General features: G+C 40.4%; 1 pseudogene; it reads left to right on the plus strand.

Annotated features, from left to right (window-relative positions):
• The first annotated feature begins 16,196 nt into the window (after nucleotides 1–16,196).
• LOC144261902 (V-set domain-containing T-cell activation inhibitor 1-like) lies at nucleotides 16,197–35,799 on the plus strand (annotated as a pseudogene).
• Nucleotides 35,800–72,089: the final 36,290 nt, after the last annotated feature.

Below are 72,089 nucleotides of genomic sequence, written 5' to 3' on the forward strand. Positions count from 1 at the left end.
ACTCCTTCTTCTCCAGTGTCCTCACCATTATGAATATCTTTTGAATGTCTTTTTAAGGTCTCAGGACTTTCCTGCATCCCCCTCCTCCTCAGTCTTCCAGTTGATGGCCAATGAGAGAGCCCTTCTGCTCAAGAAGATCTGCATTTAAATAGTATCATCTTACCCTCTTCTGTGAGTTGACACCCCCTGAGAAGATTAAAAACCCCTGTCAACTGATTAGTTAACTCCACACTCAATTCCTGGAACTGCATCCAGCCTGCTGTTTTAGGGTGGACCCATCTGAATGGAGGACTATCGGGTTTGATGACTCTTGATGGCTTTCCCATTGTTTACTCTTCTTCTGGGTATAAGGATTTTTCCTGAAACCTCGAGGGTATCCCACCTCAAGATGGAGACTACAGTGCAAAAGCAAAGGGCACAGAGCAGTTTACAGCCTGATATAGATATATAAAGATCTATACTAATCCATTACACTCTCCATGTTGAGAATTCATGATTCATAAGCTCTTGTTTTAACAAGGGCAGACATAATATACGGAACTTTATCCATCCTCCAACTACCCAGTTTCTGTTGAACTACTCAAATGGAATTCCTTGGTAAAAATGTTCTTCTAACACAGCTGCTCTATGTAAATGCATTCAGAAATCACACAGCCTTATACTATTTTGACTGAGAATACCAAATATGCCTAGAATTAAATTTTGGCCTGAATTTTGCCATTATCTTCAATGGATCCAGGATTTTACCCTTCGAATCGGACATCAAAAAGACGAAGTTGTAGCTCCATCTTCTTTTGTATGGCTATTGTAGAGCAGCAACTACAATGTTACCTGAAGTTGATCAAGACATATAGCTACATCAGGAGTGAAAGAATTTATAGCAGTGATGCCTCCTTCATATTTATACATTGGGCAGGAGGTGGTGATATGTTTGATGGTTTGTTGTGGGAGCCACACTCGCAAGGTAGGGAGTCCTTGATTTTCCATTGTGCATTAGATGTCTGCATCTATCATGGCTGGTTTGAATTTGGTTCAGAATTGACCAAGATGTCTGTGGAAGGTCAAACCCAGGAATCTTCTGAGTGGTACCTGGCACAAAGTGCTTATTTTTAAAGTCTTGTTTAGCCCAATCTGCTTTCCAAGCCTCCTTCTGATCATAGCCTGATTGTATGAGGCTAAGCGAATGTTCCCAGAAAGGCTTGTGTGACCTAAGACTTTGGGTTGGGGGCATTTTCGAGGTCTTAGTGGATAGGAAGACATCTGTTTTCCTTGATTCACTGAGTTTGCAGAGTATCACGGCAATTTGGCGTATCATTGGAGGAGTGATGTTAGAACAGCTAGCCATGGTGTTCGAGTTCACTTAAAGGTTCCAGTGATCCTCCACATCACTGTATTCACTGGGTGTCAATAAGTCACAGATGGCTGCATTTGCTCTATACCAGTGCATGATATTCAGTTACCGAACATACAAGTGCCATTACAGATGTTCAGAGCATTGATGCCTATGCACCCTAGGTTGTCCCTGCTATTTTCTGAATTATGTTGACTCTTTTTTTTATCTTTGCAGCTACTTTCTCAACGTAATCATGGAAAGTGAGGGTGTGGTCAAGTTTCATTGCCAGGTATGCTGGCGTGTAATCATGTTGCACATTTTTATCACAGAAAGCTACTTTCAATGTGTTTTTGGCACTCCTATTATCAAGATGAAATGCACTTACTATTGTTTTTCCAGGGTTCGGTTTGAGCCTCCATTTCCAGAAGTATTGTTCCATAATTTGGAGTCCTCACATAATGCTTTCTCAGTGTCATGGAGGTTTGGTGCTTTGATTGTCATGGCAAGATCATCTGCATATCCAAATTTTTGTGAATTGGAATGGTCATCAGGGATTTTCCTTACCTTCACTCATTCACTTAGCTCAGACATATACATTTAAATGTGCCTAATGTACAGCTATATTACATATCAAAGGACATCTACAATGTGATATATTCACACTGCAGATGGAACAAAATATAATCCCATGTATAATGAGGATGCTTCAAACACACAAATGCTCTAAATTATGCAAGTAGTCCCATTGACCCATGCCTCACGTGTGTAAAGTTAAGAATATGTGTAACTGTTTACAGGATTGTGGTCTATTTTTTAATACACTACATACATGCAATCTCAGAGATTTCTCCATATACCAAATATAGATTATGTATATGTGATACATTTCAGAGACAAGTGATAAATTATCAGGCATCTCAAACCACCAAATCTGTTTCCTACTTACTAATCCATCTCTCTGGTCTAAAATTCAATTAATTTTTTTTTAAATCAACCTTGTGGAGAAATATTTTTTCCTTCTCCTTCAAAATATGCATGGAGGGGGAGGAAATTGACTCTGTCATGCTAACAAGTGGGTCAAAGGAGCTGCATCAAAGCATGACGGGGAGAGTTTATTGAAACTGGTAAGGGAATCTAAAAACGTACTCCCTCCAAAAGCAAGGCAAGGGAAAATGGGACAAAATTTCTTCTTGAGGTACTCCTAGTATGGCACAGCTATTTGCCACTCTTCACACAGGGTACGATCTTGCCTATACTGTAAAGAAGTGTCAAGGTTTGTCAGCTTCTCTACACTTTGTTTCATGCTGCCCCTTGTACATGCAAGGCCCTCCCAAATTAATACATAAGGCTGTTACTCACAGCAGCTACTCAAACCAGACATTTTTAAAACAGCAGGTCTGGATAACTTGCTTCCAAGAGTTTTAAAATTGGTGGCTGAGGAGCTCTCTGGACCCTTTATGACTGATATTCCATAAGTCTTGGAACACTGGGGAAATACATCTGCAAATACAAATGAACTACCATCTCTAAGCTGACAACTCACAGAATTACCTTTCTACTCCAGATCTCTCTCCATATGTTCAAACTACAATCTTGACTTCTCTCTTTGACATCTCCTCATGGATCTCTAGATATCAGCTCAAGCTCAACATAGCTAAAACAGAGTTCCAAATCTATGAATCTACCCTCTCCCTCTTCAAATGCCTCCTCAAAATTTATTTCTGCTATGATGTCTACAAAACAAATCAGATCAGCTTACCAATTAAGGCTGTCTTATCAGGGATAGATGCAATTATTTACTTTCTGTAATTTTTTTCTGATGGTTGGGAACTGCAAGAGGTATCAGCAAAGTGATATAACCTTGAGTTATCATTACCCTAATCTGTTCCCTTCCCTGCTTTACTGTAAAACTCATTATTGCATTATGTTCCAAATTAGATTGTAAACCCTTTGGACTGAGACTGTGGCTGTACATATTTGAGTATTTTCTTGCAAAATGGGTCACAGATCCTCATGACAGCCTTTGGAAGCTATTGCAATACATATGGTAAATAATAATCATGTACTGATTCAAAATTGTACCTCAGCATCTAATATCTATTTAAGGTACGGCTCCCATTACGATAGTATCTGAGCACAGCACAGTCCTTATTGTCTATAACCTAATGACAGCCTGTTGAGGTAGGAAGCTACTACTGCTACCATTTTATATATGGGGTACTGAGGTGCAGAGGGTCTCAGTGGTTTGCCCAAATCCACACAAATTCTATGGTAGAGCAGGGACTTCAGCCTGTGTCTCACAAGTCATAGGCAAGCGCCCTACCCCATGGACCTCTCTAATGTGAAATGTGCACCATGAGGATTCTAGGCCATATATCAGCAAGCTTCAGCCTATAAAGTTTCTGTTATTGTCTGACAGGAAACAGTGACCCCCCTATCAGGGCCCCCAGCTAGGGTTGGTTCCTGCCCCCTTCTGGAGTTACAAACACTGTAGGCAACCAGTGTGTGTTCCCCTCTTTCTTGGGGCGCTGGGACTTGGGCTTTGGGCTTCAGCCCTGGGGCGGTGGGCAGCAGGCTCTGGACATGCGGTGGCTGGCTCTGTCCCCCAGCTGCAGAGCTCTGGGCTCCAGCCCGAAACTCCCCACCTCCCCACATCGCCCCAACCCCTGCAGGCCCCAGCCGTGCAGCAGGACCCCAGGCTCCAGCCACTGACTCACACCCATCTCCCTGACCCCCGTTGCCTCCTTCAGCCCCCACATCCAGTCCCATATCACCCCAGGCCCTCCTGCCTCCTTACTGACCTTCCCATCCAGGGTTTAATTTGTTCCCCAGCTTCCCGGGGATGAGTAAATCTGCTATGAAAAGTGATATTAACAAATATACAAATATCACTGTTCACAGTAGCAGACTTAGTAGTGAGCAAATCTAAAAAAAAAATCATTCAAAAAAGCAAAACATGCAGAGCACCTTATTTGTGTTTCTATTTACCAGAAATTAGCACCATGTGGTCAAGTCATTGTGACAATTTGTGAACTTTCACCCACAATTTACAGCCGAGTTTACACTTAGGATAAATGTGTAAGCCCAAATATCGTATCAGCCACATAAAAGAATTCTCACTACTTTGTTTCTGTAATCTTTGATTTACAAGATTGTTCTTATCTGGCACCAGAGTGATGGAAGAAGTTTTTTGAACTCATAGCTTAAGGCCTGTCAGATGTCTCTCTCTCTCTCTCTACCAGCTTCAGGCTGTCATAGTCAATTGGTCAGTGTCTTTCACCTGGATTTGGAAATTGGAGCTGCAGCAACCAAAGGCAGAGGGGCCAAAGAAGCAGCCCAGGGAGCTGGCGGCAGAGCAGCAGCAGTGCAGAGACAGAGTGGTGCAGCTGGGGCTGGAGCAGTCCGGAGCTGGGTGCGGTGAGCAGCTGGGTAGACCGAGGGGGACCCTGGGCAGCAGGCCCAGTATAGGGAGTCGCCTCAGCCAAGAGGCTCTGCAGGCCAGGCTTGGATCATAACCCCAACAGGGCGGGGGCGACACTGGAAAGAACAGTCCTACCACTTAGAGCCTGAGAGCATGTGGCCACCACCAGCGCAACCGTCCAACCCACAGGATCCCTGCAGCACAGTCAGGGCCTGAGAAGAAGGCCTGGGCCTTACAAGGAACAGACTGTGAACTGCCCTGACGTTCCAGAGACACTGTTTGTGATGTTCCCTGCCACAGAGCAGGTTGATGTGTTTCCTTTAACCTTTCCCATTTTTCCTTATTCTTTTTAAATTTAATTGTTGATTAAATAACTTGCATTTGCTTTAACTTGTATGTAATGGTCAGTGGGTCAGAGAAGTGCCCAGTGCAGAGAGAGTACCCTGGAATGGGGACACCCTAGCCCCTGTCCTAGGTGACCACAGCAGGTTTGGGGATCGAGCCCCCCAGGAATCCTGGGCCCAGCCTTGTTGGGGTTACGAGGACTCTGCCAGACAGGAGAGTGGAAGAGGAGTCCTCAAGGGCAGGGAGGCCACTGGATAAAGGAAGTGGGAGCGAGGACTCGGATCCTTTCGCTAACCCACTTCACCGGGGTAATGCAGAAGCCAGGAAAGTTCCCCACAAGAGCGGGACTATTCCCCCGCTTACATAAAGGAAAAGAGTGATAGAGGGGGAACACATCTTGCTGCTGCTATTGATGTAGGAAAGAGCTAGAATGTGGTTTACAGGCTTCAAATGTTATGTTTGTGTAAGGCTGCTTGTGACATGTGCTTCATGCAAGGCCAGAAGAGGGAAGAGCAAGGAGAAGAGGAGGATTCTATCAATGCAAAAAAAAAAAAAACCCAAAACCCCCCAAAAAACCCCACACCCACTATTTTTATTCAGGCAATATAGTATGAGATGCAGCAGCTGTAGCTTCTTGCACAGCAGCAACTACAAGAGCAGGTGGCATGGCAAATATCTGGGCAAAGCTTAGTGCAGCTTCCTATTTTGCATGATGTTTTGCTACTCCCTGAGCAGATACCGTTTCTCCACCAACTCTTGCTCACTCACCAGGGGCAGTCACTGCTCTCCTTCAGCATTTGCTTGTATGCCTCTAGTTTGATGGTGCTGAGTGGGTGCTTTCAGGGGAAGCAGTTGGAATCCTGACAACTGAAAGAGGGGGCTTTAGGAAAGCATGAGTGTGCTAAACTAGAGATAATGGTAATCAAGAGAAATAGGACAGACCCTAGCAGAGCCATGGCAGCAGTCTCACATTCAGTTGAATGGTGTTAACTATTTTACTTCAGCGTGAGAAATATAGAGTAAGTTGGCAAAACAGAGACTGGGCTGGTTTATAAAGAACCAAGAAACAGGGAAAGTTAAACCCCTTCTCTATTTTGCTAAGAAAGTCTAGAGAGGGAAAATAGTAAAAGTTTCCTATGAAGACAAAATAAAAGCAGGCTGAGATTAGATCGCATTATATCCTTCCCACAGAGTTCACTCACCACAGGTGATGCCTCCTGCTGGCCTTCCTGGGGATTAGCTCCAGACAGGCATTGCACCCTCACCCTGGCGTTGTCTCTTCTGGACCCCTCTCATTCCAAGAATCACAGGCTCCTCTTCATGACTCAGCCCTCCAGCAGGGTCATCATGTGTTCCCTCTTCCAGGGTATCAAAGTCCTTCTTAACATTGACTCAGGCAGTCTTTCCTACTGGGTATGTCTACACAGGGATAAATAACCTGCAACTGGCCTGGGTCAGATGACTCGTGCTCATGTGGCTTGGGCTCCAGGGCTGAAAAGTTGCCATGTAGAAATTCGAGCTCAGTCTGGAGCCTGAGCTCTGGATCCTGTGAGGGTGTAAGGTCCCAGAGCTCGGGCTTCAGCCAGAGCCGAAAGTAAAGTCTACATAGCAATTTTTAGCTGTGCAGCTCAATCCTTCTGAGCCCAAATTAGCTGACCCAGGCTAGCCATAGCCATGACACAGGTTTTTTATCCCTGTGTAGATGTACCCATTGGGGCCAGGATTTTACCCAACCATCCTGTTTCTCAAAAGACCTCAGTTGACACAGGTTCCAGAAATAATCAGATGGACAGTATAAAACGAGGTTACAATGCGGTATTTTGGGGTATTTTGGCTCTCTTTCTTGAGGATTTCCAGAACATTTTATTTAGAAGCTCAAATTTAGATAGCTGTTGTGCCCTGGTGTCTGATACAGATATAATATTAGGCCTCTTCATGCAAATAAAAAAGGTTGGTGGTTATTTTTCATGTATTTGTCAGGAATAGGTAGCTGCTTTCAGGGATATGTAAAACTGGGAAGTATTATCTTACTACTATGCATTTCATAGTTCTATTTTTATGTTTCGCTTTCCAGAATGTTCTCCTGTTACTAGAAACAAATTTTGCTCTTTTTCCACTGGCTTCAATAGCAGGGGTGGATGCAATGTAACTCAGTGTAGAATTTGGTTCATATGGTTTTCCTTGTATTATATATAAACATACATTTCACACACTTTACAGTTTTAAAAACTCGTACAATTTTAACAGGAGAGAGAGAGAGAGAGAGGGAAACTAACATATATTCTAATTTTTGCTATGAAATATAAACAAACACTTTAATATATGAGATTGTTGGCACCCTTTTCTCAATGAGAATTTATGTTTTCATTGCAATTAGTGACCTAAAATATCAACTTCCAGGAGAAAAAGAATTTAATGTGAAGAGCTGTAACTCATTAAGTTCAGTTTTTTTCACTAGAAATAAGAGTAATTCAGTGTTTGTCACATTGCATATGGTGATCCGAAACCTTTAGCAATAACAGTACGTCAATGGTTTTGCAGTTTTCTTTTCTTGTGAAAGGGACCAAGAGAATAACTGAACTAAATAATATTGCTCTGAGTCTGCCTGTCTGCTTCCTGAACTCTGCACACTGGGACTGCATACCAGGGATTGGAAGTATCAGTATGCCACTTCTTCAGTTATGTATAATGACTGTAATTTACAGAGGAGGTAGATGAAGAAGTGCCCACAGAGATTCAATTATCTCCAAACATAGTAGTGCACCATAGAGCAGCCTACAAGTCTCTAGGAAGTGATCACGACCCACCCTGTTTAAATTGCAGCAACAACAAAAGAAACTTTAAAAACTTTAATCATAGATCATACTTTAACAGAGGCTTTCAGAAACCCATGTCTTATACAGTGCCATTTAGAACCCTGGTGTCCTGATAGGAAAGCTTCATTATTTTGAAGTATTAAAAATCCTTGAATGTCTCATGGTTTGTGTGTGTGTGTATTTGCTATTTATCAACTACTAACCACTGCCCTTCATTTTTTAAAAAAAAATATATACTTCCAGCTATGTCCTATGCATTTTATAGACTGGCATGAAGACAAGGTCTGTGTGACTCAAAGAGGTTCTCAGGCATTGATTGTAAATTCTTTTCTAGAGGTTGAATCAACCATAATTTAAACATTCTTATGAAATACATTAACGGTATCTAGAGTACAGTGGATGAGCTGCATCTGGATAAACAAAAAGCAGTTGTCAAGATTTTCAAATGTTTGTACTTAAATTGTGACTCCAAAGTCCTTACTCATGTTCCTAAATAAATACCCTGATGTTCTGTTAGTGAAATACTGCTTACTTCAATGGGAACTGTTCCATAAAGCTATTTAGACTCTTTGGGCTTACCTACACTGCCTCCCTCCACCCCCCAATTCAGACTACAGGGATATGAGTAGCAGTGAGCACCAAAGTGTTGTGCTGTAACTCCCCTGTCTGGACATTGTGGGAGTGAGGTAAAAGGTTCCTAGTTCCCATTAATATAATCCTTTTCAAACAGGATTACATTAATCTGAACTGGCAACATTTTAGCTCAAGCCTGCAGTATCTACATGGGGGAGTTACCATGTAGTAACTTGGTGCACACTGCTATATATACTCCTGTAGTCCTATCTGTGGGACAGTGTAGACATAGCCAAAGATCTGTGGGGCAAGGAGTTTTTCACTATGTGTGAGTACAGCATCTAGCATAATGGAGCTCTGAACCTCTAGATAACACAATACAAATGCTAAAAAATAATTCTGAATCCTACAGTATAACATATTCTCAACCACCCAGATTCAACAGCTAGGCAACTAAACCAGATGTATAACTTCATAGATTCCAAGGCCAGAAGGAACCATTTCGATCATCTAATCAGACCGCCTGTATACCACAGGCCATAGAACTTCCCCAATATTATTCCTAGAGCATAGGTTTTTAAAAATACAATCTTGATTTTAAACATGTGAGTAATAGAGAATCCACACAATCCTTGGCAAATCGTTCCAATGGTTAATTACCTTCACTGTTAAAAATGTAAACCTTATTTCCAGTCTGAATTCGCCTAGCTTCAACTTCCAGCCATTGGATCGAGTTGTACCTTTCTCTGCTAGATTGAAGAGCCCATTATTAAATATTTGTTCCCCATATAGATATTGATAAACTGTAATCAGGTTACTCCTTAACCTTCTCTTTGTTAAGCTAAACAGATTAAGCTCAATACTGCTACAAGTATTGTGCAACAAATTGGAAAAGGAGGGATTTCATTTTTGCTAAACTTTTAGTCATTGACATGCCACCATATACAACCTGCAAAATTGAAAAGACCTAAAATAAAATAGTTCTAGGTGAAGACTATCTATCTAAAATCTATGCTGTAAAAAGGAGTAGAAATATAAACGTGATGTTTACTGATAACCTGGCCCTCTACATACCAAAGAAATGGCAAGAAAGATACAGAATAAAAGAAAGAGAGAGAAAGATATTATGTGAAGTTGTAGGTGGTCATGTAAATCTCAGGAGAACTTTATAAGTAAATATTTTCTGAAACTACTGAAAATATGTAATTTGTAGCACAAAGAAACAGACATTTGGAAATAAGTGATGTAAAGTGAATTGTTTTGATATGCTGGTTTAATATTTCAATACTACTCATGAAAAAGGCTATATAATCTTATACAGCATCCCTCATGACCTGTGAAGAAAATTGTATAGTACAGTATAAAACAATGTTTCTCTGAAAATATATTTCACAGACTTAGCAGCCTACTGAAGTCAGTGGCAAAATTGTGATAATATCACAAACCAGCTAAAAATGTTTTTGCTACCAATGAGCATGTATTTCTAGCTTCTGGGAATAAATAGACATAATAATCCTCATAGAATCATAGAATATCAGGGTTGGAAGGGACCTCAGGAGGTCATCTAGTCCAAGCCCCTGCTCAAAGCAGGACCATCCCCAACTAAATCATCCCAGCCAGGGCTTTGTCAAGCCTGACCTTAAAAACTTCTAAGGAAGGAGATTCCACCACCTCCCTAGGTATCGCATTCCAGTGTTTCACCACTCTCCTAGTGAAAAAGTTTTTTCCTAATATCCAACCTAAACCTCCCCCAGTGCAACTTGAGACCCTTACTCCTTGTCCTGTCCTCTTCCACCACTGAGAATAGTCTAGAACCATCCCCTCTGGAACCACCTCTCAGGTAGTTGAAAGCAGCTATCAAATCCCCCCTCATTCTTCTCTTCCACAGACTAAACAATCCCAGTTCCCTCAGCTTCTCCTCATAAGTCATGTGTTCCAGTCCCCTAATCATTTTTGTTGCCCTCCGCTGGACTCTTTCCATTTTTTCCACATACTTCTTGTAGTGTGGGGCCCAAAACTGGACACAGTACTCCAGATGAGGCCCCACCAATATTGAATAGAGGGGAACGATCACGTCCCTCGATCTGCTGGCAATGCCCCTACTTATACAGCCCAAAATGCCATTGGCCTTCTTGGCAACAAGGGCATACTGTTGACTCATATCCAGCTTCTCATCCACTGTAACCCCTAGGTCCTTTTCTGCAGAACTGCTGCCGAGACATTCGGTCCCTAGTCTGTAGCGGTGCATGGGATTCTTCCATCCTAAGTGCAGGACTCTGCACTTGTCCTTGTTGAACCTCATCAGATTTCTTTTGGCCCAATCCTCTAATTTGTCTAGGTCCCTCTGTATCCTATCCCTACCCTCCAGCGTATATACCTCTCCTCCCAGTTTAGTGTCATCTGCAAACTTGCTGAGGGTGCAGTCCACACCATCCTCCAGATCATTAATGAAGTTATTGAACAAAACCGGCCTGACGACCGACCCTTGGGGCACTCCACTTGATACCGGCTGCCAACTAAACATGGAGCTATTGATCACTACCTGTTGAGCCCAACAATCTAGCCAGCTTTCTATCCACCTTATAGTCCATTCATCCAGACCATACTTCTTTAACTCGCTGGCAAGAATACTGTGGGAGACCGTGTCAAAAGCTTTGCTAAAGTCAAGGAACAACACATCCACTGCTTTCCCCTCATCCACAGAGCCAGTTATCTCATCATAGAAGGCAATTAGATTAGTCAGGCATGACTTGCCCTTGGTGAATCCATGCTGACTGTTCCTGATCACTTTCCTCTCCTATAAGTGCTTCAGAATTGATTCCTTGAAGACATGCTCCATGATTTTTCCAGGCACTGAGGTGAGGCTGACTGGCCTGTAGTTCCCAGGATCCTCCTTCTTCCCTTTTTTAAAGATGGGCACTACATTAGCCTTTTTCCAGTCATCTGGGACCTCCCCCGATCGCCATGAGTTTTCGAAGATAATGGCCAATGGTTCTACAATCACATCCGCCAACTCCTTTAGCACTCTCGGATGCAGCGCGTCCGGCCCCATTGACATGTGCTAGTACAGCTTTTCTAAATAGTCCCAAACCACTTCTTTCTCCACAGAGGGCTGGTCACCTCCTCCCCATGCTGTGCTGCCCAGTGCAGCAGTCTGGGAGCTGACCTTGTTCGTGAAGACAGGCAAAAAAAGCATTGAGTACATCACTAGGTTGCCTCCCTCATTCAATAAGGGGCCCACACTTTCCTTGACTTTCTTCTTGTTGCTAACACACCTGAAGAAACCCTACTTGTTACTCTTAACATCTCTTGCTAGCTGCACCTCCAGGTGTGATTTGGCCTTCCTGATTTCACTCCTGCATGCCCGAGCAGTATTTTTATACCCTGGTCGTTTGTCCAATCTTCCATTTCTTGTAAGCTTCTTTTTTGTGTTTAAGATCAGCAAGCATTTCACTGTTAAGCCAAGCTGGTCGCCTGCCATATTTACTGTTGTTTCTACACATCGGGATGGTTTGTTCCTGTAACCTCAATAAGGATTCTTTAAAATACAGCCAGCTCTCCTGGACTCCTTTCCCCCTCATGTTATTCTCCCAGGGGATCCTTCCTATCAGTTCCCTGAGGTTGTCAAAGTCTGCTTTTCTGAAGTCCAGGGTCCGTATTCTGCTGCTCTCCTTTCTTCCCTGTGTCAGGATCCTGAACTCGACCATCTCATGGTCACTACCTCCCAGGTTCCCGTCCACTTTTGCTTCCTCTACTACCGTAATTCTTCTCGGTTTGTGAGCAGCTGGTCAAGAAGAGCTCTGCCCCTAGATGGTTCCTCCAGCACTTGCACCAGGACATTGTCCCCTACCCTTTCCAAAAACTTCCTGGATTGTCTGTGCACCACTGTATTGCTCTCCCAGCAGATATCAGGGTGACTGTAGTCTCCAATGAGAACCAGGGCCTGCGATCTAGTAACTTCTGTTAGTTGCCGGAAGAAAGCCTCGTCCACCTCATCTCCCTGGTCCGGTGGTCTATAGCAGACTCCCACCACGACATCACCCTTGTTGCTCACACTTCTAAACTTAATCCAGAGACACTCAGGTTTTTCTGCAGTTTTATACCAGAGGTCAGAGCAGTCATACTGCTCCCTTACTTACAATGCAACTCCCCCTCCTTTTCTGCCCTCCCTGTCCTTCCTGAACAGTTTATATCCATCCATGACAGTACTCCAGTCATGTGAGTTATCCCACCAAGTCTCTGTTATGCCAATCACATCATAATTCCTTGACTGTGCCAGGATTTCCAGTTCTCCCTGCTTGTTTCCCAGGCTTCTTGTATTTGTGTTTTGGCACTTGAGATCATAGAATCATAGAATATCAGGGTTGGAAGGGACCTCAGGAGGTCATCTAGTCCAACCCCTTGCTCAAAGCAGGACCATCCCTAACTAAATCATCCCAGCCAGGGCTTTGTCAAGCCTGACCTTAAAAACTTCTAAGGAAGGAGATTCTACCACCTCCCTAGGTAACGCATTCCAGTGTTTCACCACCCTCCTAGTGAAAAAGTTTTTTCCTAATATCCAACCTAAACCTCCCCCACTGCAACTTGAGACCATTACTCCTTGTCCTGTCCTCTTCTACCACTGAGAATAGTCTAGAACCATCCTCTCTGGAACCACCTCTCAGGTAGTTGAAAGCAGCTATCAAATCCCCCCTCATTCTTCTCTTCTGCAGATTAAACAATCCCAGTTCCCTCAGCCTCTCCTCATAAGTCATGTGTTCCAGACCCCTAATCATTTTTGTTGCCCTTCGCTGGACTCTCCAATTTATCCACATCCTTCTTGTAGTGTGGGGCCCAAAACTGGACACAGTACTCCAGATGAGGCCTCACCAATGTCGAATAGAGGGGGACGATCACGTCCCTTGATCTGCTCACTATGCCCCTACTTATACATCCCAAAATGCCATTGGCCTTCTTGGCAACAAGGGCACACTGCTGACTCATATCCAGCTTCTCGTCCACTGTCACCCCTAGGTCCTTTTCTGCAGAACTGCTGCCTAGCCATTCGGTCCCTAGTCTGTAGCTGTGCATTGGGTTCTTCCATCCTAAGTGCAGGACCCTGCACTTATCCTTATTGAACCTCATCAGATTTCTTTTGGCCCAATCCTCCAATTTGTCTAGGTCCCTATGTATCCTATCCCTGCCCTCCAGCATATCTACCACTCCTCCCAGTTTAGTATCATCTGCAAATTTGCTGAGAGTGCAATCCACACCATCCTCCAGATCATTTATGAAGATATTGAACAAAACCGGCCCCAGGACCGACCCCTGGGGCACTCCACTTGACACCGGCTGCCAACTAGACATGGAGCCATTGATCACTACCCGTTGAGCCCGACAATCTAGCCAACTTTCTACCCACCTTATAGTGCATTCATCCAGCCCATACTTCTTTAACTTGCTGACAAGAATACTGTGGGAGACCGTGTCAAAAGCTTTGCTAAAATCAAGAAACAATACATCCACTGCTTTCCCTTCATCCACAGAACCAGTAATCTCATCATAGAAGGCGATTAGATTAGTCAGGCATGACCTTCCCTTGGTGAATCCAGGCTGACTGTTCCTGATCACTTTCCTCTCATCTAAGTGCTTCAGGATTGATTCTTTGAGGACCTGCTCCATGATTTTTCCGGGGACTGAGGTGAGGCTGACTGGCCTGTATTTCCCAGGATCCTCCTTCTTCCCTTTTTTAAAGATTGGCACTACATTAGCCTTTTTCCAGTCATCTGGGACTTCCCCGGTTTGCCACGAGTTTTCAAAGATAATGGCCAATGGCTCTGCAATCACAGCCGCCAATTCCTTTAGCACTCTCGGATGCAACTCGTCCGGCCCCATGGACTTGTGCACGTCCAGCTTTTCTAAATAGTCCCTAACCACCTCTTTATCCACAGAGGGCTGGCCATCTATTCCCCATGTTGTGATGCCCAGCGCAGCAGTCTGGGAGCTGACCTTGTTAGTGAAGACAGAGGCAAAAAAAGATAACTTGCTGTTTGTCCTGCTTTCTTAGTATGAGGCAGGAACCCTCCCCTTTTGGGCTCTCCTGCTCGTGCTTCCTCCCAGTATCCCACGTCCCCACTTACCTCAGGGGTTTGGTCTCCTTCCCCGGTGAGCCTAGTTTAAAGCCCTCCTCACTAGGCCAGCCAGCCTGCTTGCGAAGATGCTCTTCCCTCTCTTCATTAGGTGGAGCCCGTCTTTGCCTAGCACTCCTGCTTCTTGGAACACCATCCCATGGTCAAAGAATCCAAAGCCGTCTCTCCGACACCACCTGAATAGGATAATATTTAGCACGTACATGGATAGAACTTTGTGTGTCTGAAGCACTAGATAATATATCATGGACTTAACAGTTAATCAAAAGTATATACTTTTGTTTGCAAAATATAACAAACACAAAACAAAAACTCCTACTCATCATTAATGTATTTATGAATTTTCATCACCTCACCTCAACATCACTAACATGAAGGATTCTGACACTTGATCTTGTTTAAAATGATCAACCTGATTCCCGTATTCTGACACCTTGTTGGAAAATTTTAAGAATAAGACACTGGCTACTGTCAAGGATATCTTTGGAACAACAAAGAAAAAACAACTTGACTGGTTCGCAGTGTCTGAACATGTGCTGCTCCCACTTACAGAAAAGAAAAAAAGAAGCTTGCCTAAATTTACTTCAACAACCAACTAAGTCGAGAACTCTCAAGTTTAAAGAGGCTAAGGCTGCAGTTCAGAAAGCCACCAAACAATGTGCCCAGAAGTACAGGCAAGACCTGTGGAAAAAAATTCAGACCTGCTTTGAAAGAGGGGACCTTCATGATACCTATAATGGAATTAAAGAGGCACCTGGTCCACCTTGTAGAAAGACTGCAAACCTGAAAGTGAAAGATGGTACCACATTGACTGACAGACAACAAGAAGAACTTGACTGATGGACTGATCATTACAAAGAATGCCATTATCTTTTATATTGAATTAGCTTGCATCCCCCTGCTCCTAGTGATGCAGGAACTGGACCAAATACCAACTCCTGAAGATGTAGAGAAGGCTATCAAAAGGTTTGAACCTGGGAAAGCAGTGGACAATGATCAGATATCTCCAGAGCTCCTAAAGACAGAGGGGAGAAAGCCTGTGAGTGATATCTATGCACTTCTCTGCGCCTGTTGGGAAGAAAGCCATATACCCCAGGATCTGAAAGAAGCAAAGATAATTACTCTCTATAAAAATAAAGGTGACAGAGCAGATTGCAACAACTATTGAGGGATATCTTTGCTAAGCTTGGTCGGCAAAGTGCTTGCAAGGGTCCTGTTGAAAAGATTTCAAGTCCTTGCTGAGAGTCTATCCTGAGAGCCAGTGTGGATTCAGAGCTGGGCACTCCATGCTTAGCCCAACAGCTGGGCACTCCACAACAAATCTTTTATTGTTAGTGCAATTTAAACAGGGTGGGTAGTGATCACTTCTCAGAGACTCGTAGGCTGCTATATGGTGCACTACTATTATACATCCTTCACATTGCACTTGTTTTAAGAAAAAAGCTGCGAACAAGAGACACCTCTGCGTGAAGCATTCATTGACCTACAAAAGGCCTAGTAGGGATGACATCTATAAGATCCTGTTGCAAATTGGCTGTCCACAAAAGGTGCTCTCCCTATTCAAGGAGTTCTAAGAGGGAATGAAGGGAACCATCCAGTATGAAAATGAAACATCATCTGAATTTAGTATTGATACTGATATGAAGCAAGACTGCATTTTAGTTCCCATTGGCTTTGTCATCTTTTCTATTCTTCTTAAGTACGCCTTTGGAAATGATCAGTCTGGCATACTAATTGATTTGAGGATGGATGGAAGCAAAAGGTATGACACCCAGCTTACTATTTGGGATCTGTTTTTTGCAGATGACACTGCATTCATCTCTAATTCACCTGATGAACTGCAGGTCATGATGAACACATTTTCTGATGCATGCACAAAGTTTAGCATGATAATCAGTATCAAGAAAACAGTTCTCATGTCACAATGTACTAACAGACCACCTAAAAGCTATGTCAGTAATGAAGCTCTGGACAATGTGAATCACTTCTTCTATCTCGGCTCAATTGTTACCAGCTCACTTAACTTAGATAGGGAACTTGATGCTAGAATCGGCAAAGCTTCTGTTACCTTTGGCAAATTTACCTTACATGTTTGGAATAACAAGTTGCTAACTCTGAATACAAAGGTGTCTGTTTATCAGGCTTGTGTCCTTAGTACCCTCCTTTATGGTTGTGAAAGCTGGTTGACTTATTCCAAGCAGGAGCAGAGATTGAACTGTTTCCACCTCTGCTGTCACAAAAATCCTTGGAGTTACTTGGGACCAATGGATCACCAATAATGAGATCCTTGAGCGAACCAACCTACGCAGAGTATGCTGGACACTCACAGGCTTCGCTGGTTGGGACACATGGAGCACATGCCTCAAGATTGTCTACTGAAGACTGTGCTCTGTGGCCAATTTAAGAACTGCCCGCAACACAGAGGCCAAAGCTCCGATACAGCAACAAGGTCAAGCAAGGCCTCAAGAAATTCAGCATTACCACTGACAACTGGGAAAATCCTGCCCACAACCCGTCAGTATAGAGAAGCTTAGTTAAGAATGGTATGGTCATCATGGAGAGCCATTAGAGAGCTCAGGCTGAGGCCCACAGGCGAGCCAGGAAGTAGAGTGTGCTTTAACTACCATCTGGGAAGTGGGCCGGTAGCCACTGTGGGAAGGTTTGCCACTAACGCATCGGGCTCTTTTCCCATGCCATTGCTAAACACCATTGATGGACTGACTTTGTCACATCTCCTTTCATCTGTCAAGATGTTGGATCGTAATATGAATTCTAATTACCATATTTTGGTGATAATAATTGCAGTGGTGTATGATACTCCCAGAACTCAAAAGCTCAACACATTTGTGACTGGACAGTACCCAGACTGGAGACCTCAAATCAAAACTCAGGTGCTACGTGAAGTGCTGTTGAGCCATTAAGTGACATTCTTCCTTCTTTGCTAGGCACACAGCATGGTGCTATGAACTACTGTATTAGAAAAAGAGGTCAACTTTAGGTGAGATGTAAAAGTAAGGCAGTGGCCACTTGCAGTCATTAATAATCAGATGGTAGTTTTCCCAATACATGGGTATTAACCAAGTATGGTATGGATTAAAATCCAGTTAAAATACTTATGGTCTACTTACCCAAATGTAATACAGATATTAACTGATAGTACTTCTGCTCCTAGTCATTGTTATATAATGGTGCCTTTGACGTGGTTCATTAATACACTGGGTGAAATTCTGACTGAATTGAAATCAACGGGAGTTTTGGCACTGATGTCATTGAAGCCAGGATTTCCCCCATTGTGTTTAACAAACGTTGGGATCCTTTTGCATGAAAGACACTTTGTTAGGTGATTATTGTTTATAAACTAACATATGTAGACTGCAACAAACATGAATTCTTTTATTCCAGGTCCATAAATAATGAGATACCACACTCATTGAACAATTCATGTAAAAGAAAAGAAAAGAAAAGAAAAGAAAAGAAAAGAAAAGAAAAGAAAAGAAAGAAAGTCCCCACCTCACTCTCCCCCTGCCCCCAAATGGTTTGGGTTGATCCAAATGTTCTGTTTTAGTAAAACTGAAATGTCTCGCTCCAGCTTCATTTTTAAATTATTTGTTTTATAAGATAAAAATTTAAAAATATAACAAAAAAGTCATTTTTAAATAGTACTTCAAAATGTTCCATTCCAAAAACATCAGAATATAGTTGACAAATTCACATTTTGGATGGAAAAATTCCAACCAGCTCTAATAAACTGTGAAATTCAGTCCCACAGAACGGTGTTGAAGCTAAAAGCTTATCGAGACTCCAAATGGGACGGGAGACTTATATGGGTAACAAGAATATCTAGAAAAATACTTAATGCTCACATACATTTTGGAAGATATAGTAAACCTCATGCTTCAAGTGTTAGGCCATTCTCTAACTATTAGAGATCAGGATGAGACCTAACCTAGGAGACAGGATATTGCACATCTGACTTGTGTGAGATTTATTCTACCTTCCTCGGAGTCATTTGCTACTGACCTCTGTCAGAGACAGGCTACAGGAGCAGATGGGGAACAGGTATAAGCTAGGATGGTTATTCCTATTCATGAAATCATCCTATAAAATTCGAATTTAGATACAAAACTTGATATAATACCAGTTAAGCAATAACACCTTGGTATTTACTCTACAGATGCATATGGAAATGCTATATATTTTTCTGTTTTTTTCTTAGACTTAGTATTCATGGAAGTGGGAGACTAATTACTTGAATAAGGAATGCACCATGCAAGCATCCAAAACACTTTATTCTTGACAAGCATAACAGGACTGTTATAGTCCCATGACTTCTTCAAGCAGAGACTAGAAAATGTGCAGATTGGTACAATGTGTGTAATGGATACATTGAATTACTACATTAGGATAAGCTCATGGTACAAGACACATTTTCTCTTGTGATCTAAGCAAGATATAAATATATATCACAGTTAGTGTCTGATCCTACAATGTTCAAGTCAATGGACCCTAAGCACACTAACTCACTGAGCCACCTGGATTTCACATGAGAGGGTCAAATCATACCATATTTTGAAAAAGGCAACTCAACCTATTTATCTCAACAAGAACCCTGTTGCCTTGGCTCCCTCACAATGTGATCCTTGCTTCCAAAGAACATTTTAAATATTTTAAGACGATGATGCAGCAGTTCATGTAACTCTTCCTCTCATTATTTTCTGCATTGATTTGGAGTTTATGGGCTAGATTTTCAACTTAATTTTAATGCACACTGTCGTATGCTACCCTGCAGATAATGTCATGGGATTGCCATGATAATTGTACTGCAGAGATCAAGAGGAGAGGTGAAAAGGAAGATACAGACATGGATTTATTATTTTTATTAGAGAATAAATAATTTACAAAATGCCTAAATTGCTTTTTTTCAAAATATTTATGATTTGACCATTTAAACTGAAATACTGGGGTGTGTCAGGGATACCTTATGATTACCTCACATCATGTTTCTTAACAGTATTGTCCTGATATGCCACAAAGTGACTCTCAGGCAGTGTCAACACATTGAGAGCTTGTGTCCCAACGGTGATGACGTTTGGCAACAAGATGAGATAAACTTCAGGGAACTAGAGTAATTCCCTGGTAACTTACAACATTCAGTATACACAGATGATCTTAATGACTCATTTAGCTATAGAGTAAGTAACAGAATGAGCTAATGGTGTGGCAGCAAACAACAGGTAGTATTTGCGTTATGTAATATATTTTGTTCTAGGTACTGGGTAATCATTTTCTTGTTCTTGAGTTCTTTTATTAGAGTGATACTCCACTTTTTCTTCATATCTGGTATAATGAGAAGATTCCAGAAGACTTGAGAAATGCAAACATTGTTACAATCTTTAAGAAAGGAGATAAGTAGGAGTGTGGAAACTATCAAGGTATTGCCTTGCTATCTACAGCAGAGAAAATTCTTGCCTGTATCCTTTGAAACCGTTGCTGAGGAAATATTGTCAGAATCTCAGAGTGGTTTCAGACCATCCCATGGGACAACCGACATGATCTTTGTTGCCTGCCAAAACCAGGAAAAGTCATGGGAGCAAAATCAGGACCTGTACATGGCTTTCATCGATTTGACAAAGGCCTTTGACTCTGTTAATCGTGAAGCCCTGTGGAAGGTGCTGGCCAGATCTGGCTGCCTTCCAAAATTTATTAAGGTCCTAAGGCTTCTCCATGATCAGATGACTGCCATGGTTCTCTGATATGGCCTTGAGACAGAATCCTTTGCCATCAAAACTGGGGTTGAGCAAGGATGAACTATTGCCCCAACCCTATTTTCCATCTGTTTAGCAGTCATTCTGGTCCTCGTTAAAGATCACATCCCCAATATAGAATGGATGGGCAGCTCTTTAATTTTCTACGTCTTCACTCAAAATCTAAAGTCTTCAGGGTGTCCATTACTGGTCTTCAGTATGCTGATGATTGTGTCATCCTCATGCACACTGAGAATGACCTTCAGTCCATACTGTATTTTCCTGCACAAGCTTACCGAAGCCTAGGACTCTCACTCAATACTGAGAAGACTAAAGTGTTCTATCAACCTGCTTTAGGCCTTGCACATTACCCACCACAAATCACCACTGAGGATCAGACTTTGGAGACAGTTGAGCACTTTTGCTACCTGGTAGCCAACTTTCTCAAAATGCAAAAATTGACAGTGAGATCCAGCACAGGATCCAGTGTGCAAGTGCTTCCTTTGGGAAATTACTCAGATGCATTTTCACGGACCGTGACCTACAGCAAGACACCAAAATCCAGGTTTATAAGAAATTGGTGTTCCTACACTCCTGTGTATGCAAAACCTGGGTGACCTGTTGACAGCACCTCAAGAGTTTGGATAGGTATCATCAACAATGCCTCCCTAAGATCCTTCAGCTCAAGTGGCAAAATCGCTGCACTAATGCAAGCATCCTCATTGAAGCCAATGTCCCCAGCATTGAAGCAATGATCCTCATGCACCAACTTCGCTGGGCTGGACATTGTGTGTGGATGCCAGACTCTCACCTCCCAAAACAAGTCCTCTACTCTCAGCTCACCAATGGTCAGAGATCCTGTGGTGGTCAGAGAAAATGCTACAAAGACACACTGAAAGCATATCATAAGAAAACTGATGTGGATATCACAAGCTCAGAGGAACAAGCTTGTTCCCAATAGCGCCATATCCCAATAGCGCCATATCCTCCATCAGGCAGTGGCCCGCTTCGAGGAGAAGCACCTTTCCCTCAAAGCTGAAAAGAAGCCACAAAATGTCTGTACCTACTGCGGGCGGATTTTCGGGTCCAGGATCGAACTCCTGAGTCATCTCAGGACCTGTATGTAAATCCATGGTAGAGATCATCCTCGAATTTAAGGATCACCAATTAATCAATCATTAATTCCACTTGCTTTCAAATTACAATTGTTATGGAATAACCTCATTGATACTCCAGGATACCTTACATTGATGTCTGAATTATCCATATACATCTCTTGAATCCTAGTAGGGTGGATTCTACTATTACTTCCACAGGAAGAGGATTACCACTATTAAATATCCTATGACAGAAAAAAATCTTTCATGTATTTAAACTTCAATTAATAAATGGGCATGTATTTCCAGGATATTTCCATGTCTTTTATCTATTCCACTTAATTGATAAAGATTTAATGTTTTTTTTTCCTGTGGACTTTCCCTGGAATCTGTATATCTCTAATTAGGGCTTGTGTCCAAAATTGTATGCAGTATCCTAGGTGCGGCCTCATAGTGACTTGTTTAACTGTAGAAACCAGTACAATGTGTTCCTATTTCTATTAGTGGTAACATGAATCTTCTCAGCTGAACCTATCAGCAATGGTATCACATACCAGCTGTAAGATGGAATAAGAAATGGACTGAGACCATCAATTCATGCAATAAAAAACAGTCCTGAGATGGTAAAAAATCTGTTCAGTGCTGACCTACTGCAATATGAAGCAGTATCCCAGAGTTGAAAGTCTCTTGCTTTCTATTATAAATCCCCTGATACATTCTGTTACCTAGTGTTGTTTTGACAGATAAATGTGTTTGATGAATTCCATTTTTAGTCACAAAAGCGTCACAGCAGTGAACAAAAATGGAATTAGTGTGGGATTTTATAACACTGTTAAGAAAGGAAAAAAATTAAAGAGAGTCACATACTTCTAAAAATATTCAAAAGGGTTTAACGCATAAACAAAACAAAAACAAAAACATGGCCAATGAAAACGTTATTGGCACCATGTTTTCATTGCCTTATGAGTATTCTTCAGCTCAAAACAGCATAGTTTGATTGACAATAAAAGAAGGATTAAAAGAAAATATCTGAGACCTTATGGGATAACCATATAATTTAAAAGAAATCAGAGAGGCAGGAACATTTCACAAAGCGTAAAGCATGAAACCTAAGAAACCCAAAGACGAGAAATAAAGGCGAAAAATCTTTTAAAAGGGTATTCCAGCACCGGAAACATCAAAATACCACTTCTTTGCACCTTGTCAGGAAATGCTTGATTGAGTTTTACACAATGGGCACCTAGGAATTTGTTTCCTGCAGAATAATGCTTTGAGCAGTATGTATTAGAAAAACCCTTTCAACATTACATATCACAGCATTAACTTTGTAATTGACATCCGTCTTCACTGTGAATATGTGGAGTGGAAAAAATTCCTTGCAAATCTTTTCTAATTTCACATGCTCTCATAACCTATTTTCCATTTCTTCTGATTTGGGGTTTGTTTGTAGCTTTTTGTTAAACCATCCAATCAAAAAAATTGTTACTAAATAATTGTAATGAAGATATGAGATGAAAATACTTATTTCCATTTCATGTCTCAGTGGTCCATGCTATAACTTCCATCTCCAGATAGAGGCTTTTGTGCAGGTTTTGTCTGTACTTGTTTGATATGACCCCTTATAAATATAGCACTGATTGTTCTTACCTTATTAGAATAGTTAATCTATCTTTCAAGATTTTGAGGATGATGTGGACCAGCCAGAGCTAGGGTCTGATCCAAAGCCCATGTAAGTTAACAAAAGTAATCCTATTCACTTCAGCAGACTTTGGATCAAGCACACCCATTATCCCAACTCATCCCTTTGGCTTCATTAGTAATGAAAAAGAAATCAATAATTTATGATAAACTTCAGCCTGAGATTATGCTTATGTCCCCAAGCACTTTCTCTCAACTCCCTAAGTCTCTCTGTTCTGAAAAGGCTCTCACTCCTTTTATATCTTGAGTGCAATTAACTGACTCCACCTGCCAGCAGTCACAGAATCATAGAATCATAGGACTGGAAGGGACCTCAGAAGGTCATGTAATCCAGTCCCCTGCACTCATGGCAGGACTAAGTATTATGTAGCCCAGAGGTTCTCAAAGCTGGTCCGCCGCTTGTTCAGGGAAAACCCCTGGCGGGCCAGGTCGGTTTGTTTACCTGCCGCGTCCGCAGGTTCGGCCGATCGCGGTTCCCACTAGCTGCGGTTTGCCGCTCCAGGCCAATGGAGGCTGCAGAAAGTGGCGCGGGCCGAGGGACGTGCTGGCCGCCCTTCCAGCAGCCCCACTGCCCTGGAGCAGTGAACCGCGGCCAGTGGGAGCTGCGATCGGCCAAACCTGTGGACATGGCAGGTAAACAAACCGGCCTGGCCCGCCAGGGGCTTTTCCTGAACCAGCGGCGGACCAGCTTTGAGAACCACTGTTCTAGACCATTCCTGACAGATGTTTGTCCACAGCCTACTCTTAAAAATCTCTAATGATGGAGATTCCACAACCTCCCTAGTCAATTTATTCCAGCGCTTAACAGCCCTGACAGTTAGGAAGCTTTTCCTAATGTCCAACCTAAACCTCCCTTGCTGCAGTTTAAGCCCTTTGCTTCTGATCCTATCCTCAGAGGTTAAGAAGAACAATTCTTCTCCCTCCTCCTTGTAACAACCTTTTATGTACTCGAAAACTGTTATCATGTCCCCACTCAGTTTTCTCTTTTCCAGACTAAACAAAACCAATTTTTTAAATCTTCCTTCATAGGTCATGTTTTCAAGACCTTTAATCAATTTTGTTGCTCTTCTCTGGACTTTCTCCAATTTGTCCACACCCTTCCTGAAATGTGATGTCCAAAACTGGACACAATACTCCAGCGGAGGCCTAATCAGCACGGAGTAGGGTGGAAGAATTACTTCTCGTGTCTTGCTTACAAGACTCCTGCTAATACATCCCAGAATGATGTTCACTTTCTTTGCAATGGTGTTACACTGTTGACTCATATTTACCTTGTGGTCCACTATGACCCCCAGATCCCTTTCTGCAATACTCCTTCCTAGGCAGTCATTCCCCATTTTGTATATGTGCAACTGATTGTTCCTTCCTAAATGGAGCACTTTGCATTTGTCCTTATTGAATTTCATCCTATTTATGTCAGACCATTTCTCCAGTTTGTCCAGATGAGTTTTAATTTTAATCCTATCCTCCAAAGCATGTACTCTCTATTCCATTATCTAAATCATTGATGAAGGTATTGAACAGAACTGGACCCAGAACTGATTCCTGTGGACCCCACTCGTTATGCCCTTCCAGCTTGACTGTGAACCACTGATAACTACTCTCTGGGAATAGTTTTCCAACCCAGTTTTGCACCCACCTAGAGTAGCTCCATCTAGATTGCATTTCCCTAGTTTGTTTATGAGAAGATCATGTGAGACAGTATCAAAAGCTTTACTAAAGTCAAGATATACCAGATCTACCACTTCCCCCCTATCCACAAGGCTTTTTACCCTGTCAAAGAAAGTATCAGGTTGGTTTGACATGATTTGTTCATAACAAATCCGCACTGACTGTTACTTATCACCTTATTATCTTTTAAATATTTGCAAATTGATTGCTTAATTATTTGCTCCATTATCTTTTCGGGTACAGCAGTTAAGCTGACTGGTCTTTAATACCTCGGGTTGTCCTTATTTCCCTTTTTACAGATTGGCACCATATTTGCCCTTTCCAGTCTTCTGGAATCTCTCCCATCTTCCATGACTTCCATGACTAATCGCTAATGGGTCAGATTTCAGAGTAACAGTCGTGTAAGTCTGTATTCGCAAAAAGAAAAGGAGTACTTGTGGCACCTTAGAGACTAACCAATTTATTTGAGCATAAGCTTTCAGATGGTTCAGATGTCTCCTCAGTCAGCTCCTTGAGTATTCTAGGATGTATTTCATCAGGCCCTGGTGACTTGAAGACATCTAATTTGTCTATGTAATTTTTAACTTGGCCTTTTCCTATTTTAGCCTCTGATCCTAACTCATTTTCACTGGCATTCACTGTGTTAGATGTCCAATCACCACCAATATTCTTGGTGAAAAACAAAACAAAGAAGTCACTAATGCACTTCTGCCATTTCCACATTTTCTGTTATTATTTCCCCCCCTTATTGAGTAACAGGCCTACCCTGTCCTATGTCTTCCTCTTGCTTCTAATGTATCTGTAGAATGTTTTCTTGTTACCATTTATATCTCTAGCTACTTTGATCTCGTTTTGTGCCGTGGCCTTTCTGATTTTGTCCGTAAATACTTGTGTCATTTGTTTATATTAATCCTTTGTAATTTGACCTAGTTTCCACTTTTCGTAGGACTTTTTTTTTTATTTTTAGATCATTGAAGATCTCCTGGTTAAGCCAGGGTGGTCTCTTGCCATACTTCCTATCTTTCCTGTGCAGTGGGATAGTTTGCTCATGTGTTATTAATAATGTCTCTTTGAATAATGTCTCATGAGCCCACTTGTACTGTTTCAGCACGTCTAGTATTACTTTTTCAAATCATTCAATCCTGTACAAGCTCTTAGAGTTAGCCACCTTGCTGCAGTGCTACAAAAATAATGATCACAACAGGTGATGTGTAATGAATCTGATTAATTTAGCAGCATTTCAAAATAAAATTACATTATGTTTTCATTCCATATCAACCCCAGCTGCATTTAGAGGTGTTGCTGTCCATCCTCCCCTTCTTCTCCTTTTGTTCTGTTATTAAAAAAGGAAAAGAAACAGGATTTGCTGGTAGGACTCTGTAATGTCACAAGAGAATTCCCAATGAAGCTAAATTATACAAGCTATATTACAAGTGTTAAAATGAATGTAACTAAAACTTCCCCAAGTGAATAGTTTCCAGATCGATCATTATATTAGATGCAATTTAAAAAAAAAATCCCTTCCTACTTGTCATACAGTACTTATACAGATAAATTATTATTTATCAAATCCCATAAGTCACCCAGGTGAACAGGCAAAAAAAACCCTCACCTCATTTGCAATTATTATTGCAAACAAAAATGCTGGGTTGCACTCCTTATTACCTGTAGAGTCATATTATTAATTATTCATAATTATTTGGATAAGTACCAAATATCTATGATAACTTTGCAAGTTATGAGAGTTATAAAACTGAATTTTATCATGATTAATTATGCATTTGAAAATACATACTGAGGTTTGATTGTTATTTGCTATTCATTATTTTTTCCATTAAAACAATCAGCTAATTCCACAGCCTGCTCCAAAGCCTACTGATGTCCATTGACTTCTATGGATTTTGGATCAGCCCCCCCAGGACTAGAAACAATATGATGTGACTTACATGATCCACCATCAACACAAATGACAAATAGTAAGTAGTCAAAGAGAAACAGGGTTTGGCATTGTGTGATTCTATTAACCAACATGTGGGCTAAATTCATAGGGTATTATTTATACTGAATAGTCTGACCATTCTGGCCCTTCTGTAAGTATACTTAGAATCAAAAAATAAGCCTAAAGGCAAAGCCATCTAGACATTGTAGGAAGACTTCACTAGAGAAGTGGGGTCGAAGGAGGGATCTGAAAGTGAAATTAGTAGACTGGAGGAGAGACTGTCTCAAGCATAGGTGGTGTGGAAGAAGATTCAAAGCCAAAAGTGGGAGAAGGAGACAATGGAGCATTTGTATGAGTATAAGACACCAGAATGGGTGTGGGATGAAATGAGAGCAGAATGCAGCAATTCCAACAATCTAACTGAAGCTCCTTGAAACTAACACACTGCCCTAAACTCACTGTGAGACATTCTGCAAGTCATTTAACCTCTCTGTGCCTCAGTGCTCTCCCTGTAAAATATAGATAAAGACTTCCTTTGTCTTGTTTACTTAGACTATTGGGTAAGGTGTGTATCTTACTATGTATATTTACTGCAACTAGAGAAATGGGGCCCTGATCTCCACTGGGACCTTTAGGTGTTACTGTTAAGTAAATAATCATCACCAGAAAGTTGCTACTGAAGGCACATCTACACTGCACACCACTGGCAGAGGCCTATACGGTGTGAGTAGCTACATGTTGCAGTGAAAAACCATCTGTGTCCACATTGAGATGTGTAGCTACACATGTCAGTGAAAGGCTTTTGCAGGGGCGGGGGGGTGGGGAGGTGAAGGGGAGCCAGCTGGGAAGAGTGGCGGGGAAAGGCGCAAGGAGTTCCCTGTGGTGAGGAAAGGCTCCAGCATCAAGGAGGCAGAAAGATATTACACCGCTAAAAATATCAGTGTAGACAGGGAGACACCGTTTGGGTATGTAGAGACTTGTGATGAGTACATACGTTACAGTTCTGGTATGTCTGTATTCTTCTCGGCTTTGCAGTGCCTCACCATCTACACTGCTATTTATACCCATACTAGGAGGCATACAGTGTATGTACTCTACGTGTTGCCATAATGAGTGTGCACTGTAGACATATCCTCACAGTATTTTGTCTTTGTGTGGACACGTGGATTATTCTGGACTATTTCAACCAGAATGTAATGTATTTCATTGTCAGTGTTCATTAAAATCAATCTTACATCCACATCTCTTACATCCACTGGCTTCCATGCTGGTGAATGAAACAACCACACAATGGTTTTGAATAAGGCACAGATGCCTGTTGACACTTCTTAGTTTCTGTGTGTATGTATGTTCCATCTCAATACAACCTTGAGGCTTGGTGCTGAGATTCAGCTGAGTGAATACAGAGACTCTATCCCAAGTCATAAATCCTGTATGTGGGTTTGAGATAGCAAGGAGTTATCTACCTCACCATTTCAAATAGCCCATCAACAAATAAAATAATTGGGGATAATTGTATCTGAAGACTTCACAAAACTATATACACTAAATCTAACACCTATATGATGCACCGTTAAAAAAAAAATCTCAGATAGGTAAATTCACTTGCTCATGTCCCTTTTGTTACAAGTTTCTCTTCTTAAACTGAATGCCCTTCGGAAACTTTTATATACCCTGAGATTTATCCCTATCTCCTCTAATCAAATCTTGCAAACAATTCATAAAACATTACCTGAATTTATATGCTCCACAAGGTTCATACCCAAAAGATGAATAGAGCAGCTTAATTACATTATAACTGAGCTTCACAATCATTTTCATGCAGATTAGGAGGAAACACTCAGTGGACCCAGCAACTGAAGTACATTGTGCAGAACATATTTCATTATCTACTTAACATATTTTAAATGGACTTTTCCTTTTTGTGATTGGTCATCTAGGAAAACTTAAGTTATTCCCTCAAAATAGGACTAGTCATCTATGTTTACCTCTTGCTGGTTCAGAAGTGCTTTCTCCTGGTCTAGAAAAGAGAGTCAACTTTGATGTTATTGAGCTGTGCAGTTGTTTTTTTTTTAACCACTAGAGATGCTGGCTTCACTACCAAACAGAAACCAATCAGCTTGGAACAATATACTAAACTTCATGGTACAACAGTGTAATGGCTTAAAATGTTGGAATAGACTTTGGGATATCCAATCATGTTCTTGCATATTGTGCAACTTGCACTTGCCCTCTTTTACAATTTTCTTCTGTATATTTGCCATCTTATTGCTGTAAAAATAAATAAATAACACTAATAAAACCCTATAGTCTCTTGTATTAAAAGTTTATTATTTAAAAGGATGTTGATGTACATGTGGAATTTCATACTGTCTAGTGCTTTTTCGATTAAGCATATAAGTGACACTAAAAAAATCAGACAGTTCAGAAAGTAAAAACATGAAACTTCCTGTCAACACCCCTGCCCATTTCCTCTCTGGGTTACTTGGCTGCAGGCAACACTCACCTGTGTGCCTGGGAGCCTGATATTTTTGACATTAAAGGAGATCCTGAGTATCCCAGTGATGATTTTGGTAAGTGGGAATCCTTTATGCAGCCCTCTGCTGCAGTCCCTTTTCTCCTAAAGGATTTTAAGATTGCCTGTGCCTCCACCTGGCTGGCCCCTGTATTTGGGGACCTCCAGGAATAAACCTATTCTAATAATAATAATAATAATCTGTGGCGTGGATCTAACCAAAAATAGCAATTATAAATAATATACACCCCATACTCTTAAATTAGAGCTAACACACCTTTACATTCCAATTTAAAGAAACAGGGTATAACAGACTAAGATTAAATGTCACCACTAATTTAAATCCACAGGGGGCAGTTGGATAAAATCAATTAACAAATATAGTATACAGTAATAAATGAAACTTACCTAACTGGAATTTACACTGCCAACATTTACCCCACCCTGGATTTCAGAGTCCTAGACGCTTGCGTGGGCGCGCTGGAAGATCTGCAGCTGGAAGCAGCACTCTGTTGGTTCTGTGTATCAGTCCAGCCAAGGCAACAAGCTGCACAACCCCTCTGATGTTTGGATCTGGCCCCACGAAATGTCAGCAGCTCTGGGTCCTGGTTCGATGGGAAAATCACTCTGCCTCTCCTCAGACTCAGTCTCTCTGCTGTGCCCCTTCCCTTGCAAGTACTTTCCCAAACAAGAGTGGGGGTTACTCACAGTTCCTTCACTGTAGGCCCACCTCAGTCAGCTCTAGGCACAGCAACTGTCTCTTCCCTGGCTCCAGTGAAGCTACTAACTGCCTCTGAAACACTCTGCTCGATCAAAGCTCTCAGCAGCAGCTTCTGGCGTCCTAGCAGCAGCTCCTGTTACGGACAAAAAGAAAAGGAGGACTTGTGGCACCTTAGAGACTAACAAATTTATTTGAGCATAAGCTTTCGTGAGCTACAGTTCACTTCAAAGTGAGCTGTAGCTCACAAAAGCTTATGCTCAAATAAATTTGTTAGTCTCTAAGGTGCTACAAGTCCTCCTTTTCTTTTTGCGAATACGGACCAACATGGCTGTTACTCTGAAACCTATTATGGACAGAGCTCCACAGCAGCAATCTCATGCCTCTCCCAAAATGGAGTCAACCACCTCTTCTCCCTGAACGCCCTGGAAGAAGTCTCTCACTATTTCTTCAAGGCATCATGGGAGTTGTGGTCTTTAAGGCTAGATTGAAGCACAAAGGATCTTCCCAAAGGGAACACTAACAATAAATTTCAGAGGCCCTTCTAGTAAAGGGGGCCTACACTTTCTTTTGTTGCTAAATGACAGAATATATTTAGAAACTTCTACACTGTAACTCATTACTTGCCACCTTCAGATATATGGTCATCTTTGCGAACACAGCAAGCTAAAACTTTTTTTTTCACTTTCTTAGAGATCCTGTTTCTAAGAATCACAAGGTTTTGTTTGGGATCTCTTTGTGTGTGCCCTCTTGGTTAGAGAGAGGGATGGGAGCAGGAAAAATCATCTCCTAAAAAGATCCTGAAATGATACATCTAAAATTACAGAAATTGTAAGTAATAGCAAGGAAATGCATTAGAATATCTTTTGTTTTAGCTTGTGAATTTTCCCTATGCTAAGAGGTAATTTTATTCCTGTTTTGTAACTAGGAAGCAAAGTCAGAAGGGAATCCTGGATTTTAAATCTTTTTATTTACCCTCTAAAGTTATCTACCATCCTGATTTTGCAGGTTTGAATCTTTTACTTTTTTTTTTTTTAAATACATTTTTTCTTTTAAGAACCTAATTAATTTTCAGTGCCCTAAAAACCAGGGATTTTTGTCTGTGCTCACTTTGTTATCCTATTGTATCTGAAGACTTCACAAAACTATATACACTAAATCTAACACCTATATGGTGCACCGTTAAAAAAAATCTCAGATAGGTAGGTTCACTTGCTCATGTCCCTTTTAACCTATTGTTTGGTATATTATTCTCAAACCTCCCCAGGAAAGGGGGGTGAAGAGGTTTGGGGGGATATTTTTGGGGGGATAGGGCTCCAAGTGCCCCCCCCCCCGAATGTTTGTTTAAATCAGTTGGTGGTGGCAGCAATACCATCCAAGGACAAGGAAAGGAATTTGTGCCTTGGAGAAATTTTTAACCTAAGATGGTGGAATATAAGTTTAGGGGGTCTTTCATGCAGGCCCCCACATCTGTACCCCAGGGTTCAGAGTGGGGAGGGAACCCTGACAGTTGCTCATTTCCATTACCTCAGTTAAGGTCTTGCCAAATTGTTTCTATCTGTAGTTATGGACTATTTGTAGTGTATGTAAAAATAAAAACTTAGGAACCTAAAAGAAGATTAAGGGGTCTGACTTTAGCCTCTGTTTTTTAAAAAAATCTTGACCTTAGGGGGTTCATAACCCATGCATAGCTATAGCAAGAAAATCGTTTTTTACCTATTCAAACATCTATATATAAAAATGCATCAAAACAATCAAAGGGCAGGTGCAATGAAGCATAAAGTACACTTACTACTGATAATGAAAAAGCACTAAACACAGAGTCATGATTTAATATAGGAAGATGATCGATATTTGAAGAAAGGGCCAGACTTTGTAACACAAAAGTAACCATGCTCAAGTCAAGGGAGTTATAGGGCTATAAAACAGATATCAATGAGACTGAAATATGGTCCCCACATTTGTATAGTACAATGAAACTCTTTAAAGTTTACATTCTGGCATCTTTTTCTACCCCTAAGTGACAGTATTTTCACATTTCTTTAACTCGGCAAAAGAACGTGAGAGGAATATTCTTTATCTCCTTGCTGTTTAGTCTTTCACTAGAAACTCTTGCCCTGATGATAAAGCTCATCCTTAAGCTCATTGCGTTCTGGTAAGGAGTTTGACTTACAAGTATATCATATACCCTGACAAGATACGTTACTTATAATAATGCAGAATCCTGACAGATCCATTCCACGTATCTTGCACCTAATCATAATATTTGGACATTTAGCAGGATGTAAAATTAACAGGAGCAAATTCAATAAGCCAGACTGCCACAAATTACTCAAAATCCCATTTGAGATATTAGATTTTTAATAGAATTTTAAAAAGTTAGTGGTTGTGGAGAATGCAATGTATGTAAGATATCTGGGTTTTAGTAAAGCATTTGACACTGTATCTCACAAAACCTAAATTGAAAATTAATTCAAATTGGCTTGGACAGTGATGTTGACACATAGTTTCACTATCAATTAATGATTATGAATCCTTAATGTGCCAAATTGTGAGATGGTATCTAGTGGGGATGCTAAAGGAATACATTAGAGCTTGTTTTATTTAACATCTTCAATAATGATTGGAAAAGGGAGGACATGTCATTCATAATGACATGTCATTCATAAGGCAAGGTCCTCAGCTAGTATAAATCTTCACTGAGCCACTTATATAAGAGGGGCTATGTCTGTCCATTAACAACCAGAAAAGATCATTATGATAATCTAGTCCGACCTCCTGTGTAACACAGGCCATAGAATTTCACCCACAGATTCCTGCATTAAGCTCATAACTTCTGACTGAGCTAGAGAATCTCTTTGGAAAGACACATACGTGATGCTATTCTGGGAGGAAAATAGTAAGGACAGAGAAATCAAACTGAAACTAGAGGAATTACAAATATGGGCAGAAAATAACAAAAAAGATTAAATTTAGAAAAAATGAAAGTTAATATATCAGGAGAAAAACAATCTGAAACAGACATTGACCAATATTTTCAAAACTAGTTGTTTAACATTAGTCTCCTAATTCCATTTAGGAGTTGCCTGATTTTCAGAAGTTCTGAGCACTTCGGTTCCCATTGACTTCATCTAGTTATGTCTCTTTCTGCCTCACCCTTTCTCCTCCCCTTCCCCCAGGAATTAATATCAATGTTCTATTCAAGCAAATGCCCCTTAGTGTCACCAGATAGCAACATTAGCTCCTCTTCTTCATAGCTAGAATAGAAATTGCCATAATTAACTTAACTAAAAGGACAATGTTTCTATCTAGAAGACTTCCTTTTATGATCCCACCCCATATATGTTACTTTTTGGAAAGTGAAGCTATATTATATCTCTTTATATCTCTATTATATCTATATTTGTTTGACCACCAGTTTGGAATGCAGAAATGTGTCACTATTCTAAGAGTTAAAAATCAGATATCTTTTATTTTAAGAACAGATCATTCTGTATAGGTGAGAGGAATAAAGATTGATTATTTTGCTAGACTTATGTATTCATGCTGGTTGGAATGTTGGACTTGCTCTAATGTTTGTGTCTGGCCAGTAAAGGGGTTACATATCACTCATAGCTAACAGAGATTCTTCTTTATTTCAAGCAGAAAAAGCTATTTGCCATGCCACATATGAACAATAATGACCAGGATGCCCATTGTTTAAAGGTTTGTAATTAAGACAAAGTGCATAAAGATATACTGCAATCAGAACTAATAGCAGGATAGACAACATTCCAGAGGACCGTCTCATTCTCTACAATATATAGAGATAGAGTCAGAAATATATATCACCTGGGAAACTATCAAACATATTGTATTATTTAAATTGTACCTACCTGAAACACTGGAAAACCTGGTACAAGAGAGAACAGATTGCATTTTATTTTTCAAGTCTATTTCTAAAATATTATTAATTAATGCACTGAAGGACACCATGAAAAGTCACAGTGTACTCAGGGAAATGCATATCCTTGACATCTTCAATGTCCAACAAAGCTATTTTCTTTAGGGCTTTAGACCGCAGGACAATGAACATATTTCCAGTGATGCTCAAAAACTTAAAGACAGACTTACTTTGAAAATAGAACAGGAATACTTGTGGCAACTTAGAGACTAACAAATTTATTTGAGCATAAGCTTTCATGGGCTACAGCCTACTTCATCAGATGCATAGAATGGAACATATAGTAAGAAGATATATATAGATATATATAGATATAGATATAGATATATATACAGAGAACATGAAAAGGTGGAAGTTGCCACACCAATTCTAAGAGGCTAATTAATTAAGATGAGCTGTTATCAGCGGGAGGGAAAAAAAAATTTGTAGTGATAATCAAGATGGCCCATTTCAGACAGTTGACAAGAAGGTGTGAGGATACTTAACATGGGGAAATAGATTTAATTTACTTATATAAACAAGAAGAAGAATTTTCCACCTTCAGAAAGATTTTCTTACTCTTAAACTGGAAACTCCTATTCTGCTATTGACAGAAAACAGTGGGTTTATATGAAGGCATGCTGCTAAAGGCCAGGCACAACTTTGATACCAGTTGAACCCAGAATGAAGAAATTCTGGGAGGAATATTTCCCAGAGGACCCTGGAAATTGTTGGCTGAGCAGCAGTGTGTGCTGAGAAAGGGAGCAGGGAAATAAAAGAGCTTTCTGCCATGCAGCCAGAGCGCAGTTATGGATGGATCAATACCTGCAGTGGTTCTCCCACAGATTGGAGCTTGGAAAGGGGCCAGGATGTGATAGGGGGCTCAGGGGAGAACCTGGGCATCTCCACAAAAGAAAGGAGACAAAAGTTTAATGGTGACAAGGACCACTTAAGGACCCAGATGAAATATTCAAGGGCAAGACAGTGGTATTTGCAGAGCAGGTGATTGGTGGAAATGCTCCTTAATGCTGAGAGGTGTACAGCTCCCCGATGCTGCCACCTACAGGTGCTCTATCACCACTTCCAAAGGGAATTGAGAAGCAGGGCTGGAATATATGACTGGAGCCTTCAGCTCTCTGGAGGTGCAAATGGATTATAATATCAGTACAAATGTCCTGTGGCGTGAGGCTCCTCAGTGGTTCCCTTAACCTGTTGTGATTTGAACCTACAAAAAATACAAGACAACTTACCTGAGGTCTCCAACATGAGCTTCAAGCTGTACTCTAAGAACAATGAGGGCAGTGTCTGCTTTGCACAATTTTAGAGCTAATGATACCTATACCTGTGCAATCAAAAATAACATTGCTAAAGCTATGGGGACATCAAAGTGACAGTTTCCTGTGGCGGTTCAATGACAAGACAGAAAACAGCTTTTAGCAAGCAAGCGGCTGGTCTGCTAACCAGCTTCTGCCTGTCAGCTTTCCACCTTCCCCTTTATTCTTTCTCTCCCCCCGCGCATTACATTCTCCAACAGATAAAAGGAATACACTGGCTTTGTTTAACATTCTTATTTACCAGTTTCTATCTACCACATTCCTTGCTCTCGGGCCTTGAGCCCAGTCCTGGGAGGCTTCCCACGGTTCATGTCATCTGGGCGAGATTCCAAGATTGATGCCCTTGAAAGGAGCTGTGTGTGCACAGGTCCAGCACAACACTCCGGGTGTGCCCTGAATGTTGCCAAGCACATAAACCTTGTATGAATCCTACAGTTTCCAGCACTGAGAAGATGGTCCACTTGCAGCTATTGAACATGAACATGGCATCAAACTCCTTATTGCCTCTGACCCTTTACTGGATGTTTCTACTTTCAGGTACCTGATGTCTTGTTATGCTTAATCTCCATAAAGAAAAGTGCAGAGGAGTTGGCCCTGGAGGACAAATACCACAGCTGTGGGAAAATTTCAACCCTACTTTCCCTATTGAACTGAGAAGTGTCACTATAGCCATGTACAGGCCTTGGGGTATATACTAGGATTAATATGAAGCTACTGCTGCTGCTTAGTGTGTGCTTTGCTGCTGTTAATGGGTTGGTTTGTTCATAGACATGGATAAGATAAAAAAAATCAGAGATGATGGAATGTTGATTTTTTTCTTGCATCTGAGAGGAGACAAATTCCACGTGGATACCTGAATGGATTAATTGGAAAGAAAGAAGATCTAACCAGAGGTGCAGTATACCTTTGCTTACGTGGATAACAATGATCAAAACTTTGGTATCTGTCTATGAAGGCTGTCGCTATGATTGCAACTGAAAAAATGATTTGCCACACTGGATCAGATCATTTGTCCCTTGAGTTCAGAACATTAGAATAATATATAAATTGCATATTGTCTTTCTTAAAATAACCTGTAAGATTTGATTATCCATGCCTCTCTTTAGAATTCTGTGTCAGTGAAACAGTGGTTAAAGGGGATAAAAGCCTTGTTGGAACCATAGTTCATTTGGGATTTTAGTTTAACTCTCTTATTTTACCTCAGAAGGAATGGAGTCTGAGCAGTCCTAATTTAGCCAGCTGGCTAACTTACACTACCATAGCAATTGAGAGGGAATTCATGCACAGCTGGGCTAAAAACTGAGGCAATAGTTGTAACTGATAGCCCCTTTACAGGGTTAAATGTGCTAATAAAGTTTGACTGCAATATTTAGTAAAGTGCTAAGAGTGTACCAAAGCCCTTCCACAGTGACTCCAGAAAGACTTTGTGGTAGGCTGTAGAGAATTTAGATGCTACCTAAATATAATCAATGACAAAACTCACATTGACTGCAGTGGGGACAGGATTTTACTCTGGGATTGGTATAGCCTGAGCAAATCTTCTTGCACACATATATACCTAAAGGCACAATCTAGTCCTCACTGTAGATAACATATGTTAATTGTTATTACATCCCAAGAGGATATCTAGAGTGCCTACAAAATATTATTATTATTAATAACAATAAATAATGAATATTTGACTATTGTCCTTATGTAATAGCCTCAAATTTCCTATGTTTCATTTGCATTTGTGCAAGATTCTTTCTGTGGTATTTACTTGAATCAACATTAGCTCATAATAATATTTTCATTATTTTGAAAAAAGGAACATAACTAAAATCATCCCAATCAATATGAAATTTCATGCCGTTTCCTTACAATTTATGTGACTTCTGAATTTCAAAAGACTTTCTAGATTATATAAAAATAGAAATCAATCTATTTGTTTCTTTAGGTAATATAATTGTTCATAATATGTTTCAGAGTAACAGCCGTGTTAGTCTGTATTCGCAAAAAGAAAAGGAGTACTTGTGGCACCTTAGAGAGACTAACCAATTTATTTGAGCATAAGCTTTCGTGAGCTACAGCTCACTTCATCGGATTCATGCGCATCCGATGAAGTGAGCTGTAGCTCACGAAAGCTTACGCTCAAATAAATTGGTTAGTCTCTAAGGTGCCACAAGTACTCCTTTTCTTTTTGTTCATAATATGTTTACTGTGGTCGATTTAGAGAAAACAGTGAACATAATTACACTGTAGTAGTTCACCTATAAATGATTGAGTGCAGCATACCAGAACATATGAAGCTCCAACTCCAGATGACATTCTATAGAGAAAATAGATGCTGAATTATTTTAATTATTTTAATAACAGGGAACTGTCAATTACAACTAAAATAATTTTACCAAGAATGATTTCCATATACTGTGCGAGCAGAGATCAGACTTCTTCTGAGCTACTAGATTACACGTTATTCTTGTATGTGGGGAAAAAATAACTAAATTCAGCTCCATGAATTTTGTTCAGATTGGTATGAAAAGCAAAGTGTTAAATAACCTATTGTCAGACTTGTGATTTATACTAATATCTTTCAAGTTTTTACTATGTGTAGCTAAAATAACAGTGAGGTGGTGAAAATGCTATGTCATGTTCCCTGCTGTGCTGGTTACATTACCAGTAAGACCTCTATGAATATGTTATTTCTGGAAATGACCTTTCAGTAAAATGATGATTTGCTGCCGATTATTTTTACAAATAATTGATAATTTAAGTCAAGGCTATTTGCATTACTTCTGCACCTCTCTGAAAATTGATTCAAAATAGTTACTGAGAGTAAGGACTTTTTGTTTTTTTAACCATTATGCTATTTAAGTATTACCATGATAAATATACAAGTGAAAGTGCACTGGATCTTTGTGCTGTGCTGTTTGTGTGTGTTCCTGAAGGCTACCCGCTCTACTCTTATATTCACAACCTCTAATATGGGGAGAAAGACATGGAGAAATTTTACCAAAGAGTAAGGAAATGGTCTTTATCTTGAAGAGGACAGTCTTTCCTTTGCTTTCCATCCTCTTGGTTGAAGAAGTTAAATTTATAAGAACTATACTTTATTTAAACTCCATGGGGCAGATATCCAACTGGTGAGGGAACTCACAACTTCAGTGGAGTTGTACTTTTCCATGTTAGTTGTAAATTTGGTCCTGTAGCATTTAGAAAGTATTATTTTTGAGGGCATCTGGGGTCTAGCTGATCCCCTATCACAAGTTAGAAAGCTCTCTGGCCTTCTTTAACTTGCATTGGCTGGTAACTCTGTGGGGTTGTTAAGCAACAAGAAGTAGCCACAGTTTCTTGAGTTCCCTTCTGCCAGTCCCAGCCAGGGAGTGCACTGAAGCAGGTAACCGAAAATCCCTCTGGCAGGGGAATTACAATCTTCCCTTTTAGAACAGCCTTCTGCTCCTCTTATGCCATAAAACCAGATCCTCAGCTAGCCTAACTTGGTGTTTCCCCCACTGACTGCAGTGATTGCACGAGCTGAACATCTGGCCCTTGCAGTGGTACAAAAGTTGCAGAGCAGGGGTCAGGATCTGACTCAGTCTTTTTATTGGAAATGTTCAGCACATAGGAGCTGAAATATTGATACTGGTGCCCTACAGGGGAAATGTGGCAACTGTGGTTTTATAGACTTTCTGCAGAACCCCTCAGTGCTGGCCAACAATTTTTTGGGGCTGCCACTTTTTTCCATCCCCCCCCCCCCCCCCAAGATAATGTCAGTCATGATACTACAGTTATAAAATCTGTTGTCCTAAAAATTACCAACACACTTAACCAAATATCATTGAAGCACTGTTATCTTTGTTTACTCTTTGTTCTAATTATTTTAATGTGTTGGCATCTTTATCTGGAGAATTTTTAAGTCTGCCATTTTTTAAAAAAGTGCAAATTTCCATTATATATTTGCTATACTATGTACCAGTTTCACAGAATCATAGAAGACGATTAGGGTCAGAAGAGACCTCAGGAGATCATCTAGTCCAACCCCCCGCTCAAAACAGAGACCAACCCTAGCTAAATCATCCCAGCCAGGGCTTTGTCAAGCCGGGCCTTAAAAACCTCTAAGGATGGAGATTCCACCACCTCCCTAGGTAACCCATTCCAGTGCTTCACCACCCTCCTAGTGAAATAGTTTTTCCAAATATCCAGCCTAGACCTCCTGCACTGCAACTTCAGACCATTGCTTCTTGTTCTGTCATCTGCCACCACTGAGAACAGCCTAGCTCCATCCTCTTTGGAACCCCCCTTCAGGTAGCTGAAGACTGCTATTAAATCCCCCCTCACTCGTCTCTTCTGCAGACTAAATGAGCCCAGTTCCCTCAGCCTGTCCTCTCCAGCCCCCTAATCATTTTCGTTGCCCTCCGCTGGACTCTCTCCAATTTGTCCACATCTTTTCTGTACTGGGGGGGCCCCAAACTGGACACCATACTCAAGATGTGGCCGCACCATTGCCCAATAGAGGGGAATAATCACTTCCCTCGATCTGCTGGCTATGCTCCTATTAATGCAGCCCAATATGCCATTTTCCTTGTTCGCAACAAAGGCACACTTCTGACTCATATCCAGTTTCTCATCCACTGTAATCCCCAGGTCTTTTTCTGCAGAACTGCTGCTTAGCCAGTCAGTCCCCAGCCTGTAGAAGTGCATGGGATTCTTCTGTCCTAAGTGCAGGATTCTGCACTTGACCTTGTTGAACGTCATCAGATTTATTTTGCCCCAATCCTCCAATTTGTCTAGGTCACTCTGGACCCTATCTCTATCCTCCAGTGTATCTACCTCTCCCCCAGTTTAGTGTCATCTGTGAACATGCTGAGGGTGCAATCCATCCCATCATCCAGATCATTAATGAAGATGTTCAACAAAACTGGCCCCACGACAGACCCCTGGGGCACTCCGTTTGATACTGGCTGCCAACTAGACATGGAGCCATTGATCACTACCCGTTGAGCCCAATGATCTAAGCCGTATGCTAACTTGCTGAAGCTAATGTTCTAAAGGCTACATGCCTGTAGGTTTCTTGCATTACTGCTGAATATAATGCAAAGATGTGAATATACTAAAGGCAAACTAGCCCACTGGCCTACACATCAACAAAACTCTGTAGAGTAGACAAGGCCTAAAAACCCTTAATAATTCTGAGGAACTCAAAACTTTGATGATAAGGGCTATATAAGTAGACACATAGCTAACAAGGGTGAAACTGCTTGCTCTGACTTAATTATGCTTCCCCCAGAATGAACACCTCTTTTTACAACAAGGAAAGAAAAGACTCCTCCATATAGCCTCAAAAATGAATTTTTGGAGAGACAGAGAAAGTGAGAGAGAAACATTTCTCAACACCCTGTTTATTTAAAGCAGGAAGCTGTTACTGTTTTTGATATGAGAAAATGTAGAGATGCTTTGGAAAGGTCCAAACTTTGTGAGGGCTGCTGAGTGTCTTTATTTCCCATTGATTTCAAAGGGAGCTGAAGTCCCTCAGTTTCTTGCTGACTCCCCAGCTTTTAAATGCCTATTCCTAATCTCATTGAAGTCAGTGGGAATTCGCTACTGGCGTCCTGGGGAACAGAACTGGAATCTTCACTTTCATGGAGAGATTTACAAAGTTCTTTAGATAATTTAATTTGCATGCTTCTTACTGGCAAAATTCCCCAACTGCTAGAAAAAATACATCCAAATATTAATGCCCCCACAAAAAGATTCCATCATATTAGATTTTGTCACTGCCTATACTAGAGTTGCACTTGAATGACAGAATTCATGTCTGATAAAATTAAAACTTAGTGTAAACTAAGTTTCTATCAGACACTGGAAAACACTGGTACCAGGAAATAATGAAAATCTCAATGTTCTTGAGTTTTCAAGTGCAAATGCTCTTAAAAATACTGTTGCTGCACAAACAATTCAGCCTAAATTATTGTATAATGTATTGTTGTAATAGACATTGTAAACCCATTCAAGTCAATAGAGTTCTACCAGAAATGAATTTGACCCATTGCCTGCATGGTTCCAATTTTCTAAAATTTGTATTGTTTCACAGTCTTTTCATAACATGACTTCTAACAATACTGTATTTCTTGCCTTATGGCTGAAAGTAGGTTGAACAGTTTAATCTTTCGAAGAAGACACTTTGTGCAATAGGTGACTGCTCTTTTTCTTAATGGCACTTTTCTTTAATGTTCTTAATTTATACATTTTCTGATGAAAAGGTATTTTTATTACGTAGAAATATTTTGAATACTGTATAATAAAACCTTCCTTACATTTGCTGTATTTGAAATGTTGCAGGAAGTAGCTATTTTAGTCAGTTGAAAGACTGTCATTGACTCCAATGGGCTCTGGATCAGACCCTAGTTGTGTAGAGTGTTAGGGCCACTGGATCTGAGTAAACATGGAGGTGTTCCCATCCCTAGTCTGTCCTCATTGTGGCCTTCTACACTGTCCTATGCAAATACTGCTGCAGAAATTGTTTGCACATGGTATGGTGCACATAGCACATTGGACCATTGCACAGCTACTCCGCTCACAACCCTTTTGCAGGAGTTCATTCATGCAGAGCAACTGGTGTTGGCTCCACACACCACCAATAATTTCACCCATTTAAAATAACATTTCAGCAATCAGTCAATGGACAAAAGCTTCATAAATATAGGTCCAACCCATACAAGATTATCATTGGCTTAAATGGGAGTAGGATTCTGCCTTCTAGTTTTATTATTATCACGGAAAAGCAACCTCTGTTTTCAAAAGTTACATTACTGTAAATTAACCAGGTTAAGAAATGCCACTTTTTAGCCCCCTCACCTTCCCCGCAATCACTGGAATTGAGGTTTTCCCCAAAGAGACCCTCCAACTCATTTTTATTTATGCAAATTTTAATAACATTCTGCACTTCTCTAGTATCTCCTAGCTGAGGATCTCAAAGTACTTTACAAGCAATAACTGAGTCTCACACACACACCTTTAAAATGTAGGGAAGTGTTATATCCATTTCTGTATATGGAAACTGAAGAACAGATAGGTTCAGTCATTGCCCAAATTCATACTGTGAGTGAGTGGTTGTGACATTTTGGGGATCACCTAGACCAATAAGTGGCTATCTCACCCCAGATATGGCCCAGAGCCTTAACACCAGTAGCCAGCCCACAAGCATAAAGGTCTCACTCTGACTTCCACCAGTCTAGTTACTTCTTTCAGGGTGCCTTCACCATCCCTTCCTTTCCCAAGTCTCCCCAAATCTCTCTACTCTGAATTCTTATCTACCAGACACTCAAACTTTTCCCCTTTGGATCATCACCCCAGAAGGAGTAAAACCTGCCCCCATTATCAGTACACTTTAGGACACACACTACACTGTTTTCACAGAGACCTATTAGTAAACAACAAAACAACTAAACAAGAGGTTTATTTAACATAAAAAAACATAGATTCAAAGGTGAAATAGTAAGGGAAAGCAGATGCATATCAGTTATACAGAAAATAAAAATAAAGATGCTGTCAAGGTTCCTCCCCCACTCTGAACTCTAGGGTACAGATGTGGGGACCTGCATGAAAAAGCTCCTAAGCTTATCTTTACCAGCTTAGGTCAAAACTTCCCCAAGGTACAAAATATTCCACCCTTTGTCCTTGGATTGGCCGCTACCACCACCAAACAGATACTGGTTACTGGGGAAGAGCTGTTTCGAAACGTCTTTCCCCCCAAAATACTTCCCAAAACCTTGCACCCCACTTTCTGGACAAGGTTTGGTAAAAAGCCTCACCAATTTGCCTAGGTGACTACAGACCCAGACCCTTGGATGTTAAGAACAATGAACAATCCTCCCAACACTTGCACCCCCCCTTTCCAAGGAAATGTTGGATAAAAAGCCTCACCAATTTGCATAGGTGACCACAGACCCAAACCCTTGGATCTGAGAACAATGAAAAAGCATTCAGTTTTCTTACAAGAAGACTTTTAATAGAAATAGAAGTAAATAGAAATAAAGAAATCCCCCCTGTAAAATCAGGATGGTAGATACCTTACAGGGTAATTAGATTTAAAACATAGAGAACCCCTCTAGGCAAAACCTTAAGTTACAAAAAAGATACACAGACAGAAATAGTTATTCTATTCAGCACAGTTCTTTTCTCAGCCATTTAAAGAAATCATAATCTAACACATACCTAGCTAGATTACTTAATAAAAGTTCTAAGACTCCATTCCTGGTCTATCCCCGGCAGAAACCAGCATACAGACAGACAGACAGACCCTTTGTTTCTCTCCCTCCTCCCAGCTTTTGAAAGTATCTTGTCTCCTCATTGGTCATTTTGGTCAGGTGCCAGCGAGGTTACCTTTAGCTTCTTAACCCTTTACAGGTGAGAGGAGCTTTCCCCTGGCCAGGAGGGATTTCAAAGGGGTTTACCCTTCCCTTTATATTTATGACAGATGCAATCTCAGGTTTACACTTATACATGAGATAAAAATCCCTTTTCTCACATAAGTTACCCATTGCCTTTGGTTTGCCACTTGGCCATCTGTCATAAAGGGGACAGCACCCCATCTAAATGCTGGCTATCAGTTTATGGAGACCCTTCACTTCAAATCCCTTTCCCTTTAACAAGAGTTGCATGGGTTTTTTTTCATTTTTTTTCTCTCTCTCTCAGACTATGATGATTCATGGTGGGGGAAATTCCATTCTTTCTTAGTTTTCCAAGATTGGAATTTTCTTTTCAGTTTCACGTTTCAGTTGTTTTAATATTTTCCCATTAACTTTAAAAGGACCATCACTTGTCTTTTCCTGGGTTGTACAATGCAAGGTCTTTGGAGCTAGTCTCATCTGGTTGGGGAGGCAACAGCCCCTCCCTGCCTGGCTACCTACCTCCCTGTTATGTGGTGGAGCTGAATATTGCAGCACAAATTATGAGCAATTTTATATCTATACAAATACAAACATTCATAATCACAGTCTGTGTGCCTATCTCATGATCACCAGCAAGTTCTGAACATCACAAGCTTTCATAAAAGACCTTACTTGATACACATTATAGTACAATAACATTGTATACAATCAGCTGATTGACTTATTTATTCATTGGGGTTCAGACCCCCATTCTTCCCATGGGTATCTGGACCCCAATTGTCACAGTGGTTGATTTAGGTCTAGGATGATCCTTCCTGACTCCCAGTCCTTAGCTTTATCCACTAGATCATATTCCCATTAAGTACATGGAGACAAATTCAGCAAGGCTTATACAGGAAGGAGTAAACTACATTCTCATTTGCTGGCTAACCTCAGTATGTCTGGGAAGTTTTCATCTCTGCCTCTCATCTCTGCCTCTCATCAGAGCAGCTTTAATTACTATCAAAGCTCTATAGATGCTTCCCCACCGGAGGTCTCTCTTAGGCGAGCCAATTCGTCAGAGTACTGGAATGCATCAGCTGTCCTAGTTGCAAAACTGATTACTGGTGGAGAAGCACTGGGAGCTGTTCAGTGACACAGAACACAGAGTACTCATCTGAAGTACTCACCTGAAGCCCCATTCTATGGGTTGATGCAGAGAATGGGAGGGGTTGGAACACAGTCACTCCATCACCAGGTCCCTTTGCCAGTGTTTCTACCAGCAATAAACTTAAAATATTAGATTTATTAAAAACTTGGCTGTTGTAATTGTGATAAGTGGTTTGAATGAACTAGGGTAACTCTACTCATTCTGGGAAAACATTTTTGTTTCCCATTTCCTTTACAAAGCAAGAGATCCTAACACCAAAGTAAACTGTGCTTAGGTTAACTAAAGCCCATGATTCAGAGTTATTTAGCTGAAATAAAGCCTATTATCATGACAGATATAAATGACAGGTCAGTTGTTTGCTTAGAACTACAGTTGCCGTTCTGTAGCCTCTGAAAATAGAGAAAGTAGAAAGAAATAATCCTGTACCATTGAGCTCAATCCTGCAATCGTTTTCACAGATGTGCGATTTTACTCATGCAAGTAGCTTCATTGAACTCATGTGAGTAAAGCTGAGCACATACCTATATGTTTGTAGGGTTGGACAACTATTTGTTGATGCAAATTATTAGAAACATAAAAATTCTCCACTTCTGATGGGTCTTTTCTCTTGATTTCCTCTACCAGTTGGATTGTACATAATGATACTAAACACCAGTTTACAGAAGATTAAGAAAGAAGCTTTTGTTTCATTTGTGTGCTCTTTTTGCTTTTTCTAATAGATTCTAGGGATTCATAGGTTCTATGAAAGCTTCACCTTTCTTTTGTCCAGCATGGCTATGACCCTGCTCCTGCAAACTTGATTTTAAACTTTAATCACTTCAGTAGTCCCACTGACTTCAACTCAGTAAAATAGGTGCAAAAGGGAGTAATTTCCACAGGACTACAAATATGAGTGAAGATAAACATGTGCATAAGTGTTTTCAGGATAAGACCCAAAGATGTTTTATTTACCAGCTTATAGAACTACTTACCACTTGAAGGACACAGCTTGCTTCAGTATGTTCCTCTTTATGAGCAGGTGAGAAAATGCTGATCACTCAATGAAACAGTATGTGGAATATATTAATTTACTGTAATCAAAGTTTTCATTCTTTTGAAATGGAAATAAAAAGTTTTAAAAGCAATTACCTTTTAAAAAAGAAATCTTTGACAAGGGCCTTTTGCCTTTAGTGATATTTGTTGTACATGCTGAAATAAAACACATGCCAGAATGCGGTTATTGTGCTGTTGAGTCTGCTGCAATCGACAATGGCACAGTAGCTGCCCTAAATGAGAGGCAATATTATTCTGAGGGCTACAATGTCTGAGAGGCAATATTTAGATAGATTAGAAACTCTTCACAATTCATTTAGCTAGCTGACATTTATGGTTAGATTTCACTAATTATGACAAGGCTGACATTCCCATGACCAGCTTTTTGTTTGCTTACTTTTCTGATCCCTTACAGTTGCCAGATAAGGGAGAAAGGGAGTAAAAAACACATTATCTGGGACAACCTGCTTGTATGGTTATGGAAAATAAAAATATGTAAGTAGATCTGATCTGTGAGGATTTGTTCAAATCCCAAAACTGCCATATATTATCAACATCTGAATCAATGACCATTTCTCCCTTGGTAAAGGCAGAATGAGTTTGAAATAGGATCCTCCTTTCTTACCCTTATTTTTCCTCTTCTAGACATGCATTTCTGCTTTAGCAGGAACTAGAGCAGGAAGGGAGTCTAAGGTCCAGACTCATCCAAGCTTTTTGTTTTCTAAAGCTGCCTATTTACCTTCCCTTACAGATAGTTCTTCAGCTACCTCTAGATTACTAGGGCACTCCAAGGTGGGAGGGTCCCAGAGGTTGGAATGTCTACACCGCAATTAAACAACCTTGCAGCCTGAGCCTCAGGATCCCAAATCTGCTGGCCACACGGGGTGTCTAATTGTGGTGTAGACACATCCTCTTATTACAATCTCTTTTGTGATCCCTGAATGTATTATCTGATCCTGAGGGGAGCTGAGCACCCACAACTTAACTGATGCCCCAAACTGTTAAGAGTAGCATAGGGTTTAACCATACTGTTCACATGCAGCTCTTTGAAACTTGATCAGTTTACCTCATGAGATTTAGATGACAGAGAATGGAAGGGTTAAAACAGACCAGAGGCAATTACTCCGCTGAGGGAGGAAAGGAGACATTCCATGGTTAGATATAAAGTGCAAGAAGTTTTGAACAAGGTAGGAGCCCTAATTACTGAAAATAAAACAGGTTTGGTGGTCAAGGAGGCACTTCATGCACACACAGTGTTAAGAAGTTTCAGTCACCCTGTATAGTAGGGATCAACAACCTGTGGCACACGGCCCATCAGGGAAAGCCGTTGGCAGACTGGGACGGTTTGTTTACCTGCAGTGTCCGCAGGTTCGGCCGATCGCAGCTCCCACTGGCCACAGTTCACTGTTCCAGGCTAGTGGGGGCTGCAGGAAGCGGCATGGGCTGAGGGATGTGCTGGCTGCTGCTTCCCGCAGCCCCCATTGGCTTGGAACGGTGAACTGTGGCCAGTGGGAGGTGCGATTGGCCGAACCTGCAGACACTGCAGGTAAACAAACCGTCCTGGCCTGCCAGCGGATTTCTCTGATGGGCCACATGCCAAAGGTTTGCCAATCTCTGCTGTATAGGCTTCCAAAACAGTCTGCTAGGTTTGTAGCCTATCGGTCAGAAAAAAAAGTGCAACTTCATGACAACAAAAGCTGAAATTCAATGCATATTTTCCTTTGTCTGTTTTCAGATAAATAATCAATTTGTGAGGAGCCAAAAAATGAGGGCATGAAGAAAAATGGGGAGGGGAGGTGTCTTAAAATAAGTTGGAAGGGGTCTTATTGACAAAGTTCCTTTCCTTTGTTGTTGTTGTTAAATAATCACCAAACCCACAGGCTTTGGTGAACAGAGAGCCTTGATAAACATGCCAAGATTCTCAGAGCCAAAAGCATGAGATCAGGTTATTCCATGAGACCTCAGGTGTTCCTAGGTTCTGGGATATGCAATGAGCTCCACCCACTCTCAATTTTCAAATCACATAATCAGTAACATAGACATGGTCAGCAGAAGTTGAGTATTTGGAGGGGAGATGGCATTGAGGAAATCAGGCCTTCTGGCTATACAGCTGTTCTACATTGGGGAATAGCTTTGATTCAGCAGTCGTGGCTAGAAAATGGAATAACTGCACTTCTGCTGACCACTACTTATACTCTAATTAGCTCAATTGGTGCAATCCCCAGCTTGCCCTATATTGAGGAATCAGGATTTGTGCAGCATGGGCAATGAATATCAAAGTCCAGGGCAGGCTAAGCCTCCCTGACCCAGGCTGTGGCCCCGCCTATGTTCCACCCTGAGGCCCCAACCAGCCTCCCCCTCTACCCTGACTGCCAAATTGAGGTATTTTAAAGTGAACACAAGGCCTCAAATGGAATTGTGTGTTTTGGGGAGACAAAGAAGAATTTGTCTTTGGAAAACACAAACTGATCTGAAGCCAGCCCCCTTGCCCCTGCTTGCCGGGAGCTGATCAAAAAAAAAAAAAAAAAAAAAAGCAACAAGCTACAAGCCAAAAACTAGCCAACAAGCAACTCACAAGCCAATTAAGACAAAAACAAGCCCAATTTCTGTGATTTTTCACAGGTTTGGCATGTCTGCAAATCAGCTAGTAATGAGAAAGAGAAGAGTTTCCCTTCTTCTGATCTTTTCCAGCATCATCCAATAACACATATCTATGCCCCATAAACTCATCCAATGTTACCCTAAGACTTTCAGGGATGGAAAACTTCTCCCAGTCACTTGCCAGTTATCTTGGCTACTCCATGTACACAAAATATCAGTACAAATTATTTAAGCAGGACTGCTTGCAAAACAGATTTAGCCCTAGCTTCATGAAAAACCTTACTCTGCTGAATAGGATACACCAGTGGTTCCCAAACTTGTTTCGCTGCTTGTGCAGGGAAAGCCCCTGGCGGGCCGAGCCGGTTTGGTTACCTGCCGCGTCCGCAGGTTCGGCCGATCATGGCTCCCAGTGGTCATGGTTTGCAGCTCCAGGCCAATGGGAACTGCTGGAAGCGGCAGCCAGTATGTCCCTCGGCCCGCGCCACTTCCAGCAGCTCCCATTGGCCTGGAGCAGCGAACCACGGCCACTGGGAGCCGCGATCGGTCGAACCTGTAGATGTGGCAGGTAAACAAACTGGCCCGGCCCTCCAGAGGCTTTCCCTGCACAAGTGGCAGAACAAGTTTGGGAACCACTGGGATACACATTTCCATTTCTATCTATTTAGGTTCTTATATTGAGCTCATCTCTGTAGTATCTGTTAATAATTGATCTTGGCTCTGGTGATGCTCTAGTTTCAGCAAGTCATAATTCAGCCTCAGTCACACTGATATTGTAAGTGCTATTCACATGTCTTGTTCACCATCAGTCATATAACTTTCTCAGAGTATTGGATAGATTCACAGGGGCAGCACGAGTTTCTTATATACAAGATCATAAAAGAGAGCAATATGTAAAGAATATACACTTGCATATGATGAGTAATTGGGAGAAGATACTGATATTCAAGAAATGGAAATTTTACTACATTTATAGTCAGAATAATCATATGCTGCTTCCTGAACCTGAGAACTTCGCAAGAGCAAAGTAGAGTGCAGGAGAGCCCACCAAGCTCCCATTAAGTGAACACCAGAGACAATTTTTGATTCTTAGGCCAGTACCCTATCAAAGAAACTTTTTAATTGTTCTGTAGGTGGTAGTAACAATGAAATAGAATTATTTCTTCCAGCTGATTTGGCTATTGTTTTCAGCTTTGTAAAAAGGCCCATTTAAAGCACCATCCATTTGTGTGTCTGTGTGCATATATATAGGTTTGTGGCTGGGAATTTATTCTGTTAGCACATAAATATAATCAAGCCATATCGCTTGCACCTAAGCAAACCCTAATTTTCTCTGATCAGTTCCTCTTTAGCTGTCAAGATGAAGTATAATATAGAATTCCACATAGGGGCTGGCAGTGGTTCCTAGAGTGTTGGAACACTGGGTAATGAATTGTGTTAATCACTTATATATGTAAAAAAATAGGAAAATTTAAAGGAATCTTTGCTCATGTATATGTCCCTGCTGATGCATGATTCCAGAATTTAGCTAAACAAGCTTCAGGGTTGTGTAACCCATGAAACCTGGCTTGTGTTTCTTACTCTGTACAACTTCAGTCTATGTAAATAGCAGGTGAAACAGAGTGTCACAGGGAATTGCTAACTTCAGATGCCCCTCAAGGCAAGCTAACAAGCAAAAACCCAAAGCCACAAAAAAAGTCCAGTAAAATAAATGGATGGAGTCAGGGGGATTAATAGCAAAGACTAATCATAGAAGCAGACAAGTTTTAGTCAGGTAAAACGTATTAGTTTAAGTTAGTTATTGTGATTTATGCATTAAAATGTTTTAGTTGGAGGTTTAGAATGGATAGGTGCATAGATAAGGTAACTGAGTCTGTGCAAAGTTGTGGAAGAGGGTACAAAAGATAGTAATTTTCAATAAGAGCATGGAAAAGAACAGGGGAAGAACATAGCAGAGAGCAGAGATTTGAAAAAAGTGGCCCTATACCTAGGAGAGGTAACTTGATCAGTTACTTTTTTTGCCTTACCTGTTTCAGCATGTATATGCAATTCATAGGTGATAATTGCATTGTCTTGACTTAAAACATGCAAAATAAAGGCTACAAGAACCTATTTAAACCTATATTGGAGTGGATCTCATTTGTTACCTGACAAAGGGTCCAACTCCAACGGCAGGGGAGAATTGCCAGAGCATATCATGTTCCAGACATGTCCACTCTCACTTTCTTAATGGAATAGAGGAAATAATATTATCCCTATTTTATAGATTGTGTAGTACTCCACAGAGAGATTAAGGCACAAATCCACAAAGGTATTTAGCAACTGGGTTTCAGTGACTTTTTTTGGGCCCCACACTACAAGAAGGATGTGGATAAATTGGAAAGAGTCCAGCGAAGGGCAACAAAAATGATTAGGGGTCTGGAACACATGACTTATGAGGAGAGGCTGAGGGAACTGGGATTGTTTAGTCTGCAGAAGAGAAGAATGAGGGGGGATTTGATAGCTGCTTTCAACTACCTGAGAGGTGGTTCCAGAGGGGATGGTTCTAGACTATTCTCAGTGGTGGAAGAGGACAGGACAAGGAGTAAGGGTCTCAAGTTGCACTGGGGGAGGTTTAGGTTGGATATTAGGGAAACTTTTTCACTAGGAGGGTGGTGAAACACTGGAATGTGTTGCCTAGGGAGGTGGTGGAATCTCCTTCCTTAGAAGTTTTTAAGGTCAGGCTTGACAAAGCCCTGGCTGGGATGATTTAATTGGGGATGGGTCCTGCTTTTGAGCAGGGGGTTGGACTAGATGACCTCCTGAGGTCCCTTCCAACCCGGATATTCTATGATTCTATGACTTTCCAAAATTCACACAATAAGTCTGTGGCAGAGTTGAGTTCTCATATAAAGTTTTCATTGAACAATTATAACTACCACATTAATAAAAGTCAACCACTATTCACAGATACTCTGTGAGCAGAAATAAGGGCTTTATATTTGTCAGTTAAATGTTCACTATGCATACAGCGAGCTCTATTAATGCTCGATTCAGACAGTAGGCACAACATGAGCATCAGCATTGCAAGCTATTCCTCAAATGTGCCTTATCCCACAAATGTCCATCTCCAAGTTGCCTCAGTATTATTTTCCCAATAGAATGGAACACGATAAATAATCTCTATGTTATAATGGTTCAGGATAAAAGAATATCTGGAAGCAAAACGAGGAAAGTATAAAACCCCTACCTTTACATTATGTAAAAAGATGGGCAACCAAAGTTTATCTGAAAAGGGGTAAACAATGAGGTGGCAATATTTGCAGATGATACAAAACTACTCAAGATAGTTAAGCCCAAAGCAGACTGTGAAGAGATACAAAGCGATCTCACAAAACTGGGTGACTGGGCAACAAAATAACAGATGAAAGTCAATGTTGATAAATGCAAAGTAATGCACATTGGGAAACATAATCCCAACTATACATATAAAATGATGAGGTCTAAATTAGCTGTTACCACTCAAGAAAGAGATCTTGGAACATTATGGATAGTTCTCTGAAAACATTCACTCAATGTGCAGTGGCAGTCAATAAAGCTAACAGAATGTTGGGAATCATTAAGAAAGAGATAGTTTTGAGGACTTCAATAGCTCAGACATAGGTGAGAGATTTTTCGCAGGAGTGGGTGGGTGAGATTCTGCGGCCTGCGTTGTGCAGGAGGTTGGACTAGATGATCATAATGGTCCCTTCTGACCTTAGTATCTATGAATCTATGAATCTCTGATAATAAGACAGAAAATATCACATTGCCTCTATATCAATTCATAGTATGCCCACAACTTGAATACTGTGTGCAGATGTGGTTGTCCTATCTCAAAAAAGACATATTGAAATTGGAAAAGTTTCAGAAAAGGGCAACAAAAATTATCAGGGATATGGAACAGCTTCCGTATGAGGAGAGATTAATAAGATTGGAACTTTTCAGCTTAGAAAAGAGACGAATAAGGTGGGATATGCTAGAGGTCTATAAAATCATGACTGGTGTGGAGAAAGTAAATAAGGAAGTGTTATTTACTCCTTCTCAGAACACAAGAACTAGGAGTCACAAAATGAAATCAATAGGCATCAGGTTTAAAACCAACAAAAGAAAGTATTTCTTCACACAATGCACAGTCAACCTGTGGAACTCTTTTCCAGAGGATGTTGTGGAGGCCAAGACTATACCAGGGTTCAAAAAAGAACTAGATAAGTTCAAGGAGGATAGGTCCATCAATAACTATTAGCCAGGATGGGCAGGGATGGTGTCGCTAGCCTCTTTTTGCTAGAAGCTGGGAATGGGTGACAGGGGATAGATCACTTGACAATAACCTGTTCTCTTAATTTCCTCTGAGGCACCTGGCATTGGCCACTGTCGGAAAACAGGATACTGGGCTAGATGGACCTTTGGTCTGATGCCATTCTTATGTTCTTATGTATATCTTTTCTGTCATTTTTAAAATGCTTTTGGTGGTGAATGTCAAAATTAAAAGTAGAGCAGAGAAAAACTGACTTTCTATTGTGTGGAAAATTCCAGTATTGCAACATTTGTTTTTGTCCCAAAATGGAATGAAAAGCTGAAATTTTCCATGGAATAGAAATTCTAAGTGTCATAATTAAATGTTTCAATAGAAACTAAACATTTTGACCTTCCCAAGATTGAAATGGTTCATGCAGGTTTGTTGAAATAAGAACATATAACAAACACATTGGGTCAGACCAATAGTCCATCTAGCCCAGTATCCAGGTACTTCAGACATGAAATGAAATGACACGAAATGCTTCATTCTGAGTCATTTCAAAATTAAATTGTATTCACCTATTGCCTTATTGGAATTGTAGCTCAGGAACTTGTTACTCTAATTCTTCTCTATGGGCCTGGCTCCCTGGGCAGGCTAAATCTCCCATAATGCACACAGTCATGTGACTGTGGGATGTGGGATGATTTAATTGGGGATCGGTCCTGCTTTGAGCAGGGGGTTGGACTAGATAACCTCCTGAGGTCCCTTCTAATCCTGATATTCTATGATTCTATGACTCCCAGGCCAGGCTAAATTTCCCACAATGAACACAAAGTTATGTGGCTCTCATGATGCACCACACAGCTCCATGAGAGGTAAATCAGTGCATTGGTTTAGGGGAGGTGTAGTCTTCAAGAAGAGTACAGAAGAGAATTAGGGCTGGAATATAAGGCAAAACACCACAGGGAAAAGCAGCTTAATGTTTTGCTGAACTCATTTCAAATGAAATGTTTCAGGTCAGTTTAAAAAAAATCAGAATATTCTGATGTGGTTTGAACTGTCCTAAAAGGAAATACTTCATTTTGATTTTTATGATGGAAAATCAAAAATTTTGTGCAAAATCAAAATTTAGAATAATTATGATTTTGTAAAAACTGCACTTTGTATTGGAAAACTCCTGATCAGCTCTAATTAAGAGCTCATCTACATACCTTATGTGGTGATAAGGATGTGAGATAAGGGCAAACTTTACATTTCCTGGTTCTTGTTAACTTGTGTCTCAACAGTGGTTTTATTCAGAATAGTTTTGTATTTAATGATATATAATCTGGTGCTCTGCAGTAGCAGCCCCCATTGTTTGACTACTGTACAAGTGGTAGTTATGTGCAAATATCAGATAATAACATTGGATAAAAACAGGGAGGTAGTATTTGCTTGCTTTGAATCTCTAATGCTGGCTCTTTTTGAGGAAAAAATCAACCAAGCATTTTAACTGTTTATCTAGTATATGAGAACAAGTTAGAAACAGATAGTTTTACTGTATGAAATAATGTGGAGCATTTGCCATCAGAGTAAGAAAATTGGCATTCCAGCTCATGTAGCTCAATGCCATATACTACTATCTATTCATTTCGCTACGAATTCAGAAAAAACACCTACGCATGTGCTTATGTCCATCTCCAGCCAGGATAACACATGCTTAAGGGTTGTCACGAATCCAGATATATTCCTGAATTGGTGCTTTGGTTGGTATTCCGCGAAAGATGACAGTGCTTGAAGGGCCTGATCCGAAGACCATTTATTCCAGCGAGAGTCCTTTCATTGACATGACTGGGCTTTGAATTAGGCCTTTGGAGAAGGTTTCAGTCAGAAGTTAGAATTACAGTAATTGAACCAAGATAAATCTGTGAGACAACCTTAAACTGAAGGAAACATAATTTTTAGTAATTTGATGGAATGAGATTAAACCTGTAACAACCCTAGTTGACATGTCTTGAAAATGCTTGCAAAAATAGATGGGAGGAAATAGTTTCTTTTGTCAGAGTTTCAGCTTATCTTCTTAGATAATTATGTGGCCCTCATCACAAGAGTACCTAAGCCCCTTTGAAGTTTTACGCCAAAGAGGTCTAAGGAAGCCATATAGATATAGCCAGTTGTTTATGCTTAGGGGAAATCTCTGTCAATTGCGCCTGGGAATTTAAATAGACTTTGGGACAGTCTTTTATATACAGGAAGGCCCCTCTACATTGTTCTGGCAATGCAAAGAGGATTTCAAGTGGGCAGAAATTGTCTCCTTAACTCTGCTTGAATATTCATTTGAATTTAAAAATAAATCTCAACTCAGCCATATTTGTGAACCTTTCAGATTTGCTTTTCACACACCTCCAAATAGCTGACCTTTACTGGCATGAATAGGTACAAAGAGCCAGGGTTCAGTTCAAAATGCTTGAATACTCCCAAAAATCATCCAATGCAGAGAACAGAAGCTATACCATGAGACCTATGTCATATTTGGGGTCGGGAAGGAATTTTCCTCCAGGGCAGATTGGAAGAGGCCCTGGAGGTTTTTCACCTTCCTCTGTAGCCTGGGGCACGGGTCACTTGCTGGAGGATTCTCTGCTCCTTGAAGTCTTTAAATCACGATTTGAGGACTTCAATAGCTCAGACATAGGTGAGAGGTTTTTCGCAGAAGTGGTGCAGGAGGTCGGACTAGATGATCATAATGGTCCCTTCTGACCTTAGTATCTATGAATCGAAGCAAAAGAGTTCACACTTCAAAAGTGCTCATATCAGATATTAACAATGCATTCTTCATATAGAAAAAAAATTCACAAAGAAATTGCAAATGTCCAGTATTTAATACATTTAAGAACTTAGTAAACCACCTTGAACATTCTGCAAACAGAAAGTGGCAAATGGGACTAATAAATTATTTTGTGAATTGTTAGCTCATAAGGATGGACTGTGAATGTGGCATTTTACAGCTGCCAAAAAAGGAAATAGGCTTTCCTAAGGAAAAAGGAATTTGCTTTCATGACTGAAGAGGCTTCGACATCAGTTTCATGGTGATTTGCTCTTTTTTCTTTTTAATTAAATCATCTTATCCACACTTCTGATGAAATATTCTTTTGAGAAGGATTTTGATACTTTGCCAGATGTGTTTGCCTCCTATTTAAAGATCTTCACTGGTAATAGTAACACCAACCATTTAGTTACTTAGCAACACAGATTTCTGTTCTTACAAATCATCCTGGAGCACTTTTAACTGCTTGTGAAACACATAGCACAGTGATAAAAAGTCAGTGATCTTTAAACATTTTTGACTATTATTCACTACTGCAAGAGGATTAACATCTGCTATTAAATTGAATTGAGTAAACATCCTGCTGTAAAATTTTCCACGTATTTCAAAATGTCATTAATTTGAACAACCTCTGTAACAATTCACAACTGCTGTGCAGTTGTATGTTCAGTTTCCTTTTCTTTCTGTTTCAAAATGGGAAAGGGTCTAACACAGGCTTTATAGTATGTTCAATAAAAGGATAAAGAATGATATTCGGGATGCTAAAAAGAACAGGACACAGGCCATCTTCTTGCTCCCAAGACAACCAATCTCATTAATAGTCACACAGCATATTGTTTTCAGTTTTTTTTTAATACAGTATTTCTCTTTCTTGTTGTATAATGGAAAATATTCCATTTTCTTATTTTTATACTGTTTCCATTATTTTCCCTGCAAATATTTAAAAATCAGCCAGCATCATATGATCTGAAATTAAAATGGTTGGGTGAAAGGATGGAGCTGTGGTACAAATTTATGTTTCAGTTTAGCTACCACTCATGTGTAGTCCATACCCACATCTGCCCAGTTCCTGCTATGTACATCTTCTAAAGTTCTTTTCCATTTGCACCAAATTGTGAAATGATCAGTTTGGTTCTCTACTCTGTGATCTGGTGACCTTCGAGTTATCTTATGAATAGTGTGGTGAGGGAAGATAGTTTGTCCATTCAGATTCATAGATTCCAAGGTCAGAAGAAGTCATTGTGATAATGTAGTCCGACCTCATGCATAACACAGGGCATAAATAATTCTTAGAGCATGTCTTTTAGAAAAACATCCAATCTTGATTTTAAAATGATCAGTGATGGAGAATCCACCATGACACTTGTTAAATTGTACCAATGGTTAATTACTCTGACAGTTAATGATTTACATCTTAATTTAACAGTCTTAATTTCTCTAGCTTCAACTTCCAGCATTTGGATTGTGTTATCTTTCTCTGCTAGATTGAAGAGTCCATTATTAGATATTTGTTCCCATGCAAGTACTTATAGATTGTAGTGAACTCACCCCTTAACCTTCTATGAGTTAAGTTAAATAGTTTGAGCTCCTGGAGTTTATCACTATAAAGCATGTTTGCTAATCCTTTAATTATTCTTGTGGCTCTTCTCTGAATCCTCTCCAATTTAACAACATCCTTCCTGAATTGTGGCACCAGAATTGGATGCAATATCCCAGCAGCAGTCACACAGTGCCAAATATAGAGGTAAAATAATCTCTGTACTCCTACTTGACATTCCCTTGTTTCTGCCTCCCAGGACTGGATTAACTCTTTTGGCTACAGCATCAGAGTGGAAGCTCATGTTCAGATGATTATCCACCATGACCCCCAAGTCTTTTTCAGAATTGCTACTTCCCAGAATAAAGTCCCCCATCCTGTATGTATAGCCTACATTCTTTGTTCTCAGATGTCTATATTTACATTTAGCCATATTAAAATGCATTTTGTTTGCTTGGGGTAAATTTTCCAAATGGTCTAGATCAATCTGAATCAGTGACCTCTTCCTTTCATTATTTACTACTCCCCCAATTTGTATGCCATCCACAAACTTTATCAGTGATGATTTTATGTTTTCTTCCAGGTCATTGATAAAAATGTTAAAATAGTGTAGGGCTAAGAACCAATCCCTGTGGTACCTCACTGGAAACAAACCGACTCGATGACGCGTCCCCATTTACAGTTACATTTTGAGATCTATCTGTTAGGTAATTTTTTCATCCATTTAATGAGTGCCATGTTAATTTTTTATCTATTTTTAATCAAAATATCATGCAGTACCAAGTCAAATGTCTTACAGAAGTATAAATATAATCCATCAACACTATTACCTTTATCAAGCAAATTTATAATCTCATCAAAAAAGACATCTAGTTAGTTTGACAGGATCTATTTTACATAAACCCATGTTGATTTGCATTAATTACATTATCCTCCTTTAGTTCTTTGTTAATCAAGTCCCATATCAGCCAATCCATTATTTTGCCTGCGATCTATGTGAGGCTGACAAACCTATAATTATAATAATTCTGTTCACCATTTTTTAAAAAAATTGGCACAACATTAGCTTTCTTCCAGACTTCTGGAACTTGCCTAGTGTTCCGAGACTCATTGAAAATCAATGTTAATGGTCCAGCAAGGTCTTCAGACAGCTCTTTTAAAACTATTTCATGTAAGTTATCTGGACCTGCTCATTTAAAAATGTCTGCTTTTAGTAGCTTCTGTTTAATAACCTCCAGAGATACTAGTGGAATGGAAAGAGTATTATCACCATATGATGAGACTACATCATCTGTTTTTCCCCAAATATAGAACAAATATTTATTGAACTTTTCTGCCTTTTCTGCAATATTATTAATAATTATTAATATTATTAACCATTGCCATCTAGTAATGGACCAGATCATTGTCAGGATTCTTTTTGTACTTAACATATTTTTAAAAATTCCTTATGGTCCTTCACTCTGTTGACTATAGACGTCTCCTTGTGTCCCTTGGCTTCTCTTATGAATTTTCAACAGTCCTAACTTCTGATTTATATTCATTACTATCAACTTCCCCTTGCTTCCATTTCTTGTATACATTTTTAAAATTTTTTTACAGATGCCCTCACTTCCCCTGTAAACCAGGTTTATTTTTTTAATCAGCGTAGCCTTCTTCCTCAATTGTGGGATTGTGTCTTTTTGGTCATCTGGTAGGTATTCTTAAATGATTCCCAATTATCCTTTACACTTTCTGATTAAATTCTTCCTCCCAGCTGATTTGTCTCATAATTGTTTTCAGCCTTTTTTTTTTCCATTGGCCCTAAGTATATATCTTACTGGTCTAGATTTTATTCTGCTTGCACACTATACATATGATCAAGTCATGATCACTTGTACCTAAGCAACCATTAACTTTTAGTTGTCACCAGCTACTGACCTGCTCACTGACTACCTTTGCTGCTAGGCAACCAATGAGCCCAGTTGTACTGCCTTGGAACTGACAGAGTGGCCACAGCCCCTGATCTGCTGCTAATTTAGCAGCCCTGCTTAGAAGCCTAGCCCTCACAACAAATCAGTGTCTCCTGGACGCATACCAAACACACAGCTGTACTTGCCTGACTTCCAGTTGTTGTTCAAGCTCTTGTTCCAGCTCTGTTCCTGCTTTTGTTAACTAACGTACATTGGCTACTATTAGTTTGTGTGTTTGTATAATATTATATTGATACTAACTACCTGCAATATACATGTAAGGAGGGTCTGAACAAACTCTCCCAGACATCTAGTGATGAACTGGGGGGGAAAGACTTCAGAAACTGACCTTGTTTGCATAGACATACCTACTCTGCCTAGGTGCGCAGCATGATGAAGCTGCTTTGCCCTAATGATCACTTTTGGCTGATGTTGGATTGCAATTCACTATGGTGCTAGTGTGATGAAAGGTTGTTGTCCTTGTGAGAATGGGGCAGTAGAACTCTGCTTGGCATGCTCTAATGGAGGGTAGTCACCCTCAACTGGACTGCACTCGCTAAGCAGGGGTTAGGGGTGCCAAATCCCAGTGGAGAGGAGAGTGGGCAGAGACCTGTTGCTGTGGTTTCTGCCTAAAGAGTCCTGGGCACCATTTGAACCTTCCGTTCTCCACTGTTTAATGACAGAGCTGATTAGACTCAACTGGGAATCTTGTTTTGTTATGGATCACTGTGCTGAAATAACTGATAACCAGGTTTAAGTGCCAATCCAGGTTTAAGTGCTGTGGGGCAGTGTATCTTGGGAAAGGAACTGACCAGTCTGCCCTAATAGTGAAACTCTTGCACTAGCACTAACTGCTGAAATCACTGAGAGCTCTGTTAAGTTGGGGGACTTCAAGATGTCGCAGATGTTAATACAGCACTTTGGGATGAAAGGCAATATTACAAATGTAAGGTCATATCAATCACAAGGGGAAATAGCTGTCAGGAACTAAAAGGCAAAAGACAAATAGCAACACTCAAGTCCTGCAAGATTAAAAAATGGGAGGAGGGAAAGCAAATTAAGTGAACTAGAAGAAACAGTATGTTATTGTATCAGTTATATGCAATTCAGTTAATATTTCACAAGCATGAAGTGATTAACTGGGCTTGGATGTTTTCCTAAATCATTCATTTGACCCTATTAAACAATAATCCATTGAGCCAGCCTAGGACTGTCAAATGATGGTTTATTACTGGCTTGGCATTTTGGGTTTTTGTCTTTCATGAAAGCTATCTGAAGATGGAACAGAATCCAGAGCATATTTGATTAATAAGAAATGAATAAAGTTCTTGATACTCCAGTGCCCTATGAGTTCTGTAGTTAATATTCCATACCAAAAACTACATAAAAAAGTTAAGTTTGCAAAGTCAAGCATCTGAAAGTAGGGAAATGAAAGAAGTAAAGTTGCCCGGGAATCCTGGAAGCCAGACCACAGCTGGACATTCCACCAGCTGGTAAGGTGGAGACCCAGCAAGTCAACACATTGGGCAACACATTGGCAGATAGGAGGGCCCGTCTCCCCCGACCACTCTCCATTGCTGGCTCCTCATCCAAATCCCCATCCCCAGCTACGGCACATCCTTCCTCAGCTCACCTGCAAAACCCTTACTCAGTTTATATTAGGGCTTGTCTACACTACAGCTTATGTCGGTATATTTATATTGCTCAGGGATGTGAGTAAGCCAGCCTCCTGAGTGATGTAAGTTATACCAACCTAAGTGCCGGTGTGGACAGTGCTATGTCGATGGGAGAGCTTCTCCCACAACATAGCTACCACGTCTCGGGGAGCTGATTTTATTATGCTGATGGGAAAGCATCTTCAGCAGATGTACAGCACCGCTGTAGCACTTCTAGTGTAGACTAACCCTTAAAGAACTACTTCTGTGGTGCTGACTACAGTGAATCAAGCTGACGAGTATATAGATTGCCTATTGTTGTTGCCCTTCCTCTAAACTCTGTCTAGGTATCAATTTGTCCTTAGACTGTGAGCTCATTCAGAGAAGTGACTGCTCCTTCTTGAATGACTGGAATGGTATTACCATAAACAAATATTTTCAAGAGCTGAATGCTCTTAAATTGTTTTGAAGTTGAAGGCATTCAGCACTTCCTAGAAGGTGTTCAGACCCTAGCAGGATCCATCTCCTTTATTTATCTAAATGATTAGGGGTCTGGAACACATGACTTATGAGGAGAGGAACTGGGATTGTTTAGTCTGCGGAAGAGAAGAATGAGGGGGGATTTGATAGCTGCTTTCAACTACCTGAGAGGTGGTTCCAGAGAGGATGGTTCTAGACTATTCTCAGTGGTGGAAGAGGACAGGACAAGGACTAATGGTCTCAAGTTGCAGTGGGGAGGTTTAGGTTGGATATTAGGAAAAACTTTTTCACTAGGAGGGTGGTGAAACACTGGAATGCGTTGCCTAGGGAGGTGGTGGAATCTCCTTCCTTAGAAGTTTTTAAAGTCAGGCTTGACAAAGCCCTGGCTGGGATGATTTAATTGGGGATGGGTCCTGCTTTTGAGCAGGGGGTTGGACTAGATGACCTACTAAGGTCCCTTCCAACCCTGATATTCTATGATTCTATGATTCTATGATTTTTAAGGAGTATCTCAGAAGTGGATTATATCAGAAGACTTCTGCTGTCATTTGCCATGGAAATAATCTGTTGCCTCCTTAGTTTTCTGTTGTAAAAAGTCATTTTTTCTCCTAGAAAAAGTTTTCTTTAAAGAAAAGATCACTTTTAAAATGTAACACGTTAATGAAAGCTTTGATCCTAACTTCTAATTTATATGAAAGCTTAGTTTATTATGCTATTAGATACTGTACCACATAAAATCCTTTTTCATATCACATTAAGTGTTCATTACGACACATAAAATCAATTTAAAAATGAAGACTCTGATCCTGCAAAGATTTATGTGTGTATTTAACTTCACACTTTGTGGGTAGTTCCACTTAACTTCAGTGGACTAGTCTCCATGCATAAAGTTAAGCATGTACGTATATCAGTCTTTGTAGAACTGGAGATATAGGTTGTTGTTGTTTTTTTAAAAAAAGAGGCTTTGACCCTCCAGGATCCTGAAGCCTCTCTATTTTTTAGGATTCTACTGGCTTTAGCTCAATCCACTCTCATTTTTGTAGTGAACTGTTTGACATAGCTTGAGGTGCAGAAATATTCATAAAAGCCACCAGTCCTACAAAAAGCATTTTGTTTTTCTCTCAGCTCATTTTGAAGATGTTGTATCAAATCTGCCCTCATTTACAGTTATTTAAACCTAAATTAACTTAATTGAAGATATTGGAGCTACTCTGGATTTTCAGGACGGTGATGAAGGGCAGAATTTGGCTCTCTGTTTTATTAGTCTAGTCAAATTGATTCCTGTGTGCACTGTAACCAAAGTAAGCATGTCAGAAACTATCAACATATTCTCTGTGTTTTTCATACCTATATATAATGCAGTGCGATTTAACTGCTTTTTTAGCATACACAAAAATATTGCTGTCATTTTCTGAATGTCAGTTAATAAAAATTATTCTTGAGAAGTACATGCATTTCTTCAAGCACAAATTCAAAATGCCTGTTCTCAAATTACTGTTATGCTTGAGTAGTTACGGGGATCAGAAAACCTCATTTCTCTGATAAACCAAAATCACGTTATTGTTAGAGCATGACTCTGATTTCATAGAAGGCATTAGACTAGGCGACAACTCATCTTGCTGGAAACAGGAGGATAGCAGACATTCTAAAAGAAAAAAAAAGACTATTGATTTGTTTTCCAGTAATTGTATACATAATTGATATGGGGCTCCAGAAATCAGCCATCATTAGACAGTTATATACAAATATACTTGTCTTGAAGAGCGCAATGGGAATTTACGTCAAAGTAAAAGGTGAATACAAATAATTACGCACAATTTACATGTTTTTTGTTACTTGAACTTTTTGTCAGATTATCATAACAAAATAATGATTCAAGCTGTCTTCCTCTCTATCTTTTCAAACTATTTCTATGTTTGGGTTCATAATAGACAAGAGAAACAGATTCCAAAATCCCTTCTTCAAAAATAGGAGTTACTACCCAAAGCTTCATCAGGTCAGAACTCCCTGAATTGCTGGCAAAGGGTGGGTTCACTGATAAACTAACTGGGACATAGATTCTGATACACTTACTCAAGTTTAAGTCAGTGGAATCCTTTGTGGAGTAAGATATTACTCCAGAATCTGGATGTGATGCTGTTTGACTGAATATGACTATATCATTGATATTGCCACGGTTATACAATTGCAACAAATCTTGTACAAAGTACAGCATGTAAGGTGTCAGTGGAAAAGTTATGATTTGTTAAGTATGGTGATCCTGTTTATATGCATGTATCATTTTTCTATCTGAAGTTATGAATATTGACTATGTACTGGCATCATACATATGTGTTGTATTCCTGGGTAACTCCCACCAGGTAAAATGTATATTAAGGCAAGGCACCCTCACAACTCATTCCACCCAGATAGCTCTTCCTGTGAACACTTCAGCAAGAATATGGGCATCATCCTAGTAGCCCTTCTCTGTACCTGTTCCAGTTTGAATTCCTTCTTAAACATGGGAGACCAGAACTGCACACAGTATTCCAGGTGAGGTCTCACCAGTGCCTTGTATAACAGTACTAAAACCTCCTTATCCCTACTGGAAATACCTCTCCTTCAGTTCACCCTACTTCAGACTGGCTCACCAGGCAACAACAACCTCTGTTTACCAATCATATTTATCTCAGGTAATCTAACCGAGTTTGGGTCCTGCTACTGAATTGTCACTGGGAGCTTTTTGACAAGTAGGAACTTGCAGTGATCCAGGAGAGCTTCTTCAAAAACATATATGATGTACTGCTTGATAGAGAGACAAGGTGGGTGAGTATTACCAACCCAGCTACAACACTGCAAACAGTGTTGGTTCACAGAAATTTAACAAGAGGACAGAAACAGGGTTAAAAAAGTAAAAGCCTAAACTCAACTTGTCGTTCTAAACTTAACATTTACTGACAGCTTAAGCAGGTTCCATCTAACCCAAGCTTGTCAGCAAGTTAAAGAAGTATGGGCTGGACGGATGCACTACAAGGTGGGTAGAAAGTTGGCTAGATTGTTGGGCTCAACGGGTAGTGATCAATGGCTCCATGTCTAGTTGGCAGCCGGTATCTAGCGGAGTGTCCCAAGGGTTGGTCCTGGGGCCAGTTTTGTTCAATATCTTCATTAATGATCTGGAGGATGGTGTGGATTGCACCCTCAGCAAGTTTGCAGATGACACTAAACTGGGAGGAGTGGTAGATACGCTGGAGAGTAGGGATAGGATACAGAGGGACCTAGACAAATTGGAGGATTGGGCCAAAAGAAATCTGATGAAGTTCAACAAGGACAAGTGCAGAGTCCTGCACTTAGGATGGAAGAATCCAATGCACCGATACAGACTAGGGACCAAATGGCTAGGGAGCAGTTCTGCAGAGAAGGACCTAGGGGTGACAGTGGACGAGAAGTTGGATATGAGTCAACAGTGTGCCCTTGTTGCCAAGAAGGCCAATGGCATTTTGGGATGTATAAGTAGGGGCATTGCCAGCAGATCTAGGGCCGTGATCGTTCCCTTCTATTCGACATTGGTGAGGCCTCATCTGGAGTACTGTGTCCAGGTTTGGGCCCCACACTACAAGAAGGATGTGGAGAAATTGGAGAGAGTCCAGTGAAGGGCAACAAAAATTATTAGGGGACTGGAACACATGAGTTATGAGGAGAGGCTGAGAGAACTGGGATTGTTTAGTCTACAGAAGAGAAGAATGAGCGGGATTTGATAGCTGCTTTTAACTACCTGAAAGGTGGATCCAAAGAGGATGGATCTAGATTATTCTCAGTGATAGCAGATGACAGGACAAGGAGTAATGGTCTCAAGTTGCAGTGGGGGAGGTTTAGGTTGATATTAGGAAAAACTTTTTCACTAGGAGGGTGGTGAAACACTGGAATGTGTTACCTAGGGAGGTGGTGGAATCCCCTTCCTTAGAAGTTTTTAAGGTCAGGCTTGACAAAGCCCTGGCTGGGATGATTTAGTTGGGATTGGTCCTGCTCTGGGCAGAGGGTTGGACTAGATGGCCTCCAGAGGTCCCTTCCAACTCTATTATTCTATGATTCTATGATTCCCCCAAACACTGGGCTCAGTGAGGTAGATTACTCCTAGGTCACAGGTAGTGTGTTTATCTATTGCCAAGTCCCTTTGGTCAGAATTCCCACATGATGATCCTCTGGGGTTTTCATCAAGGCACCTGAACCTGACTAGACTGGTTTATGAATTTCTCCAAAGGAATACTTTTCCCATAGTGGATTCCTGAAATTGTCCCTTCCAGAACCAGGCAATTGAATTCCGTCTATAGCCATTGTTTATGTGTTCCTGCAGGACCTCCTCTTAGCTACCTTTTAGTCATCAATATCATAACCACCCAAATCTACATATTATATATACATAACATTCATAAAAAAATAATACATATCATTCCTACAGTATTGACAAAGGAGCACAGAGGAAACCCATTTTTGACCAGTCAGTTAGGGTTTCTTTTTTGTCATAAGCATTTTGATTAGTTGAAAGGAATTTTTTGAGTGATTATGAAGGATTTGGAATTTTCTCCTAGTGAGGAAATAACAGATAACTGATTGTGAATATTTTTCCTAGTCTATTTTGATTTGTAAAGGTCAGATCAATGCCCTCAGTTCCCACTGGGTTCACTGGGGGCCACGGATATGTAACACCTTGCAAAAAGCACTTGGCATATGGAAGGAACAAGCAATAGATAGAAAGTTTCTCAGGGTAGGGACTTGAATTTTGTCTGAACAGCACAATGCAAGCTTCTGGGACTGTAGAAATCACAGAATCATAGGTTTAGAAGGGACTGCAAGGGTCATCTAATTTAACTCCTTGCCAAGACACAGGACTTGTATCTTAACCATGGATATCAGATGGCTATTGTGGTCAATTAGTTCATTTTATCATTCATTTATTATGTGATGTTATGATTTACTAATGTGTAATTTCATATATAATCATTGTAATCTAAATAGATTTAAATTGTGGGATTACAGAAGTATAAAATTGATAAGTAAATAGAAGTGATAAGTATGCATTAGGTTTTTAAATGAGGCTGAAATGCAAGGTCTAGAGGTTGAGGCCTGTAAGATTTTAGCTTAGCCATACTATGCCTTAGAGTTAACAAATGCTCAACATAAGTAAATGACTAAATAATAAACCAATCCCAAAAGATTACCGGAAAAGATGTACCAATGGGTAGTATTGTGAAAAGTTAGCTGCAAGATTAATTTTGGATCACAAAATACCCTAAAGACACATTTTTTTCAAACACGTGCCTTAACTGTAGGGTACAGGTTGTGTATTAATGCTCATGAGAATAAAAGGAACTATTCACAACCTGTGGAAAATGGGGTAACCCAATATTATTGGGGGGGCACAATACAAATAAGGAAAAGGAGGGTTGACACCTTCATGCACATGCACAGAGTGTCAGGTATAGTCAGAATCAGATAAAAGAAGGTTCCCAGATTGGGTAAAATGAGTTCTCTGTGGGAAAATTTCAGCAGCAACCATCCCTCTACTGATGATCAATTGGCAAGGCATCCATCAGACCATAAGTATATCATTTAAGGATGTGAGTATGACCATATCTGTAACTTGTGCATAGGTCTGAATAGAATTTCTATATGCATGGGTAATCATAACTTTAATTGTAACTTAATAAAATTTGTAAAACGAACTAGACCTTGTACTTGTGAATGTATGTGTGGTCACTATCCTTGGTCTTCATGTGTTCCTAGAGGCTCGAAATCTGAAACAAGTAGCAGAGGTGACTTTCACTCTGAGTTTAAAACTGTAGCCACCGGAGCCGAATCCACAGTGGCATAATACAATGTTACTAAATTCACTTTAAATAAAATAAAAGACTATACTATCCAGCCTCTTCTTGAAAACCCCAGTGAAGGAGCTTCCACAATTTCCCTAGGCAGTTTGTTCCATTGTCCTACTGTTCTTACAGTTAGGAAGTTTTTCCTGAGATTTATCTATATCTGGTATGCTGTAGTTTGAATCCATTGCCTCTTGTCCTGCCATCTGCGGCAAGAAAGAACAATTTTTCTTCATCTTTTTTTATTGCAGTCTTTGAAGCCTATTTCAAGCCTTTGAAGACTGTTATCATGTCCCCCATTATCTCTTCTTTTTCAAACTAAACATACTCAGTTCCTTCAACATTTGCCCATATGGCTTGCATTCCATCCTGTTGATCGTCTTTGTCACTTGCCTCTGCATCCTTGACAGTTTCTCTACACATAGGCACTACACCGGGGCTGGAGCACCCATGGGGAAAAATTAGCGGGTGCTCCACACCCACCGGCAGCCAAGCTCCCCACTCCTCGCCTCCTTCTTCCCCCACCCGAGCATGCTGCGTCCTCTCCTCCCCCTCCTTCCCAGTGCTTCCCATCCCCCCCACCTAACAGCTGTTTGGCGGCACTTAGGACTTTCTGGAAGGGAAGGGGAGGAGCGGGAACATGGTGCACTCAGGGGAGGAGGCGGAGAAGAGGCAGGGCGGGGACTGGGACTTGGGGAAAGGTGGTGGAATGGGGGCGGGGCTGGGGTGGGAAAACGCAGGGTGGAACCTGGACTTTTGGGGAGGGGTGGAATGGGGGTGGGAAGAGATGGGGCGGGGTGGGGGCCAGGGGGAGGGATTGAGCACTCACCGGGCAGAGGAGAAGTCGGCGCTTATGTCTCTACATCCTTTCTATACATCAGTGACCCAAATTGGACACAGTAATCCAGCTGAGGCCTAACCAGCACTGAGTACAGTGGTACTATCACCTCCATGATGTGCATGTTATGCCTCTGTTAATGCAACCCAAAATTGCATTTGCTTTTTTGCAACAGCACATTGTTGGCTCACATTGAGGTTGTGATCCACCACAATAATAAATAATAATTACCATAGAAAAGCTTCTTGATTCCAAGTGCATAGCAGCCACCAGTGTCCTAAACTTGTCTAAATATGCTCTCCATATGTGAGTCTCATCTGCTGTGGAGGAGGCTTGTTTGGTTACAGTTATGGCAAATGACTTAGCTCTAAGTTATTTTATTAAAAGTGGAGTAAAACTCTTCTGAAGCCATACAAACTGAATGGGGGCAACATTTTATGAACAACAGATAATTTTTAGAGCAGCCAGTAACATATGTATCAAGTTTTCAACAGTCCTTTTTCAAAGTTGAATTTATTTATTAGTTATTACTGTGAAAATAGGCAGAAGGAGTAGTTCATTAGCCAGTCAGAAAAGAGAATAGGTTATCCAGACATGGAAATGATCAGAGAAAAAATTATCCTTAAAGAGCTGTAAGTAGAGCTGTGCAAATAACATAATTTTTGGAAGCAACCAGAGTCTTGACTTAAGCCAGCAGTTTATTCCATCACTGCTACAAGCCTGAACCAAGATCTTTGCAATTACTGTATGTATTTGATTCCTTTCACCAATTTTAACTCTCACCTTTCTTTCTTACTTTTTATAAATAAACCTTTAGATTTTAGATAGAAAAGGATTGGCAACAGCATAATTTCTGAGTAAGATCTGAGTTGTATATTGACCTGGGTGTGTGACTGGTCCTTTGGGATCAGAAGAACCGTTTGTTTGATTAAACAGGTTTTAAAGAACTACTCATCTTTAAGTCTAGTATCTGGGTGTTGAATCCAGGACTGGAATGGCTCAGGAATCTGCTTTTCTGACTTCTTGTTGGCCAGTGCGGTGAAACAAAAGTTTACTTTTGTTACCGGTTTGGTATATCTTAAGGGAGAATAACCGCCAGTTTTGGGGTGTATCTGCCCTATTTCTTAGCAGTTTGTCCTGAATTTGGTATTCTCAGTGGTGACCCATGGAGCCACTGTTATACTGGCAATTCTGAAAAAAATAAAAATAAAATCCCCCTCTTCTGGGATTAACCCATGAACAAAATATTTTGGTGAATCAAAAGAGTCAAGAAACAAAAAACAACAACTTGCTTCTGGTCGAATGAAATATTTTGTTCATCCCAAAACAAAACATTTCATTTCTATTTTTTCACCTTCTATTTTTTAAAATAAATTTCAAAACAAATGTTGTCCACCTCTATCTGTAAATAATTTTTCTTTCACAGAAAAAATATTGGAGAAACAATTTATTTGACTTTTAAAACACACCTCCATTACCCCAAAACAGTCACCTTGCTAGTGCAGTTATTCTGATTTTTATGGGCATGATTGAAAGTCCACTAAATCAATGGAAAGCGTCCCATTTATTTAAAAGGGTTGTGCATCAGGTCCTAAATCCTCTATATCAATAGGATATCCAGATTAAAATAGTGCTCAAAGGACAACAGCAAATAATCAAGCAACAATTGGATAAACCTAAATAAGTGTTAGTTCCCAGTTACATTAGCTGCCCACTGCTGGTCCTCAAGAACATAATTTGCCATCTTGAACCACTTTTGTGATTTATCAAGCTCATTATCTGAATAAATGGTTTGTTCGGTGTGACTTCATTCTGCAAGCTGAACAATAAGATCCTGATAGGGCAAAACACTTAAGCACACGCTTAACTTTAAGATTTTTAATGTTAGAGTCAGTGAGACTACTCACGGGCTGAAAGACAAACATGCACTTAAGTACTTTTTTGGATCAGGTCTCTGTTTGCTCAGTACCTTGCAGGGTTGAGTCCTATAGGCTTCATCCTCCTACTCCCATTTACTTCAATGGACTAGGATCAAGTCCTATATGAGAAATCCACCCTGCTGTAATGTTAAGTGGAAACCCAGTAGCTCTACCACTTTATCAAGGGAAAATCCCTGATAACTAGCAATAACACTAATGTTCATCCTTTCTATGGGCCATAAATACTAAGAATTAAAGCCATAACAATATGCTGGCAAATGGCATAAATCTGAACACCACCATTTCATTGCATTAGAATGTCCTTTTTCAGGGTTGTTTTTATTTAAGTTAATATCCCAGAGAACTCTGTAAATCCCAAGGCTACTAATGACTCTCTTTAGGAGCACTTTGAAAGTCTCATACTATTGTATCGACAATATCATGATCCTGGAACCTTTTGTATTACAGTGCTACCTACATCCGTGCAGCACAATTACAGACCCAAAATCTTCCTTGATTTGTTTTCCCATTTTGGTATATGCCCGTCATTGTAATCTCAGATTCCACAGACCTTTAGAATTTTGCCTGTCACTTGACTGCCCCTTTCTGATCTCCAGCTGCTTTTTTATATATATATACAAATAAGAACAAAACTCAGCTCTCACCTTTGTGGGTCTGTGCAGCCATGGGTATCCTAATTTCAAGGACATGCAGATATAAAGCAGAATCTCAGACTGCTATTTTAAAGTAAGTTTGTAACACTTTTCCATGCAAGCATGGAAATGTAGTTTGATGTAAACCAAACCAAACCAGTCACTGGGATTGAAAACTTGCAACTGCTTTTTTTCCCTAAAGATCGTAGTATATTCACAATCTCAAACTTTCATGTATGGAAAAAAAATATCCACAGGTCCTTTCATTTTGGGAGAAGCCCATGTCAATTGACAGTTGACGATGGTAGTGCTACTTAGATTACCACATTTGGCACTAGTCACCACCTATAGCTAACTCTCCTCCTTGGCTGAGCAGCTATTGTGGCGTCGGTCAAGACACAAGGAGGGGCAGTTTGACAGCATGAGAGGCAGCATGGTTTAGTGAACCACTCGAGGGGCTGAGAATAAGGAACTGATTGCAGCCCAACATTGCTTCCCTCTTTGGTCCTTGACAAGTCACTTAAGGCACCGTTATCAAAGTGGAGTGCCTCTGAAAAACAAGTTTCAGAGTAACAGCCGTGTTAGTCTGTATTCGTAAAAAGAAAAGGAGTACTTGTGGCACCTTAGAGACTAACCAATTTATTTGAGCATAAGCTTTCATGAGCTACAGCTCACTTCATCGGATGCATACTGTGGAAAGTGTAGAAGATCTTTTATACACACAAAGCATGAAAAAATACCTCCCGCCACCCCACTCTCCTGCTGGCAATAGCTTATCTAAAGTGATCACTCTCCTTACAATGTGTATGATAATCAAGTTGGGCCATTTCCAGCACAAATCCAGGTTTTCTCACCACACACACAAACCCACTCTCCTGCTGGTAATAGCTTATCTAAAGTGACCACTCTCCTTACAATGTGTATGATAATCAAGGCCAAGCTATTGCCAGCAGGAGAGTGGGGTGGGGGGAGGTATTTTTTCATGCTTTGTGTGTATAAAAGATCTTCTACACTTTCCACAGTATGCATCCGATGAAGTGAGCTGTAGCTCACCAAAGCTTATGCTCAAATAAATTGGTTAGTCTCTAAGGTGCCACAAGTACTCCTTTTCTTTCTGAAAAACAAGTTTCAGAAGTAGCAGCCGTATTAGTCTGTATCCGCAAAAAAGAAAAGGAGTACTTGTGGCACCGTAGAGACTAACAAATTTATTTGAGCATAAGCTTTCATGAGCTACAGCTCACCTCATTGGATACATGGAGTGGAAAATACAGTAGGGGGATTTTATATACACAGAGAACATGAAACAATGGGTGTTCCCATACACACTGTAATGAGAGTGATCAGGTAAGGTGAGCTATTACCAGCAAGAGAGAAGAAAATCTTTTGTAGTGATAATCAAGGTGGGCCATTTCCAGAAGTTGACAAAAACATGTGAGGAACACTAGGGGGAAAAATAAACATGGGGAAATAGTTTTACTTTGTGTAATGACACATCTACACCCAGTCTTTATTCAAGCCTAATTTAATAGTGTCCAGTTTGCAAATTAATTCCAATTCAGCAGTCTCTCGTTGGAGTCTGTTTTTGAAGTTTTTTTGTTGTAATATTGCGACTTTTAGGTCTATAATCGAGTGACCAGAGAGACTGAAAAAAAGAAAAGGAGTACTTGTGGCACCTTAGAGACTAAAATTTATTTGAGCATAAGCTTTCGTGAGCTACAGATGAAGTGATCGGATGAAGTGAGCTG

This window comes from Eretmochelys imbricata, chromosome 3, assembly GCF_965152235.1.
Source record: "Eretmochelys imbricata isolate rEreImb1 chromosome 3, rEreImb1.hap1, whole genome shotgun sequence".
Classification (NCBI taxonomy): Eukaryota; Metazoa; Chordata; order Testudines; family Cheloniidae; genus Eretmochelys; species Eretmochelys imbricata.